We start from the raw sequence: 72,089 nt of genomic DNA, 5'->3' as shown, positions 1-72,089 counted from the left end.
TTATCAGACATGTGTGGACCTTAGTATGAGGGGATAAGACACTGGCCAATAGATGGAGAAAGACCAGTATTCAAAGCAAAAATAATGTCTGATAATCTATTTTGTTTCTTTATATCATATGTTAAAAGAAGACTGGCATCTGTCTCCATCTGCTGCCAGAAGAAGCCACTCTGATAGTGACTGAATAAGACAATGATCTCTGATTGTAGCAAAATATCATTAGGAGTCATTTTATTGATATTTTTAAGAGTAGTAGTATTTGATTTTACCATAGTTCTCTGGACTATCTACCCTCTGATTTTGGTCACCCAAGCAGTATTTGGTATTGCTTCTTTTCTCATGAAGTAGACATTAATTCAAATCAGAGATTGGTTGGACATTCCCACAAGTTCTGCCCTAGCATATTTTGCAGGCATGACAGATTGTAGACAAAAGGTTTTATGGTTGGGATGGTGTTTATGTTTTGTTTGCCTGCAGGCTCCATGTAGGCACCAGATAAACTTCACCATGTTTAACAAGATGTGTGAATGTTGTCTTCCAAAATGGAACTTACTGTCAGTTGCAGAGAGCAAACCTTTTTTGCAAATCCTGTTTTGTTTTTTGTTTTTTGGTTTTTTTTTTTTTTTTTTGATTTTAGTGGGAACTCTCAGACAACAACTCAATTGAATGTAACTCAATCATGCTACTAGAAACTTAGTTTGGTGACAAGAGATGGCTAGTTGTCAATCTACATCCCCATTAATAGGAGACAACATTTAGGATCGCCTTCATATATTTCAAAAAGTTTCCATTTTTTTCATTTTTTTTCTTTTTTCTTATTTTTTTATTGAGAAAAGGAGAAAAAAAAAGAAAAACAAGTTTCCACCTCCTCCCAGCCTCCCATTTCCCTCCCCCTCCTCCCACCCTTCTCCCCCTCCCCCCACTCCTCTCCCCATCCCTCTCCAGTCCAAAGAGCAGTCAGGGTTCCCTGCCCTGTGGTAAGTCCTAGGTCCTCCCCTCTCCGTCCATTCCTTGGAAGGTGAACATCCATTTTTAGGAAGGTGAACATCCAAACTGGCTAGGCTCCCACAAAGCCAGCACATTATGTAGGTTCAAAACACCGTGACATTGTCCTTGGCTTCTCATCAGCCCTCATTGTTCGCCATGCTCAGATAGTCCAGTTTTATCCCATGCTTTTTCAGTCACAGTCCAGCTGGCCTGGACCACGAGGGGTGCACCCACCCACTGAGACAGTGGAGCTGATCTATTGGGAACAAGTTTCCATTTTTTTAAATTTATTTATTTATTTATTAAGGATTTCTGCCTCCTCCCCAGCATGGCCTCACATTTCCCTCCCCCTCCCCCGATCAAGTCCCCCTCCCTCATCAGCTAGAAGAGCAATCAGGGTTCCCTGACCTGTGGGAAGTCCAAGGACTGCCCACCTCCATCCAGGTCTTTTGTTTTGTATTAATAGTAATTATTCACTTGAAAAACAGAATGTAACCACATTGTAATTTTTTTATTGCTGAAATATTTCCCTGGGGTATATAAGCTGTAAAGGAAAGAATAAAGATGGAGTTAAAATGGAAAAGAAAACAAAAAAAAACCCAAAAAACAAAAAAGTTTCCATTGCACTAAACTTATATATTATCCCTCACTCAAATGCTTTTCAATTCCAGCTGTATTTCCTTACAATGGTTCCCTCTACCCTACTTCCCCACACCCTCCCCACATTCCCAACCACATATGTCCCCACTCTGCAGATGAATTAATTATATTTCTCCTTCCTGGGGAGATCTATTTGTCTCCCCCTAGACCCTTCCTCTTTACCTAACCTCTCTATGTCTAGGGACACATTTACTTAATGGCTAATATCCACTTATAAATGGATACATACCATACTTATATCTTTCTGGGTCTGGGTTACTTCACTTAGAATTATTTTTTTCTATTTCCATCCATTTGCTTCCAAATTTCATGATGTCATTTTTTTAACCACTGAGTATTACTTCATTATATAAATTTACCAAATTTTCTTTATCTGCTTTTCTGTTAAGCGACATCTAGGTTCTTTACAATTTATGGATATTACAAATGAACCAATAATTTACATGGCTGAGCAAGTGTCCTTGTAGTAGAATGGAGCTTTCTTTGGGTATATGTCCAAGAATGGTAAAGCTAGATATGAAGTAGATCATTTCCCAATTTCCTAAGGAATTGCCATATTGATTTACATAGTGACAGTACAAGTTTGCATTCACATGAGCAGTGGAGGGGTGTTCCCCTTTTCCTACATCCTTAAGAGCATGAGCTGTCACTTGTGTCACTGTGCCATTCTAACAGGTGTAAGATGAAATTTCAAAGTAGTTCTGGTTTTCATTTCCCTGATGACTGAAGGAACTGAACATTTCTTTAAGTGTTTCTCAGTCATTTGACATTGTTCTGTTGACAATTCTGTTTAAAACTATATTCCATTTTAAATTGGATTATTTTACTTTTTGACATCTAATTTCCTGAATTCTTTATATATTTTGGATATTACCCCTCTAACAGATGTAGAATTGGTTTAAAAAATTCCATTCTGGAGGCTGCTGCTCTGTCTGAATGATTGTGTTCTTTGCCTTACAGAAGCTACTCAGTTTCATGAAGTTTTGTTTATTAATTGTTGGTCTTAATATCTGTGGTTCAGAAAGTTTTCATTCAGTCTGTTATTATACAGATAGAGTCTAAATATGAGTTCTTCATTAAATCCCTGCCCTCAAATCTCAGGTAATCCCAGGAAAAAGGAAGCAGAAAATGTCAAAGTCAGAGAGGATGGAGGACTCCAAGAGCATAAGGCCCTCTGAAATAATTAAGCAAAGCACATATGAACTCACAGAGACTGAAGCAGCAAGCACAGAGCCTATATGGTCCTGTGTGTATTTATTATAGATTGGTATTTTTTATGGGATTACTTAGTGTGGAACAAGTGGGTACCTGGACCCTTGCACCTGTTTTTGATACCCTTTCCTCCTGTTGGAATGCTATGTCCAACTTCAATATGACAGCTTTAGCTTATCTTCTTATATTTTATTTTGTCATATTTGGTTCTTATCTCTTAGAAGCCTATTTTCTCTAATGACAGACAGAAAGGAGTGGATGGAAAATGACAGAGAGGAGGAAAGGAACTGAGAGTAGTAAAAGAATTGAAAAATACAATCAGGTTATATTTTATGAAAAAAAATCTATTTTCAATAATGGGATAAAAGGATGACAAACAAAGATACAGTTGCTGATCAACAAAGGCAGTGGGAGTTATATGGGCCCAAGGTGAAAACTTGCAATGCATACACATAGGCCCAGATAGAGAAGTCCCCACAGAGCTATAGATATCAAGTACCATATGACACGGATAGTTCTTAAGGCCCTCACAAATTTGTTGGCACCAAATACCATAAGACAGGGATAGTGCTAAACACCCCTCTTTATTTTCTCTTTGTATGTCCAAGAAGTTAAAGACTTTGATTAGAAGTTTCAGCCTCAGAGCAAGATGGGCAGGCATAGGTACAGAAAACAGCTAGCTGTTGTTATAGTGATCTTAAATGCTAACTCACAAGCCATTCCACTAAAGGCTACAGAGAAGAGTGTAGCAACACAGCTGTTATCCCATTAGGGCTCAGGCGGTTTTGACCATCTGCAGATTAAAGTGCACAATGTCTTACTTCCTATGAGTTAGTTTTCTCAGACTGCATAAAAATAACAAAATAATAATTAGATGACTAAAACTACATGAATCTATTTCCTCAGAATCCTGGAATTTGGAAGTCAAAAAAAAGTTGGTAGAATTGGATTCTTCTGGAGGCTCTGAGAGAATCTATTGCAAGTTTCTCTCATATCTTCTGGTAATTTGCCTGTATCTTCAGTTATATCATTTACAATATCATAACTACTATAGATTTTTAATAATTCTGAAATTATTAAGAATTTGAAATTCAACTAAATTTTGAACTCAGCTTATGTAAACTTATGCATTCATGTCACATGTAAAAACATTTACACAAAATCTTTAGAGCTGTATTTGTGATCAAATGTTTCCAGTATATTTACAATTAAACTTGAGGTCAATTAATATTGAATAGGCTACCTATACATAAAATATTGCTCTAGTTTAGAATTTCAGCAATATCTCAATTTATAGGGAAATTTATATAATGTTAACATATTTTTAAAGTTATATTAGTATATGTTTATTTTTAAGTAGTAATGTACATGTTTTATTTAACTGTATTTTTATATTATTTGTTGCCCCCCAAAAGTATGTGATTGCATAATAATCTTATGCTTAACAATATTTTAGGGGATACATATAGTTACCATGAATATATTTTCTTCTTTTAAATACATACAAGTAAATATAGAAATTATGTTAATGTTATTTTCCAAACATGACTCATTTCATCTTTCCCCATTATTTCTCTACTCCCTGTGCATTACTTTCATGGATTTATTAACAAGAAAGGATAATAATTGATTCAAACTTTCCATATTATGTATTATATTTAAAATAATTTTTCATTGATATTCTTATATAATTTGGTTGTATATATTTTAAAACTGAATAAATTCTGGTTATTGGATTTTGTTAGTAGGTTTTCTCTTAATGTAGCATTTTATTCTTTTAATATACAAATTTACAGATGAAATAACATAAAATTATATTTGGAACTGACCTACAATAGATTATGTGTTGTGAATAATGGAGGTTTTCAATCATATTCTGTTTCTAACCACAAGTATTCACAAATAACATATGTATAGATTTTATAGTCATCACTAGATTAAGTGTGGGGCAATTTAATTTGTTTATTGAATTTTCTATAATATTTGTTCAATTTATCAAGTCTTCAGTAATTTAAACAGTAGCCAAATAATTTTTTCAGAGTTATTACAATTGTTATGCAGTATTCAGTTTTATACATTTATAAATTCAATTTTATCCTGTTTATTGCTAAAGCAAACAGTACATTCTATGCACAAATTTAATATACAATAGCCTTTAAAATTCTTTCATTACATAATGGATTTTACTATAATTCCTTCACATAAATTCTATTTCTGTTTAATAATAGTGTTGTAATTCTAATCCTTGCATTTGATTACCTTTATTTTCTATTCCCTATAATCAGAAAATATTCCATCTAAATATTGACAGCACACATACTTACCTACCATTAAATTTTAATGTAAAATTTTTAAACAATTCCATATACTATGTGACTGTCATTGTGGGGATTTTGTTTTCTTGTCTATTTCCTTGATCTGTTTTTTCGATTTATTGATTTTTATTTTATGTGCATGAATGCTTTGTCTGTATGTTATTCTTATGCACAATGTGATTTCAGTGACTCCAGACCAAAGAGGAATGAAACCTTCTAAAACTAAACTTAGAGATTGTTTTAGGTCACCATGTGGGTGTGGTCGACAAATTTCAGGTACTCTGAAAAAGAAACAAGTGTTCTTAACCACTGAAGCATCTCTCCAGTCCCTAAAGAAAACATCTTTGGCATAAATTGTTAACTATTTTTCCTTAATTTGTGAATTTCTCCAATTTAATCTGTTCATGTTCTCAAATTTATTCTTTATTTTTATTCTGATCAGCCCTTTATTAGATAATATCTAATACTCAATTTATAGGCTCTCCAACATCTACATGGTACTTGAATTTGCAAAAGGGAGAATGAACTAGATATAATACCCATAATTAATGACCGTATATAGAGTGTCTAATACACTGGGTTAATTGTGTTAACTATTGTAATAAGTTGTTTTAACTTACAGTTGAAACTTATTTTTTCTAATATGCCAACTTAAAAAATTAATTAGCAAACTAATTAAAACATAAAAATATGAAATGTTATGATTTTCACTGAAGTTAGGGACAAGAACATGTTGCCTATTACTAATTATATTGTTCCAAACTGAAATTGGAAACAGTCAGAGTGCTAGGAACAACAAAATATGTAGGTGGAATGAATAAGAACAAGATCATCTATGTACAGGAATTCATTTAAGCAAAACGTCCATCACTCTTAAAATCATTTTTGTCCTTAACCTATAGAAAGTGTTTTTATAATAAAATGTTTGTATAAAAGGGTGAATCCAGACAATTAAGAGAATAAATAACTATATCAGGATGTTTTGACAATGTTACTCTACCAGTATCCTAGCACCTGCCTACCTATTATTTTCTACCCCGTCTCAAATCAGGACTGAAGAAGAAAGACACTTAATACAATTTCTGAAAGGATGCAGTAAGTAAATTAGTAAACATTTGCTAGAAGGGATAGATTGCATTTCCCAGGAATCCCTACATGGAATTTAAAAGAGCCACAACGAAGAATTCCCAAGAATGAGAACTGAAGAGATCACCATTATTGAGCTGGGTACCAGAAGGTGGTGGTGCGCACACCTTTGATCCCCGCACTCTCGAGGCAGAGGCTTACCAAAGCTGTGTCTCCTTTTTAAATTACTATGAATGACTCTCGAGCCCTAGAGCCCTAAAAACTTTTCAGGTATACTGACACGAGGGGCCAGATTCCAGGTAAACAGAAGTAAAAATCCTAAGGCTTTTCAGAAGCCCAAGTGATAAGGTGAAGAAAGAAAAGGAAGGGCTGTTAAGAAACCCAGGAGCATGCGCAGTGTCACAGTGCAGCAAGCCCACCAAATCCACGGACTGGAAGTGACCTAAGGGACTGGAAGTGACGTAAGGAAGTAGGAAAGCTGTACGGGAAGGCTTTGTCCAGATGGCCGAAGCTGGTGTACATGATAGCTGAAAGAGAGAAGACAGAGCTTCCCAGGTACAGATGATTGTTAGAAAATATGATTCTAAATAAGGATTTAGGCCTTTATACAACACTGAACAGTGTACCTCATTGCGGAGATCAGGGTCTCACTTTTGCTGTTCGTCATCTTGGGGCCTGATCTGGGCTGCTAAAAATTTTGTAGGAGATTAGAGGTGTGATTTGACTCAGAAGAAAAAAATCGTCTGAGCTGTGCAGTGGTGGCGCATACCTTTAATCTCAGCACTCGGGAGGCAGAGGCAGGGGATCTCTGTGAGTTCGAGACTAGCCTGGTCTACAAGAGCTAGTTCTAGGACAGGCTGTAAAACTACAGAGAAACCTTGTCTCAAAACAAAGCATCTCGTGGGGGATTTTGCAGTGGGATGGGGGTGGGGTGGGAGTGGGGAAGTAGGTCTGGGGGGGGGGTTGGAGTTATGGATTTGCAATGAGTCCCCAGCAGCTTGCTTCAGGGTCCCATTGGTGGCAGGTCCACACACCAAGGTGGCTGGTCCCCAGCTATGTGGCAGAGGGCTGGTCGCTGGTGAATCCCGTGATCAGTGGGAGCAGGCAGGGGGAGTGGGGGGGTAAGGGGGGAAGCACTTAGATAAGCACATCCTACAGAATAAACTTGGATATTTATTAATTGGGTTATGGAAGACAAAGAAAAAGAGGAGAAGGGAGGTGAGGGGGGAGAGAAGGGGACAGAGAGAGCTCCAAATTGGCGAGGGAGGGAGAGAGGCCACAGGGAGTGGGCATGGCTTGTCTCTTAAAGAGACAGCATTACATTCCCACCTCTTTTTTTATAACAAAACGTGGGAGATTAGAGACCACAGATGGAAGGAATTGGGGCAGCAGAATTTTAAGACTTCTTCCTGCTTATTTGTGGGCGTCATCTTTGGGGGGGGCGCTGAGAAGGCTGGTTGCTAGCCACATCCTGGCATGGTTTGTCATTTTGCTCCTGTCCAGTGATTGTGGTATGGAAATGGCTGGTGTCTCTTGCACCTGGTTAAGGTATAGGCAGAATAGAGGGCAACCTTAAATTAAGGGGAAAAAATTAGGACTAGGAAATTGAGGGGGATGTATCTGACCTGTGTAAAGTAGATCCTTTAATTCGACTCTCTGGAACTCACAAGAATTTTTAGGGTTTGTGAAAAAGGAAGTTTTAGAGACATTGTATAATGACTGTGATATATTTTTATACAATGAAAAGTATTTTTAAGATTATGAAAAGCATTATGAGAGAGAAATTTGATCTAAAATTTATTTCATGAGTTGTTTTTTAAACTGACAACACCTCTCAGCTATGAAGATTGTGGTGAAGTCCCCTGACCACAGTCAAAATGGCAGCAGCCACATGTTGTATGAAAAAGCCACAATTTGAACTTTAAGGATTTTAAGCTTAATAAGAGAGACCTAAAGTTGTGATCTGCCCAGTTGCTAAGCTGCCATGCCACACCACAACCCACAGAGGGGAGCAAAAGGCTGGAACTGAAAAAGCTGCACCATGCCATGGCTGGAATTGAAAAAGCCAGGGGACTGTAGTAGTGGGAGCAGCAGGCTGCGTTCCCGTCTGGCCCCGCAGTGCTAGCTTTTTGTGTGTGTGTGTTTATTTTTTTAATTTATTTATTTATTAAAGATTTCTGTCTCTTCCCCGCCACCGCCTCCCATTTCCCTCCCCCTCCCCCAATTAAGTCCCCCCCCCACCTCCTCAGCCCGAAGAGCAATCAGGGTTCCCTGCTCTGTGGGAAGTCCAAGGAACCCCCACCTCCATCCAGATCTAGTAAGGTGAGTATCCAAACTGCCTAGGCTCCCACAAAGCCAGTACGTGCAGTAGGATCAAAAACCCATTGCCGTTGTTCTTGAGTTCTCAGTAGTCCTCATTGTCCACTATGTTCAGAAAGTCTGGTTTTATCCCAGGCTTTTTCAGACCCAGGCCAGCTGGCCTTGGTGAGTTCCCAATAGAACATCCCCATCGTCTCAGTGTGTGGGTGCACCCCTCGCAATCCTGAGTTCCTTGCTCGTGCTCTCCTTCTGCTCCTGATTTGTACCTTGAGATTTCTGTCCGGTGCTCCAATGTGGGTCTCTGTCTCTGTCTCCTTTCATCACCTGATGAAGGTTAATATTCAGGAGGATGCCTATATGTTTTTCTTTGGGTTCTCCTTATTTAGCTTCTCTAGGATCACTAATTATAGGCACTGCTAGGTTTTTACCTGAAATAACAGCACACAAATTTTATTCTTTTAAACACGGCTTGGCCCATTAGCTCTAGCCTCTTCCTGGCTAACTCTCACATCTTGATTAGCCCATTTCTAATGAGTGTAGCACCACGAGGTGATGTCTTACCAGGTATATTCTTAACCTGTGTCCATCTCGGAGAGGAGAGCTATGGCAACTGCCTTACTGCCTTCTTCCTCCCAGCATTCTGTTTGGTCTACTCCGCCTATCTAAACTGCTGTCCTATCAGAGGCCAAACAGTTTCTTTATGAAGTAACCAATGAAAGCAACAGATAGACAGAAGACACTCCCACATCATTTCCCTTTTTCTGTTTAAACAAAAAAAGGTTTTCACTTTAACATAGTAAAATTACATATAGCAAATCAGTTATCAAGCAAGAATTACAGTTACAATATTTATATCTATTTTATCTTTTATTATAACTAAGGAAAACTATAACTATCCATTCTTCAACTCCATCAAAGACTCCTGAAGGATATAATATTACCTAATTAAACAAGATGTAAGCAATTTCCAAAACTCTAGAAATGTCAGAGACATCTTGCTGCCTGGACAGTCACCCAAAGTTCTTTTGTACTGTTGGGGCATCCATCTTCAGCCTACAGGCCCACCCATAATATCCAACAGACATTTCTGTGAAGCAGGAAATCCCAAAGACAGTTCAGTTACTTTCTGATGTGTCCTGCAGAATGTCTCGCAGACTCTTTCATGAATCAGGAACCCTGAAAGACCCTCTCAACTTTAGGCAAGTTCTGCAGTCCTCTCTCTGTGGGTTCTCTGTGTCTAGTTTATGCAACAGTCCAGGCAAGAGCAGTTTCTTGCCAAAATGGCTATCAAACTCTATAAGGAGCCTCTTCGATGCCCATCTTCCTCTCGAAGTAGATTGGTGCTGCCAGGAGCAGACGAGTCTCACTGTTGTGTACAGCCCTAAGTTATTAAAACATTAAATGCCATATTCTGTATCTTTGAAAGAAATGAAGAATGCCTATCTGAAATATATCTATGCACATCTAGAAAATCTAACATTACGACAAGCTTGACTATTATCGATGATTAGCCATTAACAACCTATATTTCCTAATTATACATTACATTTTTAAATGAACTACACAATCACAATACCTCAGTTAAGGTCAGAAATACATATACATATAAGAAAATTGACCTTAAAATCCATAACAATGCAAATTATTCATATCTATATCATCTCCCCCTTTAAATATAAAAGAACATTTATAAAAAATATTTGGAAATATGGATGGAGTTATTTCTCTCCAAACTGCTCTGTGCTGAATAGGGGTGTTGTAATTTAGGTCTTTCATGGCATAACCTGTGTACTAGTTTCATCTCAGTTGGCAGTTGAGCGAAGTAAGTTTTTGAGGGTGTTCACAGCAACCTTTCAGGACGGTATCATACCATATTGGGATAGAAGAAATCCACAGAGTCTCATCCTCTGGGAAAACAAAAGAAGACCCTCTCCAAAGCATCATATCCTTAAACCCAAATTCTGAAGTCATACCCTTATGATATCCATTCTGGTTTAGCTTGGCAGCCCATATAATGAAATGTCTCTCTGTACTTAGCTCCTTCACAGTCAAAAATTTTAAAGAAAACACAATGTACATAATCCAGACTCTCTGTGAAGTTTCCATTTTTATGTGGCTTATTTTTCTTTATTTCTTTTAATCTATAACTATCTGTACTCTGTCTCTTTAAAGACTTTACCCTTTTAAAAAAATGCATTAACCTTATTCTCTATATTCTTTTTCTTCTCTTTCCCAAGCCTATATACACTCATTTAAAATTGTGACCTGTGTGGTGGTCTTTTATGTCTGAATCTGCCCTATTGTGAATCTGTAATTCTTTACTGTCCAGGAGCACTTCTTAAAATGTTAAGCACTTCTTAAAAACTTAAGTTGTGCCATGTAGAGGTAATACGGTACAGCCTGTTTACTGCTAGTCTAAACCTTAACTAAGGTATTATTATGATAATTACGATTGTTCCTGCCTGAGTTTAGTACAGATTAGCATGGCAGAGTGGAGCTGGAGCCCCTCCTGACTCATAGCCATTTAGTGCCCGTGAGCTGCACACAGTTCCAGGCACATAGCAGTCCACATTGGCATCAAGCAAGCTGTAGCATTTTATTCCAAATGCTCCATTCAAAAGCTCTGTCTCCCACAGGAGCCAGGCAAAGATCACAATGGCAGCACAGCCCAGAAAGCCAATATTTTAAAACTGCAGCTTTTTTCCTGTTACAGCTGCTGAGTCAGGGAATTCTCTCTGTGGCACACCACCCACAAACAGCAAAAACCTGCGTTAAACTCTGTTTTTGTGTGTGTGTGTGTTTAAAATTAAGCTCTCTCAGGTTTTACATGGATCCAGTTTACCACGTTGGAGTGCCACTCTGTAGTAGTGGGAGCAGTGGGCTGCGTTCCCATCCGGCCCTGCACAGCTAGCTTTTTAATCGAAATAACAACACACAAATTTTATTCTTTTGAACATGGCTTGGCCCATTAGCTCTAGCCTCTTACTGGCTAACTCTCACATCTTGACTAATCCATTTCTAATGAGTGTAGCACCACGAGGTGGTGTCTTACTGGGAATATTCTTAACCTGTGTCCATCTCGGAGAGGAGAGCTATGGTAACTGCCTTACTGCCTTCTTCCTCCCAGCATTCTGTTCAGTCTACTCCGCCTATCTAAGCTGCTGTCCTATCAAAGGCCAAGCAGTTTCTTTATTAATTAACCAATGAAAGCAACAGATAGACAGAAGACACTTCCACATCAGGGGGACGGATATGGATGGTTGCTATCTAAAGCTAAAATTGTGAAAACCCACAAAATAGCAACACCACAAGGCCTATAACAGGGATGTCTCCCCATATAGGCAGGGTGCAAATCAGCGCAAACACCCAGGACCCATGAGTGGTGTGTCCCCTGAATACGGGTGGGATGCTATGGCCTGGCTGTATCCAGTCAGGGTCCAGAGAGACAAGAGGCCGCTCTGAGTGCCCTTTTACGGCAATGAAAAAACAAAAAGAGAAGAAATGAAAAAAAAGATGAAGAATCTGGGGGACCCTGGATCCCCCCAGCAGTTGAACGCACCGCACAGTTTCTGGTGCTAGAGCGGGCTGACTAACCCCAGGTTAGTCCAAACACAATTTTAATTATGGAAAGCAAGCATAGCAGAATGGCTGAAGACTCACCATTCAAAGCCTGGAATCCAGTGGTGGGAGTAGGAAAAAAGCCCTGGTTCAGGATCCTACTCTCTGGAGAGGAGCAGTAGGGCCTATCAGCGTCAAGCGGCACCAATGTTATGGATTTGCAGCCAGTCCCCAGCAACTTGTTGCGGGGACCTGGTGGCGGCTGGTCCACAAAGCAAAGTGGCTAATCCCCAGCCATGTGTGGGCAGGCTGGTTCCTGGCAAGCCCGGCAAGCTGTGTGAGCAGGTGGTGGTGGATGGGAGGCACATAGACAGGCATATCATACAGAATAGAATTGGATATCTATTAGTTGGGTTATGAAGGGGAATTAAAACGTAGATAAGGGAGGTAAGGAGGGAAGAGAAGGGACAGAGATAGAGCCAAGATGGCGAGGGAGGGATAGAGGCTGCAGGGAGTGGGCATAGCTTGTCTCTTAAAGAGACAGCATTACAGTTGGGGTGCCTTATTCCCAGCACTGGCACTTGGAAGGCTTAGGCAGGCAGATCTCTCTGAGTTCATGACAGTTTCTCTATGAAACAGTCCTGACTATCCTGGAACTTGCTTTGTAGACCAGGCTGACTCATGGCACTCAGGCACTCTTTGAGTTTGAGACCAGTCTGGTCTACAAAGTGAGTCCCAGGCCAGTCAGGACAGGATTGTTTCACAGAGAAACCCTGTCTCTAAAAACAAAAAAATGGGGAAGGGGTGGAATCTCAGGAAGTATTAAGGAATCTGCTTCTGTACAGTAATGGTGAGGCTGATATGGGAACAAGATGCACTGTGGGAAAATGGAGGATAGAGTCAGTAATGTGTACAAACAAAGGAGAATATGAGGTTTAGAGTTTAGTAGTCAAGCTATAAGTCCCAAGGGGATACTTTATGTTCAGCTTGCTGGAAGGTGCCACAATATGTTCTGGCTTGGGATATTCAGTGCACATAATGTCTCCAAATGTCATCCTAGGATTTTATATTCTAAAAAGAAAATATTTATTCATTGATTGATTAATTGATTTAAATGTGTATTGGTATTTTTCCTGATATATCTGTGTCAGGGTGTTAGATCACCTAGAACTAAAGTTATTGAGAGTTGGGAGCTGCCATATGGATCTTCTGGAAGAATAGCCAGTGCTCTTAACCACTGAGCCATCTCCTCTAGTCCTTTTTTATTTCTAATTAAAGCAGAATTTATTTGATTTTTAACTATGTGTACCTTTATATACAAATATTTACATATGTATTTACATACATGTTTTTGGATATGTAAGTGCAATTACCAACAAAATACAGAAGAGGGGTGTCAGATCTCCTGGAGCTAGAGTTGCAAGAAGTTTGTGAAACACTTGTTATTGGTATTGGAACAAATTACTCTAATTAACCACTAACTTGTCACTCCAGCATGGGTTTCCAGGCTTTCTTAGAGAAAAGTATGGAGGGGAATTTTTTTTTTAGAAGAAATAAGGACTTTAATGAAGACTATTTCCCTTTGGTATAAGACATCTAAACCAAAAATAGGCGATGGCCAAGACTAAAAACCAAAAACCCGTCGAGCCCCCTTGTTCACAAGGCCTACAGAGTGAGCTCGCAAGATTTCTGTCCTGGCTGCATTGGCCCACAAGCGGAAGGTAGGATCTTAAGTAAGATTTCACATCATGACCCCACAACACTGTTTAACCAAACTTCTCAGTTCTCTTGAGGAATAAGAAAAATAAATCCTGTCTTACGTACTTTTAGGCCAGATCGAGTAAAATATCAACAGTTGTTAAAAAAAAAAAAAGCTTGGAAAACTCAACGAGGTGATATATAAATGAAATCGACTATCATAATTTGTGCCCAAAAGTAAGCAACAGAAACAAAATCAGGAAAATAAATTTACAGCCCTAAAATGTATGCGCGTAAAAAAAAAAAAGTGCAGTTCCAGACCTACCAATAGTACTGGGGATGGTCTACTGCTTCGGTCTCAAAGCCTCCACAGAACCCACCTGGAGGCTAACTGTACACATCCTGGAGGCCCATGTCAGTCACACACACCCATCCCAAAAGAGTGGATGGGGCTGCCGGAAGAAGGGCTACACTTTGGCTGGAGACTATAACACACATGCAAACAGGGGAGGGGCAGGCTTAAAAAATGTATAAACCCCTTGGAGAAAGGGATCAAGGCCAGGAGGCACTGAGCAAGGGAGGGGTCCAAACCTGCCCCCCACCCCTCCACCACCAGGAGGGGGCTCTGAGGCAATCTCTCTGTCTCTTTCTTTTTGGTTTTTGGAGTTAGGGTCTCTTTACATGGCCCTGACTGTTCTGGAACTAACTCTGTTGCAGACCAGGCTGGCCTCACAAATCTTCTTGTCTCTGCCTCCTGAGTGCGGATTAAAGGCATGTGCCACCAAGCCCAGCTTGGGGCAATCTCTTAAGGGCTGCACAACCAAAAGGCAGAGGAGATAGCTGCCACTCCGGCCCCTATTCTTCCCAAACACAGAAAGGAGTGCTGAAACAACAGGGTTCCAGAGCCAAGGCATCAGCAACCCTTATCCACACGAAGGGCCTGAGAACTCTTTGCATAAAGTATCTGCAGACCTAGGAGATAGTCAAAGGCACAAAGTTGTAAGGGATGCATAGGGAATAGGATATGTTAAGAGGGATCTGGGGTACCCTGAAGACCAGGGGTAAACCAGAGGTATGATTACTTCCCTTCCCCCAAAGGGCAATTGCTCCACTGGGTCTTTTTCCATTTTAAGAACCTACCCTTTGGGGGAAAGGGCATCAGGTTGGCACAGACAAGGCCCAGGCAAGGGACCACTCTGTACATTAATACTTTGGTGAGGTTTGGGCAGAAGCAGGATGCTACCCCAGGTTCCTAACTAAAATTCCCTGTCTCAGGTGAGCACAAACAGAGGTCCCAGGAGTTAGAGGACGCAGTGGAATGGGGTGGAGGGCTTCCAGGACAGACTGAAGATCACACTTTCTGGTCCACTGGTTGCTGTAGGCACAGTTCGCTGCCCGCGGAGATGATGGGCAAGTGATTGTCCATGTGGTAGTTGATGAGGTGACTGACGCTCTCAAAGCGGTGATCTTTTGTCCAAACCACACCTTCAGGGTCCACTAGAAGGAGGTGCTTGGGCTGCCCACTCTGCAGGCCAGTGAGCACGTACTGGCCAGGTGTGGTTGTGCTCTCTCGCACCAAGAAGTCACCGTTGAGGTGGAGCAGGGCTTCAGCCTCATGCCGGCTCAGCTTCCCATGGAACCAGGACTCCCCTTGGAGCTGCTCAGCCATGGACATGGACTGGGGAGGTAGAGGCGCCCGGAGGGCATCTTCAAAGGGCTTCATGTCAAAGAGGTCTCGAGGTGCACTGCCATTAACAGAAGGATTGGGAGGCCCAGACCCACCCCCAGCTTGGCGGGCCTTGTCTAGATTCTGGATGTTGACATAGGAAGGGTCATCAAAGAGCTCTCTGCCTGGGCAAGGTGGTGGAGGCAGCATCTGCTTATGGACATCAGCGTCTCCTTCAGCATGCTGCACTACAGGCAGTGTAGCTCCCAAGTGGCTGGGCATCTGGGCAGTGGGCAGAGTGGGTCGAGCAGCCCCTTCTAGAAGCCTCATGTCTACCACCCCGCCGAGAGGGGGTTCCTTCCCTGGGAAGTCATTATAGTACTGATGGTCAGGTGGCTCTTCCTCCTCATCCCAAGCTGAGCCATCAAAGCCAGCCATCCTGTCATGGGGGGTGACCAGTTTGGGTGGATTCCTGAGATACTGTTTGAAGCGCAACTCAAAGGCCTGACCGATGGTGCTGATGACATCCTGAGCAAGCCCTTCAGAGCGCTCCAGGATATGGCAGGCTCTCTGATTTACAGTGTCTTTGGCAACGTAGGCAACATGCTCGGCTGTGTCCGGATCCCCACCAAACGCGAATGAGATAGATTGCATATGATGGTTGGCAATGATCTGTTTGTAGTCGGCTGCCATGAGGTTAAGGCTGCTGGTGGACACAGTGAGGGTGACTGGCATTCTAGCAAACTTCAGGTTACTCCTCCCCAGGATGGAGCTGAGTGGGCGGCTAGAGGGCTTTCTCCTCCTTGTTGCTCCTCTGGCACCAGGCACGGCTTCACACACCAAACTGATGGCCTCCCTGGTGACCTGCGTCCGGGTATTGAAGTCAAGGGCTCGCATTGACTGCAGGACCTCCACACAACCCATATACTGTGGGAGAAGAAGGCAAGGATAGTGGAGGGGGATTTTTGAATGTTTTTTTTTTTAATATCTATCTAACATGCATAGATGAACAAGAGATGTTTGGATCAAATCTACCTCCCCTTAGTTCATCCCACATCCCAGCACTACTTTTTCTTTCCCAACTTGTTCTCTTTCAAATTCATGGCCTCTTTTTTGTTAATTATTATTGCATGTATATATTTATATATACATATCCATTATAAAATATAACCTACTCAGTCTTTATAATGTACTCATTGTTACTCTTATATGTTTTCAAGGATGCTATTGGATAACTAATTGGTATACTGTTCCCAGGTGAAGAAGATTTCTCTTGCTCTCAACATTTCTTCATTTCTTATAGTTCTTTGTGTAATTTTAGGGCCCCTTGGACTTTTTCCAATCCACTTTGGCTTGTCTATTGGTGTCAACTGTATTTAGCTGATGTCTGAGCAGTCATGTTTGTTGCATGATTATTAAAAACCCAGAGACAGGTATTGGGGTTCAACCTGAAGGTCAGAAAAACAAAACAGCCAGCCACTGGCTCTTATCTTTACCTTAGTTCAAAATGGCAATCCTGCCTCTAGGAATCTCAGAATGAGACTGAGATTGAGTTCTGCCTCCTCCTATCTTATGTTATTCTCTAGTGCTGGGATTAAATGCATGCACCACTACCACCTGTTTTTTAGGTTTTTATGACAAACTAGCATGGCCACTGGGATTAAAAGTGTGTGTCAGCACTACCTGGTCTGTAAGACCGACCAGTGTGGCTGTTTTAATCTCTGAACTTCAGGCAAGCTTTATTTATTTAAATACATTTCCCCTTTTTGTCTAAAATAAAAAAGACAAAAGCTACAACTAATATAAGAAAAACTGTGTACAGTAAGTACAATGACTATATACAATATATATAGGCAATAAATACATCAACAATGTCTCATCCATTTGCATTTCACAAATTTAGAGGAACTACTCCTTATCTTGTGAGTCCAAAGTCTTGTACCTAATTTATTTTCTATCATAACTTGCCTTCTGCATTTAGTAAACTTTAACTATAACTGTGTACTCTTCAACTCCCTCAGAGACCCAAGAAGGAAATAATATCAACCAAGTAATCAGGAAGTATGAGCAATGAACTTCCAAAAATGTGAGAAATGACAGAAATAGCAGGCCTCCTGGACGGTCACCCAAAGTTCCTCTATAACATTGGGGTATCTGTCTTTGGCCTATAGGCCTAGCATATCCAATAGACTTTTCTGTGAAGCAGGATATTCTGAAGGGTGGACCTTCCTTGAAAATGTTTCACCATCACTTTCTTTTGTGCCCTGCTTATTCAGTTAGGACAGCATACTGTCAGCAGCTGAAGCAAGGGAATTTTCTTGCCCAGCATCTTACTTTTGCCACAAAGAAAGTAAACTCCATGTGGAGTTTCTTTGATGCCTGTTATCTTCTCTGATTTAGATTAGTGGTGCCAGGAGCAGACATGTCTCATTGTCATAAAAGGAGCCTATGTTATTAAAACATCTTAAATGCTATATTCTGTTGATCTATGAAGTGTTTGAAGATGATCTAATATATATCTTTGTTTGACCTTGAAAAAATACCTAATGTGACTACAAACGCGATTATAAAAAAAGACTAGGGCCAGGCGGTGGTGGCACATGCCTTTAATACCAGCACTCGGGAGGCAGAGGCAGGCGGATCTCTATGAGTTCGAGGCCAGCCTGGTCTAGAAGAGCTAGTTCCAGGACAGGAACCAAAAAGCTACAGAGGAACCCTGTCTCGAAAATCAATCAATCAATCAATCAATCAATCAATCAATCAATCAATAAATAAAAATAAAGACTAATTACTAAACCTGTATTTCATTATTACCCTAACCAGTTGTAAATAATAATTTTGAAGGACTAGAAATTTGCAACCCACTGTTAAATGAGCTGAATAGGTACAATACTTTGAACAGGAGTAGAAATGTATGTACAGAATATTCTAAAAAATATCAATCTCAAATTTGTATCAATATACAAAATTTGTATGCAATATATAAAAGTCCAATCCAATGTAAAACATTAAAATTAATAGTTGCTTTTAAAATTAGATTCAATTATCTACACTTTTATCATATCTATATCCTCCCTTCTTTCAGAGTAGAATCAATAATATACCCATTTATACTATCATTTCTATATCCCCTTTTTTTCTTTTCAGAACATGACCCTGAATCTAATTTCTTTGTTTAGCTTCTTTCCTGACCATTACCCGTAAAAATGTGTAACCAGCACACTACAAAAAGAACTCACGAATACCACTTTAATATTTGGTAACAGAGCCTCTTTTGCCTAATATATATATATATATATATATATATATATATATATATATATCCTTTCAATACATATTTATTTTATATGTATTGGGTTCATAAATTCCAGAAGGGTTTTAACCTTTTTTCACTTGGCTACTGAAATACTTTGCCTACCTTCCCATGGCTAACATGCCAAGAGGAGCCAACCATGAGCATGTTGTGAGCATTCTTCCAGATGCTTGCTTCCTTTACACACACACACACACACACACACACACACACACACACTCATATGGAACACACAGCTGTGCTCCTTTTAAGTATACACGAGCAATATGGATCTCATCGCTTACCATTAACGATAGATGTTATGCCTCACTGTATAGCACAAGCTAGTCTCCCTCCAGCCTTTACACCTCCTGCACCAGCTTACTGAATGCTGTGTATAGATACGCACCACCAGAGTATTCTTTGTTTAATATTTGTAGAAGTTCATTGTAGGGATATTCCATACATTAACCTATCATGTGTTAATAATTCTTCAATTTGTTTGTGAGCAGGTGAGAAGAGTAGCTATAAATAGCATGGGAACTTCATATGTATCATTAAACTGTTTTTATGAGCTGAGGATTGTTGTGTATGCCTTTAATCCCAGCACATGAGAGGATGAGGCAGACAGATTTCTATAAGTTCACTGCCACCTAGTATACAGAGCAAATTCCAGGACAGCGAGAGCCTCTTAAAAGAGCTGCAAGGATTTCTGCCACTAATGCTGAGTCAGGAGACCTCTCTTAAAGGAGCCATACCTCTGCTTGCCTATTGCAAACAGAGCCTACCTGAGACAATCCTGTACCAAGAAGCCTTTCTTAACTTTGTTCTTTTGTGTCTAGAAACCCTTCCCAAGCTCTCTCAGGTTTTATATAAATGTAGTTGCCAAACATTGTTGATTTGTTGCACAATTAATAAAAATAAAGCCAGAGATGGGTATTGGTGTTCAGCCTGAAGAAAAGCAAAACAGCCAGCCGTGAGCTCTTAGCTCTAACTTCTACCTCAGTCAGAAATAATGACCTTGCCTCTAGGAATCTCACAGTGAGACTGTGCGAGTTATCCTCCCTCCTATCTCACATTCCTCTCTAGTGCTGGAATTAAAGGTGTGCATGATTACCACCCCATTTCTATAGCAAAATAATGTAGTTACTGGGATTAAAAGTAGGTGTCAGCACTGCCTGGTCTGTAAGGCTGATCAGTGTGGCTGTTTTAATCCCTGAACTTCAAGCGAGCTTTATTTATTAAAATACAAGTGAAATATCAGTGACCAGTTATGTTTATCTGACATTATTGGGAGATATAATCTCACAGAAAATGCCCTGAACTTCTAGCCCTTCCACCCTATTTGCTTCCTGTTATAGGAAGGCTGCTTATTTGTTCCCAGCTGCTCAGACCATAAATAATCACTCAGAAACTATAGTATTTGCAATAGTGTTTGGTCAATAGCTTAAGCGTATTTCTGGCTAACTCATATCTTAAATTAACCCATCTCCATTATTCTGTGTATCACCACAAGGCTGTGGCTTACCAGGGTAAAGTTCCAGCATCTGTCTTTGTCTAAATGGCTTCTCTCTGACTCTGTCTTCTTTCTCCCAGTATTCAGTTTTGTTTTTCCCACCTACCTCTATTCTGCCCAACACAGACCTAAGACAGTTTCTTTATTAACCATTGGTATTCACAGCACACAGAGGGGAATCCCACATCAACTCACATTTTCTGTTTAAATAAAAAAGAACGATTTAACTATTACAATTACATATAAAAAGGGTATCAAGCAAGAATTAGAGTTACATTACTTAAAATGTACGGGAGTATTTTGTAGTTGTATTCATTGGAACTGGGCTCCATAACTCCATTTTCATTCAGTGGAATTTTCTATGATGATTTTCATCTATTATAAATAGAAGTTTCCATGTTAAAGAGTAAAGAACACAATATTGGTGGATGTAAGGAAAAATGTTTAGATTGTTGTTGGGGATTATGCTAGTTTAGTAAACTAGTGATTTATGTTCTCCTCCAATATTGGTGACTTCACTGTCACTGGGGAGTTAGCTCCGTTTCCAGTACCAGGCATGACTTCCCTCTTATTGGGTGGGTCTTAATTACATTTAGAAAACCTGTATGTGACTGCCAAGGTATGTGTGCTGCTACTGCACCCTTAGGGTTATCCAGCCATTCTGGTTGTTTTCCATTGACATCATAGCTGGGTAGGATTGTTGTTTGCCTCTCCCCTTTGGAAGATTACATGGTACCTTCTGGTAATATGAAAGCTAATCCTCAGGTTTTGACAGATGTTTCTGTCCCAACGGGTCCCACAGTCTTTCAGTCCCAACAAACACACAAAGAGTTCTCCATTAATCATAAACTGGTTGGCCTATTAGCTCAAGCTTCTTATTAACTCTTTCTTACCTCTTAGGTAAACCCATTATTCTTGTCTGTGTTAGGCACATGGCTTGGTACCTTTCATCAGCAAGGCATTCCCGTCTTGCTTGTCCTCTGTGTAACAACTGAAGCCTGAGCTTTTCTTTTTCCATAATTCACCTGTTCTTGTCACCCCACCTTTACCTCCTGTCTGGCTACTGGCCAGTCAGCACTCAGGGAGGACACATTCAGATTAGTTCCAGCTTAGAGATCTCTGGCTCCTATTTGTGAAGTGCATGAGTATTCAACAATAGAGACAACCCTTCTAACTCTGTCCTCCCAGCTTCTTGTTCCGTAGCATCTCTTCATCTCTTTAATAGCCAGTCTATTTCATGCTACCCATGTGTGCATGAGTATGTGACCGTCTCTTGGACTCTCTTGGGGCCTGCATCCCTGAAGAAAACTGATTCTCCTATTTCCAGTTGGCATTTCTTACCAATAACTCTTCAGATAGGCATACGTCTTTTTTATTTGTTTGTTTGGGATAGGATCCCACCGTTTAGTTTAGGTTTGCCTGGATCGAGATCTATAGATCAGGCCAATTTTGACAGTTCTCCTGCTTCTGCCTATTACAACTGTTCTGTTCCTCTTCTTCAAAGTACCGTGAGGCTTAGTTGTAGTGACTATATTACAGATGTACCAGATGGGGCTGGATACCCCACTATGAGCTTTTTTGTGTATTTTGGCCCTGTTTTGAGTTCCTGTTGTGTTCTCAAGTTTTGGATTTCTGTGATGGTCTCTGCTCTCAAAAAGCTACTTAGATAAGGGCTGAGAGGCAGTCTATGTTGATAAGGACTGATAGAATTTAGTTGAGAATTATAGTGTTTTAGGAAAGCGGTACTGGTAGGGATACCAAGGGAGAAAGCAATACATTGCCTTTCTAAAAGGAGCACATTGAGTGTCTTATTTAGGGTTTCTTTTGTTGTGACAAAACACCAAGACCAAAAAGCAAGTTGGGGAAGAAACGGTTTATTAGGCTTATACTTCAGCATTACTGTTCATCACTGGAGGAAATCAGGACAGGAACTCAAAACAGGACTGGATCCCAGAAACAGGAGCTGATGCAGAAGCCATGGAGGTAAGCAAGCTTGCTCAGCCTGCCTTCTAATAGAACCCAGGATCAGCAGCCCAGGGATGGCACTACCTATTATAGGCTTTTCCCTCCCCCACTGATCACTGAATGAGGAAATACCTTAAACCTGGATGTCAAGGAAGCATTTCCTCAGCTCATGTTCTTCCTCTGATGACTTTAGCTCATGTCACTTTGACACACAAAGCCAGACAGTACAGTGAGGAAGTACTAAAACAAAGCAAGATGAAAGTCAGCAGGGTAAACTCAAATTCTGGATCTCTGTGTCTGATGTCAGCATGCTCAAGGTCTCCAGCTCATTTCAGCTTTATTGTTTGCAACATACTGCTCTCTCTTGGGGTGGTTCCATACTTAATCTTTAACTTTTTTTGACAGGTATCCCATGACTTTAGCATTTCCAGAATCTTGGGGTCTCCAACACAATCCAGCCTTTGCCATTACAGCTTCACATTATGGCCTCTCAGGGCCTCAATGCAAAGATATCTCTGACACGTGGCTTGCTTCAGTTGCTTTCTTAAGCTAAGGAGGAATATTTCACCACCCCTTTCTTCTGTCCTTGACTCTAAAGCTAGAACCATGTGACTAAAGAGGCCACATTCTGCTGCTTACTTGGAGTGGAACTTGGATCCCTTCAGTTACATTGCATTGTTAATGGTTTCCTTCATTCAATATAGAAGTTTTCCTTTAATCTTTTAACAAACTGAAAGCTTAGCTGGTTGGGATCTTGTCCTGAGGAAACCATTTACTTTATTTCATTTAGAATGAGGCTTTTCTTTTAAGTTTTTGTCTTCTTGATTCCAACTTGGTTCCATTATGCTTCCTGGTGCTCCTTTTCTCCTCAATATATGCATTTTGTATTTCTCTTTGTCCAGCTTGCTCCGTTTTATTCTATATCCACGTAAGAGTGATCAATAATACCCATGTGATTTAGTCAATACTAGACTGTCTTAAAATCGTTTTTGCCTGTGCAATTAATCAAAAATTCTTCAGTTTAGCTGCAGGCAGATTTTTAGAACTATTGTGAAACCTGACCACATTCTTTGCCAAAATATCACAAGAATGGTTTCAGGGAACTTACTAGTATTCTTACTCTCTGAAATCTCTTCAAGCTGGCCATTTGCATTGCTCTAAGCACCTCTGTTTCCCATACATCTACTAGTATGGTCCTTTAAGCTTCGTTTAAAGTATTCGGTTGCTCTCCTAATCCAACATCTCAAAGTCCACATTCTGCCATCAAGTATCATGGTTATGCCGGTCGTAATACTGTATCCCCTGGTACTAGCTTCTTAGTCACTGTTGTATTAATGTGAAGAGACACCATGAACACGGTAGTCATATAAGAGAAAGTGTTTAATTCGGGGCTTCCTTACAATTTCAAAGGTTAATCCATTATCATCATGGTGGAAAGTATGGAAGCAGGCAGGCAGGTATTGGAGTAGCTGAGAGCTACCTCCTCATTCATAGGCAGCAATAGACTGTAAGCTTGGAATGGGCTTTTGAAATCTCAAAGCCCACCCCAGGGGCACATTTCCCCCAACAAGGCCATACCTCCTAGCCTTTATAATCCGTTCACATAATCTCACTCTCTGGTGACTAAGCAATGAAATACATGTGCCTAAGGGATGGAGACATTCTCACCCATACCTCCCAAAGGCCAGGGAAAGAAAGCAAGTATGCAGCATTCTTCCATGGAATGTGCTTCAGGTCCAGCCTCCAGATTCTTGCCTTGTGTTCTTGCTCTGACTTCCTTTAGTGATAGGCTATAACCTGCATGGTGAAATAAACTGCTTCCTCCTAAGTTGGTTTTGGTAAGTATTTTATCAAAACACCCAGAGATGCAAACTAGGACAATTTCGTGTCACTTATTTGGAAGGATACTTTGAAGTGAGATTATAAATTCTAGACTGTAGTAATAAGAACGGCGGGGCTGCGTTCCCAGCACCCCGGCCGCCTGCTCGGCTAGCTTATGCTCCGAAATAACAACACACAAACTGTATTCATTTAAACACTGCTTGGCCCATTCTCTTCTAGGCTAATTCTCACATATTAATTTAGCCCATTTCTAATCATCTGTGTGTAGCACCCCAAGGTGCGCTTACCGGGGAGATTCTAGCCTAGTCCATCCTGGGTCAGAGCTTCATCCCGGGAGCGGGGCATGGCTTCTCTCTCAGGCGTCTGCTCCTGAGAGGAGAGCTTTCGAGACTGACCTCACTTCCTCTTCCTCCCAGCGTTCTGTTCTGTTTACTCCTCCCACATATCTTCTAACCAATAAAATGGGCCAAGGCAGTTCCTTTATTAGCCAATAACCTTCCTCCATCACTAGACCAAGAACCCTGGGCCATGTGAGTATTCAGTGAACCTCTCTAGATGCATAGAAAGCCACATGGACTCCATTTTCCAGAAGAAAGTCTTACAAGGGTGCTCTTCTCTGACTCCTTGCTGAGCCTTAGGAGGGCTCTAGAAGGGGTATCCACAATGTACATTCTTTTTTTTTATTGTTGCTTAAGTTGTAGTTATTTATTTTTTTATTTTTTTTCTGTAATATTTTTTTTATTTTATTGAGAAAAGGAGAAAAAAAAACAAGTTTCCACCTCCTCCCAGCCTCCCATTTCCCTCCCCCTCCTGCCCCCCTACGCCCCCTCCTCCCACCCTTCTCACCCTTCCCCCACTCCTTTCCCCCTCCCTCTCCAGTCCAAAGAGCAGTCACGGTGTTCTGCCCTGTGGTAAGACCTAGGACCTCCCACCTCCGTCCATATCTAGGAAGGTGAACATCCAAACTGGCTGGGCTCCCACAAAGCCATCACATTACGTAGGATCAAACCCCCGTGCCATTGTCATTTGCGTCTCATCAGCCCTCATAGTTCGCCATGTTCAGAGAGTCCAGTTTTATCCCATGCTTTTTCAGTCACAGTCCAGCTGGTCTTGGTGAGCTCTCAATAGATCAGCTCCACTGTCTCAGTGGGTGGGTGCATCCCTCGTGGTCCCGACTTCTTTGCTCATGTTCTCCCTCCTTCTGCTCCTCATTGGGACTTTGGGAGCTCAGTCCAGTGCTCCAGTGTGGGTCTCTGTCTCTATCTCCATCCATCACTAGATGAAGGTTCTATGATGATATGCAAGATATTCGTCAGTATTGCTCAAGGATAGGGTCATTTCAGGTTCCCTATTCTCAACTGCCCAAGGAACTAACTGGGGACCTCAGCTTTGGCACCTTGGAGCCCCTCTAGGGTCAGGTCTCTTGCCAACCCTAAAGTGGTTCCCTTAACTAAGAATTGTGGTTCCGTGCTCCCCTGTCCAACCTTCCTTTATCCCAATCCTCCTGCTTTCCCAAGGCCCAACCTCCTTCCCTTCTAACTTTTCTCTCCCCATCTCCCCTTACCCCCACCCCACCCCACCCCAAGATCCCAATTTTCTCCCCGGCAATTTTATCTACTTCCCTTAGCCAAGAGGATAACTATATGTTTTTCCTTGGGTTCCCCTTCTTACTTAGCTTCTTTAGATTCACCTATTGTAGACTCCGTGACCCTTATTTATGGCTAGAAACCAATTATGAGTGAGTACATCCCATGTTCATCTTTTTGGGTCTGGGATACCTCACTCAGGATAGTGTTTTCTATTTCCATCCATTTGCATGCAAAATTCGAGAAGTCATTGTTTTTTACTGCTGAGTAGTACTCTAATGTGTAGATATTCCATACTTTCTTCATCCATTCTTCCATTGAAGGGCATCTAGGTTGTTTCCAGGTTCTGGCTATTACAAATAATACTGCTATGAACATAGTTGAACAAATGCTTTTGTCATATGATAGGGCATTTCTTGGGTATATTCCCAAGAGTGGTATTGCTGGGTCCAGGGGTAGGTTGATCCCGAATTTCCTAAGAAACCGAAACACTGACTTCCATAGTGGTTGCACAAGATTGCATTCCCACCAGCAATGGATGAGGGTACCCCTTCTTCCACAACCTCTCCAGCAAAGGTTATCGTTGGTGTTTTTGACTTTAGCCAATCTCACAGGTGTAAGATGATATCTCAAAGTTGTTTTGATTTGCATTTCCCTGATTGCTAAGGAAGTTGAGCATGACCTTAAGTGTCATTTGGCCATTTGAACTTCTTCTGTTGAGAATTCTCTGTTCAGATCAGTGCCCCATTTTTTAATTGGGTTAATTAGCATTTTAAAGTCTAGTTTCTTGAGTTCTCTATATATTTTGGAGATCAGACCTTTGTCTGTTGCGGGGTTGGTGAAGATCTTCTCCCAGTCAGAAGGTTGCCTTTGTGTCTTAGTGACAGTGTCCTTTGCTTTGCAGAAGCTTCTCAGTTTTAGTAGGTCCCATTTATTCAATGTTGCTCTTAATGTCTGTGCTTCTGGGGTTATACATAGGAAGCGATCTCCTGTGCCCATCTGTTGTAGGGTATTTCCCACTTTCTCTTCTATCCTTTTCAGTGTGTTCGGGCTGATATTGAGGTCTTTAATCCATTTGGACTTGAGTTTTGTGCACGGTGAAAGATGTGGGTCTATTTTCATTCTTCTACAGGTTGACATCCAGTTGTGCCAGCACCATTTGTTGAAGATGCTTTCTTTCTTCCATTGAATACTTTTAGCTCCTTTATCAAAAATGAGGTGTTCATAGGTTTGTGGGTTAAAATCCGGGTCTTCTATACGATTCCATTGGTCGACTTCTCTGTTTTTATGCCAGTACCACACTGTTTTCATTACTGTAGCTCTGTAATAGAGTTTGAAGTCAGGGATGGTAATGCCTCCAGAAGATCCTTTATTGTATAGGATTGTTTTGGCTATCCTGGGTTTTTTGTTTTTCCATATAAAGTTGATTATTGTCCTCTCCAGATCTGTGAAGAATTTTGATGGGATCTTGATGGGGATTGCATTGAATCTATAAATTGCCTTAGGTAGAATTGCCATTTTTACTATGTTGATCCTCCCAATCCAAGAGCAAGGTAGATCCATCCATTTTTTGGTATCCTCTTCAATTTCTTTCTTCAATGCCTTAAAGTTCTTGTCAAATAGATCTTTCACTTCCTTGGTTAGATTTACCCCAAGATATTTAATGCTGTTTGTGGCTATCGTGAATGCTGAAGCTTCTCTGATTTCCCTCTCTGCTTCCCTATCCTTTGTGTATAAGAGGGCGACTGATTTTTTTGGAGTTGATCTTGTATCCTGCCACATTACTAAAGCTGTTTATCAGCTGTAAAAGTTCTTTGGTGGAGTTTTGGGGGTCGCTTAAGTACACTATCATATCATCTGCGAATAACGAAAGTTTAACTTCTTCCTTTCCAATTCGAATCCCCTTGATCCCATTATGTTGTCTTATTGCTATTGCTAGAACTTCAAGTACTATATTGAAGAGGTATGGAGAGAGTGGACATCCTTGTCGTGTTCCTGAGTTAAGCGGGATGGCTTTGAGTTTCTCTCCGTTTAATTTGATGTTAGCTGTCGGCTTGCTGTATATAGCTTTTATTATATTTAGGTATGACCCTTGTATCCCTAATCTCTCCAAGACTTTTAACATAAATGGATGTTGAATTTTGTTGAATGCTTTTTCAGCATCTAATGAGATGAGATGATCATATGGTTATTTTCCTTCAGTTTATTTATATGCTGGATTACATTGATAGATTTTCGTATGTTGAACGAGCCCTGCATCTCAGGAATGAAGCCTACTTGATCATAATGGATAATTTTCCTAATGTGTTCTTGGGTTCGGTTTGCCAGTATTTTGTTGAGGATTTTTGCATCGATGTTCATGAGTGAGATTGGCCTGTAATTCTCTTTCCTGGTTGAGTCTTTGTGTGGTTTTGGTATCAGAGTAACTGTAGCTTCATAAAAGGAATTAGGTAATGACCCTTCTGTTTCTATATTGTGGAATACATTAAGGAGTATGGGTATTAGGTCTTCTTGGAAGTTCTGGTAGAATTCCGCATTGAAACCATCTGGTCCTGGGCTTTTTTTGGTAGGGAGGTTTTTGATAACAGCTTCTAATTCTTTGTGACCAACAGGTCTGTTTAGATTGTTCACCTGGTCCTGGTGTAACTTTGGTATATGGTACTTATCTAAAAAAGTGTCCATTTCTTTTACATTTTCCAGTTTTGTGTTATACAGGCTTTTGTAATATGATCTGATGATTCTCTGAATTTCCTCTGTGTCTGTGGTGATGTCCCCCTTTTCATTTCTGATCTTATTAATTTGCACATTCTCTCTCTGCCGTTTGATTAGTTTGGATAGGGGTTTATCAATCTTGTTGATTTTCTCCAGGAACCAGCTTTTTGTTTCATTGATTCTTTGGATTGTTTTCTGTGTTTCTATTTTGTTGATTTCAGCCCTCAGTTTGATTATTTCCAATCTTCTACTCCTCCTAGGTGAGTCTGCTTCTTTTTTTTCTAGAGCTTTCAGGTGGGCTGTTAAGTCTTCAATATGTGCTTTTTCTGCTTTCTTTAAGTGGGCACTTAGTGCGATGAACTTTCCTCTTAGCACTGCTTTCATAGTGTCCCATAAGTTCGAGTATGTTGTTTCTTTATTTTCATTGAATTCAAGGAAGACTTTAATTTCTTTCTTTATTTCTTCCTTAATCCAGGTATGGTTCAGAAGTTGACTGTTCAGTTTCCATGAGTTTGTAGGCTTTCTGGGGGTAGCATTCTTGTTGAATTCTAACTTTAATCCATGGTGATCTGATAAGACACAGGTGGTTACTAATATTTTTTGTAACTGTGTAAGTTAGCTTTGTTACCGAGTATGTGGTCAATTTTCGAGAAGGTTCCATGAGCTGCAGAGAAGAAGGTATATTCTTTCCTCTTCGGGTGGAATAATCTATAGATGTCTGTTAAGTCCATTTGCTTCATTACCTCCATTAATTCTCTAATTTCTCTGTTAGGTTTCTGTCTGATTGACCTGTCCATTGGTGAGAGAGGAGTGTTGAAGTCTCCTACTATTAGTGTGTGTGGTTTGATGGCTGCCTTGAGTTTTAGTAATGTTTCTTTTACATACGTGGGCGCTTTTATATTCGGGGCATAGATATTCAGGATTGAGACTTCATCCTGATGAATTGTTCCTGTTATGAGTATAAAATGTCCCTCTCCATCTCTTCTGATTGATTTAAGTTTGAAGTCAACTTTGTTAGAAATTAGTATGGCCACACCTGCTTGTTTCTTAGGACCATTTGCTTGATAAGCCTTTTCCCAGCCCTTTACTCTGAGTAGGTGCCTGTCTTTGTGGTTGAGGTGTGTTTCTTGTAGACAGCAGAATGTTGGATCCTGTTTTCGTATCCAATCCCTTAGCCTGTGCCTTTTTATAGGTGAGTTGAGCCCATTGACATTAAGTGATATTAATGACCAGTGGTTGTTAACTCCGGTCACTTTTTTAGTAGTAGGGTTTGTGTGTTTCCCTTCTTTGAGTTGTGCTGGTGAAAGGTCCTAGATGACTGAGTTATTGTGGGCATTGTTGGACTCCTTGGTTAGTCATTTTCCTTCTATAATTTTCTGTAAGGCTGGATTTGTGGCTACGTATTGTTTGAATTTGTTTTTATCCTGGAAAATTTTGTTTTCTCCATTTATAGTGAATGAAAGCTTGGCTGGGTATAGTAATCTGGGCTTGCATCCATGATCTCTTAGTTTTTGCAGTACATCTATCCAGGACCTTCTGGCTTTCATGGTTTCCATAGAGAAGTCAGGTATAAGTCTGATAGGTTTACCTTTACAAGTAACTTGGCCTTTTTCCTTTGCGGCTCTTAATATTCTTTCTTTATTCTGTGTATTTTGTGTTTTGATTATTATATGGCGAGGGGATGTTTTTTTTTGATCCAGCCTATTTGGTGTTCTGTATGCTTCTTGAACCTTCAAAGGTACCTCTTTCTTCAGGTTGGGAAAGTTTTCTTCTATAATTTTAGTAAGTATATTTTCTGTACCGTTGAGCTGCACTTCTTCTCCTTCTTCTACTCCAATTATTCTTAGGTTTGGTCTTTTTATTGTGTCCCAAATTTCCTGAATGTTTTGTGATGAGAATTTGTTGGTTTTGCTGTTTTCTTTGATCAGTGTGTTTATTTTTTCTATGGTATCTTCAGCGTCTGATATTCTCTCTTCTATCTCTTGTAATCTGTTGTTAGTACTTGTTTCTGTCATTCCTGTTCGTTTACCCAGATTTTCCATCTCCATTCTTCCCTCGGTTTGTGATTTCTTCATTGCTTCCATTTCATTCTTCATGTCTTGAACCGCTTCCCTAACCTGTTTGATTGCTTTTTCTTGTTTCTCTTGGTTTTCTTGCGTGTCTTTGAGCGATTTATTCATTTCCTCTACCTTTTTGTTTGTAATCTCTAATTGTTTATGGCAGTTTTTCACCTCCTGTTTAAGGTCCTCTATTATTTTCATATAGTTCACTTTTGAGTCGATTTCTTCTATTTCTTCAGGAGTAGGGTGTACAATTCTTCTTATTTCGGGATCCCTGGTTTCTGGTGGTGTCATGTTGCCTTTCAGATTGTTGGAGGAATTCTTGTATTGGCGCCTTCCCATCTCTTCCTTCAAATGGAGCCAGGAGAGGCCTGGTCTCTTGGTCCAGACTTTGCTGCGATTGACTCTCAGGGTATATCTCTTCAGTGTAGAAGCAGGAACCGTTCCTGTCCCAATGGTATTCCTCCGTAACCGTCCTGATGGGATTCCTGAGCAACTAAACAGGGCCGCTGGTAGCCCAATGATCCAGGGCCAACAGGATGAATGGAGCAAGTGGGTGGGGGTGGTATCCAGGAGCGCGCAGGAAGCCTGGCGCTGGAGCTGAAGGTGCCCGGCTCCCTTACAGGGCACCCTGAGGCCTGCCTGGCTGGCAGGCACTCACCGCTCTGGGTGGGTCGCCTTAGTTTAGGAGCTTAAGACTGTAGTTGAGCACTGGTCTTAGCATACAGCGGGGCAGGGATGGGGAGGGGTGCTGGGGGTGCTGGGTCGTGTGAAAGAAAGACAGCCCTGCAGAAGGAGCTGGGGGAGGGGGTTTGTGCTCTCTTCCGGGACAGTCCGCCCGCCCCTGGGTAGCACACACTCACCCGTCCTGATGGGATTCCTCAGCAACTACAATGTACATTCTTTATGCCTTCACTTTCTTTTCTTTTTCAGGGAGCTGTGTCCTTTGATCTAAAACACTGAAGACAGAAAATTAGAGGGAAGATTTGAAGTTATTCTCAGGGATTAAGGTAAAAAAAAATTAGGATTATGGTCAAGTCCTTACTAGAGTATACTTTCAGGCTTAATCATTTCAGCCACCAGCCTTGAAGCTGTTCTGGATGCAGAACTCAGAAGTAACTGCAACAGAGGTGCTCTAAATCACTGAACCATCTGAACTATCCATTCCCATTGGAGATTTTTCAAGGGGTCTTCCTTGATCAAACCTTATTTTTCTTAACCCAGAATGAATCATTAGCCTCTCATTTCCTATGGAAACAAAAGTAAAACCTCCTCTCCAAAGTAACATATCTTTGACTTAAATTTGGAAATCAAGGCATTTTCAAAATACATAGCTTGGATTAATCCAGCAGAATTAATAATCAAATGTGTTTTACCAACTGTTGATCCTTCCTCAGAAGTCAAACAATTCAAAGACAACACAATAACCTACTGTCCAGATTCTCTGTGTATTTTCCTTCTTAACATGATTTTTTTTTAAAAAAAATATAATTCTATTATTTTTATTTTTAACTTTTGATACAGAATTTCTCTGTGTATTTTTGGCTGTCCCAGAACCCTTGGTACACCAGACTGGCCTCAAACTCAAAGAGATCTACCTGCTTCCGTCTCCCAAATGCAGGGATTAAAGGCACATGCCACCATGCCCAAATACTCATAATATTTTTTAGTACATTCTCTATACCTTTTCTTTTCTCTCCCAAGCCTATTCATATTTTTAAACAGTCAGTAAAAATGTTTAGAAGTGTTTTATTGTCTGCGACTGTCTACACTGTTTATCTCTATCTTTTTCTGACCACAAATCTTTAATTTGCTAAATAATATGGTTAAAATTAAATCTACGACTTTGGTGGCTGACTCCACCCCATTCCTTTGCTTTCTGAGAGTCAGTCTAGCTGAGGTATTAGTGGGAGCCAAATTTATTGGCACAACTCTAGAGTTCCTAGGTCCATGTCACCACAAAGAAGCAAGATGCTGATTGACCATAAACACCACTTAAATATTTGGTAACAGAGCCTCTTTTTTGCCTACTATTAATGTGTATATATTTCCTTTCAAGACATGTTCAATTCATGTGTAATTGGGATCATAAATTCCAGAAGGATTTTAACCTTTTTTCACTTGGCTACTGACATACTTTGCCTACCTTTCCATGGCTAACATGCCAAAAGATGCCAACCATTAGCATGTTGAAAGCTTTTTTCCAGATGCTTCCTTTACACACACACACACACACACACACACACACACACACACACACACACACACAACACACAGTTTTGCTCCTTTTAAGTGTGCATTGAGCAAAAAGGATCTCTTTGCTTACCAGTAACTATAGATGTTATGCCTCACTCCATAGCACAAGCTGATCTCCTCCATTCTTTATATCTCCTTTATCAGCTTCCTTAATGCTGTCTTAATGGATAGCCACCACCATAGTTTTCTTCCTTAATGAGTTTGTAGCAGGTCATGATAGGGATATTCCATACATTAACCTATCATCTGTTGATGAATCTTCAATTTGTTTGTGTTCAGGTGATAAGAGTAGCTTTAAATAGCAAGGGAACTTCATATTTATCATTAAACTCTTTTTACAAGCTGGGCTGTGTTGGTGTATGCCTTAAATCCAAGAATGTGAGAGGCAGAGGCAGGCATATTTCTCTGAGTACTAGGCCAGCCTGGTGTACAGAGCAAATTCTGGGACATCCAGAACCTCTTTAAAAAGCTTCAATGATTTCTGCCACTAATGTTGAGTCAGGAGACCTCTCTTAAAGGAGCTATGCCTCTGCTTGCCTCTCACAAACAGAGCCTACCTGAGACAATCCAGTACCAAGAATCCGTTCTTGGCTTTGGTCTTTTGTATCTAGAATCGCTTCCCAGGCTCTTTAGGGTTCTATGTGGATGTAGTTGCCAAACATTGTGTGATTTTTTTTTGCACAATTAATAAAAAAAAAATCCAGAGATGGGTATTGGTGTTCAACCTGAAGAAAAGCAAAACAGCCTGCCACTAGATCTTACCTCTACCTCAGTCAGAAATAATGACCTTGCCTCTAGGAATCTCACAGTGAGACTGTGCGAGTCATCCTCCCTCCTATCTCACATTCCTCTCTAGTGCTGGAATTAAAGGTGTGCATGATTACCACCCCATTTCTATAGCAAAATAATGTAGTTACTGGGATTAAAAGTAGGTGTCAGCACTGCCTGGTCTGTAAGGCTGATCAGTGTGGCTGTTTTAATCCCTGAACTTCAAGCGAGCTTTATTTATTAAAATACAAGTGAAATATCAGTGACCAGTTATGTTTATCTGACGTTATTGGGAGATATAATCTCACAGAAAATGCCCTGAACTTCTAGCCCTTCCACCCTATTTGCTTCCTGTTATAGGAAGGCTGCTTATTTGTTCCCAGCTGCTCAGACCATAAATAATCACTCAGAATAGTATTTGCAATAGTGTTTGGTCAATAGCTTAAGCATATTTCTGGCTAACTCATATCTTAAATTAACCCATCTCCATTAATCTGTGTATCACCACAAGGCTGTGGTTTACCAGGGTGAAGTTCCAGCATCTGTCTTTGTCTAAATAGCTTCTCCTGACTCTGTCTTCTTTCTCCCAGTATTCAGCTTAGTTTTTCCCACCTACCTCTATTCTGCCCTGCTCAGAGCTAAGACAGTTTCTTTATTAATCATTGGTATTCACAGCATACAGAGGGGAATCCCACATCAACTCACATTTTCTGTTTAAATAAAAAAGAACGATTTAACAATTACAATTACATATAAAAAGGGTATCAAGCAAGAATTAGAGTTACATTACTTATATCTACCTTATCTTTTATCATATCTAAGGCAAGCAATAAATAAACCCCCAACTAGCTATGTTCTGCCTCCCTATGAGCCAAAGCAGTTTTCTTTATTCATTAGCCAATAAAAGCAACAGATACAGAAGGACCTCTCTCACCAGCTTGCCTTACTTCAAAATCTTCCCTAAACTTTATGTATGAGACTATTTTATAGATGTATTCATTGGTTCTGGGCTCCATAACTCCATTTTTATTTGTTGGAATTTATGTCGTGGTCTCCTTCTATTGCAAATAGAAATTTCCATGTTAAAGAGTAAAAAGTACCATATTGGTGGGTGTAAGGACAAATGTTTAGATTGTTGTTAGGGAATATGCTAGTTTTGTAAACTACTGGTTCTAGGTTTTCCTCCAATATTGGTGACTTCACTGTCACTGGGGAGTTAGCTCCGTTTCCAGAGCCAAGCCTGGCTTCCCACTTGTTGGGTGGGTCTTAAGTACATTTAGAAAACCTGTATGTGACTGCCAAGGTATGTGTGCTGCTACTGCACCCTTAGGGTTATCCAGCCATTCTGGTTGTTTTCCATTGACATCATAGCTGGGTAGGATTGTTGTTTGCCTCTCCCCTTTGGAAGATTGCATGGTGCCTTCTGGTAATATGAAAGCTTATCCTCAGGTGTTGACAGAGGTTTCTGTACCACCGGGTCCCATAGTCATTCAGTCCCAAGAAACACACAAAGAGTTCTACATTAATCATAAACTGGTTGGCCTATTAGCTCAAGCTTCCTATTAACTCTTTCTTACCTCTTAGGTAAACCCATTATTCTTGTCTGTGTTAGGCACATGGCTTGGTACCTTTCATCAGCGAGGCATTCTCATATTGCTTCCTCTCTGTCTGGGTGATGACTACAGACTGACTTTTCTTTTTCCAGAATTCTCCTGTTCTCGTCACCCCACCTATACTTCCTGTCTGGCTACTAGCTAATCAACATTTTATTAATATTCAAGTGACAGGGTACAGACCATTGTCCCACATCTTTTAGGGAAGAGGCATTTGGATTACTTCCAGCGTAGAGATTACTTCTAGCTTGTGAAGTGTGTGACTATTCAACAATAGGGACTACCCTTCTAACTCTGTCTGCCCAGCTTCTTGTTCCATAACATCTCTCCAACTCTTTAATATCCAGAGTCTATTTCATGCTACCCATGTGTGTATAAGTATGGGACTGTCTCTTGGACTCTCTTGGGGCCTACATCCCTGAAGAAAACTGAGTCTCCCATTCTAGTTGGCATTTATTAGCAATAACTCTTCAGATAGACATAAGTCTTGTTTGTTTTTTTTCTTTGTTTGTTTTTTGTTTCTATGAGAAAGGATCCCACCTTGTAGTGTATGATTACCTTGATCTGGATCTGTAGATCAGGCCAATTTTGACAGTTCTCCTGCCTCTGCCTATTAAAACTGTTCTGTTCCTCTTCTTCAAAGTACCGTGAGGCTTATTTGTAGTGGTTATAATACAGATTTATCACATGGGGATGGACACCCCACTATGAGCTTTTTTGTGTATTTTGGCCCTGTTTTGAGTTCCTCTCCTGTTCTCCATTTGTGGATTTCTGTGATGGTCTCTGCTCTAAAAAAGCTGCTTAGGTAAGTATTGAGAGGCAGTCTACCTCTCCGAAATCTCTTGGACCTGGCAATTACATTGCTCTAAGCAACTCTTTTTTCCAAGCATCTACTACTATGATCTATTAAGCCTCCATTAAAGTGTTCAATTGATCTCCTAATCCAACATCTCAAAGTCCACATTCTGCCAACAGGTATCATGGTCATGCCTGTCATAATACTCTATCCCCAGTTACCAGCTTCTTAGTCACTATTGTATTAATGTGAAGAGACACCATGACCACCGTAGTCATATAAGAGAATGTGATTAAATTGGGGCTTCCCTACAGTTTCAAAGGTTAATCCATTATCAACATGGTGGAAAGTGTGGAAGCATGCAGGCAGGTATTGGAGTAGCTGAGAGCTGCCTCCTCATTCATAGACAGCAATAGACTGTAGGCTTGGAATGGGCTTTTGAAATCTCAAAGCTCACCCCAGGGGCACATTTCCCCCAACAAGGCCATACCTCCTAACCTTTATAATCCTTTCGCATAATCTCACTCTCTGGTGACTAAGCAATGAAATACATGCACCCAAGGGATGGAGACATTCTTACTCATACCTCCCAAAGGCCAGGGAAAGAAAGCAAGTATGCAGCATTCTTCCATGGAATGTGCTTCAGGTACAGCTTCCAGATTCTTGCCTTGTGTTCTTGCTCTGATTTCCTTCAGTGGTAGGCTGTAACCTGCACGGTGAAATAAACTGCTTCCTCCTAAGTTGGTTTTGGTAAGTATTTTATCAAAACACACAGGGAAGCAAACTAGGACAATTTCATGGCACTTATTTGGAAGGATACTTTGTAATTGGAAGGATATTTTGTAGTGAAATTATAAATTCTAGGCCATGAACCCTAGGCAATGTGATCATTCAGTGAACCTCCCTTGGAAGGATAGAAAGCCACATGGACTCAATTTTCCAGAAGAAAGTCTTACAAGGGTGCTCTTCTCTGACTCCTTGCTGAGCCTTAGGAGGGCTCTAGAAGGGGTATCCACAATGTACATCCTTTATGCCTTCACTTTCTTTTCTTTTTCAGGGAGCTGTGTCCTTTGTTCTAAAACACTGAAAACAGAAATTTAGAGGGAAGATTTGAAGTTATTTTCAGGAATTAAGGTACGTATTCTGAGTTAGCAAATGGGCAACACCTGGGACACAGTGTTCACCTATATCATGTTAGAACTTGGATGCTAGAATGTACATATGAAAGACCCTCTTTTTACTTTCTTTTATTCTCAATAGTTGGGTTGTCAGTATTAAAAAAAAAACAGTCTAGGAAGGGCAAGGAGTCTTATGCAGTACTAGTAACTGATGTGTAGACATTGAATAAATATTGATGAACATTTATTTTACTATGTTTGCTATTTGCATGGGCTCTACTCAGATTTTCAAATTATGAACATTTGAAGAAAGATACTTGGGGTTTCATTACTCTCTTTTCATTTTCCTGACTCAAAAATAAATATATTTGTTCTAATGATAACCTCAAGGTTCAGAGCACTGCTATGAATCCAGACTTTGACAAGGATATTATAAAGGTATTAGCCATAGTAGGATAGAAGAGAAAAAACTCTAATACTGTTGTTAGTCTAGGATACCTTGGTATGGATAAGAATCCCAACCCTTTCTAATTCGTGTTTTGGGAAGAAGAAAGTTTTGTTATTGTGGACTGCTATCTCATAAAGTAGCATAAAAGTTTCCAAATCCTACCAAAGAAAGCTGAGGGATCTACCCTTCTAAGTGCATAGGTCTCCAATAGACGTATCTTCTGTTTTCACAGAGGTAAGCTGGTTTTGACAGACAGATTTCTCATACTGGTCCCCGCAATTGTGTAAGTTGAGACGAACTACTGATTCTGGTAGGGAACTGAACCAGTAGCAATCAAAATGTAGAAAGTGTAGCCCAATCAGTTCTCCAAGTAAAACACTTAACAGAGAACCACAAGGAATCATGTATCTCAGAATATCTGGATTAACATAGTCCTAGATAGTTTCCCTGTGTGCCTGTGCAGGCCCTGGGAAATACTGACAGGCTGTAATATATAGAAAATTCCTCTTTCTGCTGATTTAAGACATGGAAATATTTTGTTCTAAGACAATTGTGTCAATCCCAGATTGTTACATTGTTTAAAGAAAAGATAATTAGTGAGGCAGATAGGAAAGTATACCTAAGAACCAAGTGGAGTCAACAGAATTCTGTCCCACCACAGTTGACAGATTCTAGGGGGAAAATGGATAAATTGAATGCCTTTCAATTGCTCCTTTGTGATCACAGGGATACAGGTAGTTAGTTTAATGGAATATCAGTTCAAGAAAAGGAAGGGATCTCAAGATTTGTGATGCATGTGTTTATCCTGAGTGAATAGTGAGTGATACATATAGTAAAGTATAGAAAGGCTAACAAATTAGCTGCCCTGAAACTCTATCTATTCCTGGAGATAATTCAAATAAGGATAGTGAATGAACAGTTCACTTCATGTACTATGGTCTGAGAGTGGAAGTAGTAATCTTCTGATATATGTAAGCTCCCAAGAGAAGAGATGAACCTATTTGGTTCTAAGTAAAGCTCCCGAGGGGATCAGCACACCACACAAAAATTCTGTGCCAATTAGTTTCTGCCATTGGCCCAGAGAATTTTCAGATAAGGAAGAATTTCCAATTTTACACTTAAATTTATAGAAGATATAATTTTTATTTTAAGGGAACAGGCTTTATTTTGTTATTTGAAAATTTCATAAAATTTTGATCATATTCACCCCCTCCCTTAGTTCCTCCCAGATCCAACTCCATTCTCTCCATATTCAACTTTCTGCACTCTTTAATTTTTAAGCCAATAAGCACTATTTGTGCTGCCATATAGTATTGAATGTGTGTGGCCCTCCATAGGATAATGGTCAACATACCTGGATGTTGTACCCTTAAAGAAAACTGATTCTCCAGTAACAACAGCTATCATTTGCCTGTAGTAGCATGCTTGTAGTTTCTCAGCTACAATTAGGACTTCATACCCACCTTTCGGGGGCGGGGGGGGGGTAGTTTTGTTATATTAGAGAATGTGGCTTATGCGCATTAGCTTCCATGATGATCATACTTGTGGAGATTTTGCACTTTTTTTGTGGGAGCCTAGCCAGTTTGGATGTTCACCTTCCAAGGAATGGACGGAGAGGGGAGGACCTAGGACTTACCACAGGGCAGGGAACCCTGACTGCTCATTGGACTGGAGAAGGAGGGGGAGAGGAGTGGGAGGAGGGGGAGAGGGTGGGAGGAGGGTGAGAAGGGTGGGAGGAGGGGGAGGGAAATGGGAGGCTGGGAGGAGGTGGAAACTTGTTTTTTTTTTCTCCTTTTCTCAATAAAAATAAAAAGAAAAAAAAGTTAAAAATAAGAAAAGGAGTGGGAAATACAGAGCCAAACATGTATGTGCTATGGACCCTGATAACTTTTATGTTGGGTTGGCTAGCATCCAGTGTGTCTCTTATTTTCCCCTGCCAGTTATTGCCTTAAACCTTTATCACATGATTTTCAGAAGTCCATTCACTGTTACTGGAATTGATTTTACTAGCTGATTACCTTACATTCTCCCTTTCTCTTTCAAACAGTTATTCCTGATTGCTGCCTTCCTGTGTGAATGCGCATCTGCTTCTATTCACCGTAGTCACCATGTCTAAACTTCAGAAGAATACAGAATGTGCAGCTGACCAAGGCCAGACCTGTGAGAAGACCCACAGCCAGATTGCAGTAGTCTGCATGGATGTGGAGGAGCCTTGTACCTCCTCTCATCTTATGGCTAGTAGTCTGAAGGGCCAGACCTCTGAGGGGACCCAGGTTGCAACAGTCTCCAGGGATTTGGAGGAGCCATCTGCCTCCTCTCAGCTTATGTCTAGTGAGGAGAGCCAGGTCCTAGAGATTCCACAGGTGTCTAGGAATGTGGAAGAGCCATGTCACTCCTCCCATTCTCTGATGGCTAGCAACCAAAATGTTCCAGCAGATGAGACACCTAGTACCTCTGGAGGTCTTCAGAGTCCCTGTGACTCTTTGAGAAACTCAGGTGGGGATCTTAGTAACCAAGAACAGGGCTCTCCAGTCAATCCACCATGTCAACCAGCCACCATGAATGTACCTGTGATGAGTGTCGATAGTAAAGTTGACTTCTTGGTGAATTATATGCTGTACAAATATCAGATGAAAGAGATGATGAGCAAGACTGATATATTGAGACTCATTGTCAGAGAAGATGAAAATAGTTTTCATGAAATCCTCATGAGATCTGCTGAACGCATGGAGATGGTTTTTGGCATAGGTGTGAAGGAAGTAGATCCTGTTAACCACGTCTATGCTCTCTTTATCAAACTAGGTCTCACCTATGATGGGATGCGTAGTGATGAGTTTAGTTTTCCTAAGACTGGCCTCCTGATAATCATCCTGGGGGTAGTCTTCCTGAAAGGCAACCGTGCCACTGAAGAGGACATTTGGGAAGCATTGAATCCAATGGGAATCTATGCTGGGGTGAATAATTTCATCTTTGGTGAGCCTAGGCAGCTGATAACCAATGAGTTTGTGAAGGAACAATACCTGGTGTACCAGCCAGTAGTGGAGAGTGATCCAGTGCGGTATGAGTATGTGTGGGGGCCTCGGGCTCGAGCTGAAACTAGTAAGATGAAAGTGTTAGAGTTTGTGGCAAAGGTTTATGGGACACACCCAGCTACCTTCCAGTCTCAGTATCAAGAGGCTCTGATAGAAAAAGAAGAGAGAGCCCTTGCCTTGATTTTAGACAGTGCTGGCCTAAGTTCTCGTTCTCGTGCAAGTTCTAGTGCCATGGGCTGCAGTTTCCCTCGTATGTAGTACAATCAGAGATAACTTACTACTGCTGTAGAATTTGCAGAGAATTTTTAGAGTTGAGGGAAAAAATGTAGGTCCTAGTTTGATATAGAGAGGAGGAAGAATATTGTCTGCATAGTTTTATTTTGTCTGTGTATCATGACATTTTTTCTTACACTGTTTGACCTTTCTGTTTGAATATTGTTTCACTTAATAGCATTGTTGTTTGAGCTTCAAAAATCTCTACTTCATGCAGTTCACAAATATAATACTAAGAGTTTTGTCGTTGTATAAAACTATCATGGAAATAGTCCAATGTATCTGTATAACTATATGGAGTACTTTAAAAATCATTGCTAAACTTTGACCTTTCAAACAGTGTTGTGCTTAATTTTTCTTTGTAACATTCCATTTCCCAGTGCAATTGCATGATATATGTGGAGTTGTTTTACTTTACAGTTGCCATGAGTAATAAAATTCAAGAAAATATTACCACACTTTTACAGTTTCTTTTATTACCATAACTTATTTGAGCATCTATTATTTTCCAATTACTATTTTAATTTTCTAGGATGCTACATTAAACAGCATGCATGTAGTTCCTTTCCTTATAAATACATCGATTATGATAGTATATCTTCTAATACCTGGAAGACAAATGAAATACAGGGTATACACATAAAGTGATCCTTATGGCCCTGTTAAGTATAAATATCCTGAAAGAGAAAATTGTGGTTGTGGTAAGATAAACTTCTTCAGATTGCTAATTTTAAGTTGAATTTTGAGGTGAAGAGAATTGGAGTGTACTAACCTATATGTGGTGCTCCTCAAAGCTGGCATCCAAAAGTTTAATGCAAAGCTCTTTCCTGGTTACTTTATGATTTTGTTATACACACAATTTTCATATATGAAAGTAGAAAGTGTCCAGCTCTGACCCCACCTCTGTATGGTTGAATGTGGGCCATAAACTAAGGCTTTACTTACAAATAAACTTAAAGACATTTTTTATAGTTAATAGTAAGAGACATGGAAGCCACTAGGTTGTCATTCATTGCCCAGGGCCGATGATGTAAGAAAGTACTTCATTTAGGAGATATTTTAAATAGATTATCTTTAGTATAATTTGAATTGTATATATTAACATGTGCTTAATTTTTGAGGATTTTCGAGACAGGGTTTCTCTGTAGCTTTGGGGTATGCCCTGGAACTAGCTCCTGTAGACCAGGCTGACCTCAAAGTCACAGAGACTTGCTTGCCTCTGCCTTCCCAGTTCTGGAATTAAAGGCATGTGCCACCACTGCTCGGGTAATATGCTTAAATTTTTTAATGAAGATATAAGCAGTGAAAATATTCATGATTTAGATGAATTTGAGGAGTTGGTCCTTGTCAAAATAGGAATACGTTTTACATCACTTAAAATTAAGGAAATGAAAAAAGAAAATAAATACATGTCCCCATTTTTAAAGAATAACATCTCCCAGGGGAAAATTAGTGGGGTTTAATTAAGTAGTGGTCTACTTTATATGAAGCCTCTTTTATTTTATTTCATTTTATTTTATTTTGCAGGGGAAGTATGTGTCTTTGTTTCTTTTTTCTTTTTCTTGGAGGCAGGGTTTCTCTGTGTAAGGGATCTGACTGTCCTGGAACTCACTTTGTAGACTAGGCTGGCCTTGAGCTCACAGAGAACTGTCTGTCTCTGCCTCCAAAGTTCCTGGTGAAGTTCCATTTCTTAGAGAACTTCATTGTTCTGTGGGATATGTGATTATTTTAAAATTTACATAAGATAGACTCATAGAGTCACATGTCAGGACAATTATTGTAATACCTACAATAAACTAAATACCAAGCACTCTGACTTATGCTTTCACAATGCCCTCTTATAGGTAGTCTTATATGATAACTCTTATATTAGCTATTTTTCAACAGTTTGACAGAATATTTATGACAGAAGCAAGATTTCTGGCTACTGTAGTGAGAAAGGCCTAGTGGAGTTCCTCCATGGTTTAAGGAACACAAGGCAGCTACTGTTTACATTATGGCTGACCAGAAAGCTGAGCATCATGCCAGTACCTTTGCCGTACTGATGGAGGAAGGTCATTGGCTAATAAAGGCACTGCCCTGGCCCATTTTATTGGTTAGAGGATAGGTGGGAGGAGTAAACAGAACAAAATGCTGGGAGGAAGAGGAAGTGAGATCAGAGACTCCACAGCTCTCTCGGGAGCAGACGCCTCAGAGAGAGACGCCATGCCCCGCTCCCAGGATGAAGCTCCGACCCAGGATGGACTAGGCTGGAATATCCCCGGTAAGCGCACCTTGGGGTGCTACATACAGATGATTAGAGGTGGGCTAAATTAATATGTGAGAATTAGCCTAGAAGAGAATGGGCCAGGCAGTGTTTGGAGGAATACAGTGTCCGTGTAATTATTTCGGGGCATAAGCTAGCTGAGCAGGCAGCCGGGGTGCTGGGGACGCAGCCCCACCGCTCATTACTTCACCGTACTGTACCCTAAATATGGGCTCTACTTCTGCCCATCAGGTCTCACTTCTGAATGGTTTCAGAACTTTTTAAAAGAATGTCATGAGCATGAGACAAATACTCAAAACAACAGTAGGTGACATTTTCAACTCAAACCATGTCAGAACTTTGCAGGTTTCCTGGCACATGAAAAGCATAATATTCAAAGCTTGGCATGTGAAATGGCTGAGGCTGAATCTCTGGTACTAATTCTTCTCAATCCATTTCTGTACTACTATCCAGTCTTCTGCATTCTGATTTATTTTTCATTGCAGCTTCTCACATTGCATGTTGTAATAAACTGGACCCCGAATCTGAAGTACTAAAATTAGATGAAAAAGCATTATCAAACACCACTAACATATTTCCTGTGGACTCCATTAAACCCTAGTTCTGTCCTTTGCATCCTTGTTTCAGAGAGCTGACTTGAAGGGGCTGAAAGTTTTTTGTAGATTCAACTATTTTGTGTATTACAATAAACTTGTCTTGTTTTTTAGTTTTAGTTTTCTTTTGTCTTGTTTCTTTGTTTTCATTTCTGTGTGCCAGAGAGCTCCATTACTTACTTTAGAAGTCCCCTGAGAGCAATACCCTGTCCATGCAAAAGGTTGCTTTTGTATTACATTTTAGTTCTGATAAACAGATATGGTATATTATCAGAATAATTTCCAAATAAACTTCTAGATATCATATACATGGGAAATCTATTACTCTGTGTGATTAATGAAAAAAGACAGGATTTTGAAAACTACTCTTTGCAGTAGGATTATATAGGAATTTTTTGTTTAACAAATATATAACATATATATCAGTGAATGCCTTTATTTGGGTGCTTAAAAGTGAAAATTTCTCATATAAGTGAAAGCTGAGAAAAGACTATCAAATTGATTAAGCAAATAAGTACAAAGTTTCTAATTATTGTATATTCTCAAGTTCTAGGAAGGAAAACAGATTCCTTGTAGATATTTTATCTTTTAATAATGTTAGCTAACTGATTAATTTGTTAATAAGTCGTATTTTAATACAATTTTTAAATATCCTGTCTTCTCCTCGTCCTGGGTGAGTCTGCTTCTTTTCATTCTATAACTTTCTGGTGTGCTGTTAAGTCACTAATGTGAGCTTTCTCCATTTTCTTTATGTGGGCACTTAGCACTGTTTTCATAATGTCCCGTAGGTTTGGATACATTGTGCCTTCATATTTAATGAATTTAAGGAAGTCGTTAATTTCTTTATTTCTTTCTTGACCCAGGGGTGGTTCAGTGGTTCACTGTTTAATTTCCATGAGTTTGTAGGCTTTCTGAGAGTATTATTGTTGTTAAATTCTAACTTTAAACCATGGTGATCTGATAAGACACGAGGTTACTCCATTTTTTTTAATCTGTGGAGGTTTGTTTTGTTACCAAGTATGTGATCAATTTTAGAGAAGGTTCTATGAGGTGCCAAGAAAAATGTATATTCTTTTGTGTTTGCTTGGAATGTTCCTTAGATGTCTGTTAAGTCCATTTGATTTATGACATCTGTTAGTTCTCTTGTTTCTCTGTTAAGTTTCTGTCTGGTTGACCTGTCCATTGGCGAGAGTGGAGTGTTGAAGTCTCCTACTATTAGTGTGTGGGGTTTGATGTGCGATTTAAGTTTTAGTAATGTTTCCTTTACATATGTGGGTGTCATTGTATTAGGGGCATAGATGCTCAGGATTGAGACTACATCTTGATGGATTGTTCCTGTGATGAGTATAGAGTGTCCTCCATCTCTTCTGATTGATTTTAGTTTAAAATCTATTTTGTTAGATATTAGGATATCTACACCCTCTTGTTTCTTAGGTCCATTTGATTGGAAAACCTTCTCCCAATGCTTTATTCTGAGGTAATATCTGTATTTGAGGTTGAGGTATGTTTCTTGTATACAGCAGAAGGCTAGATCCTGTTTTCCTATCCATTCTCTTAGCCTATATCTTTTTATAGATGAATTGAGTCCATTGATATTAAGAGATTAAATATCCTTATTTATTGTGTGTGCAGTAGTCACCTCTCTACTTCCATCATGTAGTTGTGGGATTGAACTGAGGGGATCAGGTTTGGCAAGACCACATTGACCCGGTGAGGCATTTCATGGGCCATTAATCTAGATCTTTCTGTGTACATATGTACACATTTGTCAGTTTTCAGGCATTTTAGTCAGGTAGGAGAGAGCAAAGGATTATAAGTTATGTATTATAGTGACTCTTGAAAAGAACACCATAGATTTGAATAAGTATAAGAAGCCTATAATACAGAGATTAATGACGACTCCTTTTGAAAAGTAAATGTGACCCAAGATTAAAAAGTGTCTCTTACATCCAAGAATGTCTATACAAATGACTTCAGGAACTCCAACCAGAATTGAAAGTGTGTATTGCAAATTATTGGGCAGTGTTTGGCACTACTGTGTACAATGTATAGAACAGAATGCACGTGTCAAGCTATATTCTTTTTCTTTTTCCTGGACTCATGAAAAGACTATTGACTATCTTGACAGATGCCTGCAATTATAAAAGATCACATTACTACTTCTTGTCACTAAACTATAAGTAGAAATAATGTTTACAGTAGTTGAGAGCAACTGTGTCACCCTCATGTTTTCTTTTCAGGTCAGCAGTAGACATGGATATTACATGTGGAGATACTAAAGAAGGAACTGAGATTTTTCAGTCAGTAGTTAGTAAAGATTAGGCTAAATCAAGAGATTTCATCATAAAATGCAAAGTAATAAGTTATATTATGTCAAATCTCAGGTTTGAAGTATATCTTATATATCAGCTAACTAAAATTATAGGCACAAATACATAGATAGCCACTGTACCTATTGTTCTGGTGATCTCTCTGAAATTCTGTACTTTCTCATCCACTCTTTTTCTCCAGAATAAATGAAAGCTAAGTCCATTTCTGTTTTGAGCATGGACGTTAGTAAATCTAATGGAAAGACATAAAAAGGAAGAAAAGTCTTTTATTCACCTCTCAGTTCTTCCCTTAAGCAGCAAGTTTTTAAGTTACTCTAATAGAGAAGGCAGTTAATTTTGTGTTATTTGACAACAGTTGGGAGCACACTTCCATCAAAGAATGTCCTCAATATTCTGGTATCTCAACGTTTTCCAGAAAAGATATTAGACAACAGACATTGGGATATAATGTTATACAACAAGCATAGGATATAATTTCAGATAAGAACAAAAATAAATTACCTGATTTGATTCTCAGATTTATCTTTAAGCCAATCAAAGAAAGATAACTAAAAGTTCAAAGTGAGAAATTTGGTTTGCTGAGCTTTATATTATAGACCAGCCTATCAGCATGAACCAAAGGATGACTCAAGAGTGATGAAAAACTTTTTCATTGAGCAACAGATAGGATTTTGAAGAACTATCTAGGTTTAAGTCTGGTAATATTAAGTTTCTATTTAATGAATGGACCTTAAAAATAATAAAGATAATAATATTTGACTTATTTTAAAAGTATGTAATTTTTAAGTTGACAAATTGCCCACAAAATACTTTCAGTAAATGAAAAGGTGCATTCATTTCAAAAGGGTTAATGCATGATCATTAAGAACTCGTATAAGCATCCAAAGAAAATTTTTCAGGTGAAAAAGCATTTATAAGTTTATGGTGCAGCTGAAAGAATATAAATAAAATGCATTACTTCATCAATCTTGAGTTTAAGAAACCAAATATCAAAATATTCCAGGTGTCTTCAAAAGCATTATTGAGAACATGGAGAGATACTTGCTACTCTCACAGAGAACCCAGCTTCAATTCCTACCATACACATCAAGCATCTCCCAAACCACCTGTTACTCCAGTTCCAGAGGATCCTATACCATCATCTTCTAACCTCCATTTGTACTAGGCATGTATATGATGCATATACTTACAAGTAGGCATTTACAAAAAGCAAGTATTTTTCAAAAATAAATAAAATACATAATGATTTAATATAAGATACATTTCTATAATGTTAGCTATCACTTACCATACATGAGTCTACCATTCACCCAATTTAATTCTTCATTGCTCCATTTTTCATCCACACTTTATACCACCTACATGCATTCTGCTACCCTTCCCTTAGACTTCCATACATTTATGGCCATTCCCTAATTTCATGACTTCTATAGTACACCTATTTAGTCACACTTATTGATAGTTTGAAACCTACAGTCCACATATGATAGAGAACATGTAGGATTTGATTTTCTGAGTCCATGTTACCTCACTAATCATGATTAAAGCCAGTTCCACCCAATTAGTGGCAAATTTGATTTTATTTATGGTCAAATAATATTCATTTGTTAAATGTACCACATTTTCATTATTTGTTTATCAATTGATGGAAATCTAAGCTGTTATCCCTTTCCCGACTATTGTGAATAGAGGAGCAACGAAAATGGATGATCAAACATCACTGTAATAACTCATAAAGTTTTTTTGAGAATATGCCTAGGAGTGGTAGAGCTGTAAATCTGCTAGATATGCTTCTAGATTTTGAATCTCTCAAGTATTATCTGAAAAATCAAAGCTATCAGATTAAAATTGACTGAAGATTTTTTTGTTCAAATTAGGAAAATTTCCATGAAAATTCCTTTTCTCACATCATAGAAAATACAGATTTTTTTCTTTACAAGACATTTTATTCCTTGGTTTGGTTATTTAAAGATGTTAGTCTACTAAATGACCAAAGCTTCTGCATAATTTGAATTATAAAGTTACATCATCACACAACTAGCTTCCATTATGTTACAAAATACTTTATGCATTACCCTCTCTAGAAATATTGTTGAATTTACTTACCTGATGTTCATCTCTGCTCTCTAAGGAACAAAACGCTACATTGATTTAAAATGCCCCTCATAAATTTTCAATTAAAGCGTTAGTTGATTCCGTATTTACCAGCTGCATAATTCAACTGGAAGGGTCCTGCGCGCGCGCGCACACACACACACACACACACACACACACACACACACACACACACAACCCACTAGCACAGAAACTCATCTATTTGGTCTCCAATTTGCAAAGGATAACACAAGAAAACAGTATTTTTAACCACAATGATAAATTGCACAATTCACAGATATGGACAAGGGTTAAACACAGAGAAACCCTGTCTCGAAAATCCAAAAAAAAAAAAAAAAATTAAAATTCATTTGTCATGATGAATTAAGAGTGGCATATTCAATCTCTAACATCAATATCATTAGAAAATAAGGACTGATGCCAAAGCAATGTGTGTAACTGATAGAATGTTCGTAGCTAGCTACTAGCTAATCTACCAATTTCACCATCAAATTTTATGCACCTCTTCATTCAGCTACTGAATATTCACAAGCTTCTTCTAAAAAGTTTTGTCTATACAGTACTCTTGATGTGTTTATGGCCTCAAACCCACTTGTAATTACTTGTGAGATAAAAATCCTTTATAAGGTGACCAAATTTCCCTAAGTGAACCAGATGTCTCAAAAACTGGTAAGCATACAATGTGTTTTAATGACTATTACCCTGAACTAGTTTTGAAAGATCAAATATAATTATTACTAGGAGGACAAATGCAATTCAATTTTCTATTACTATTGAGATATTCACACATATACATTATTTTAAAACAACTGAAATTAAGAATTCTTTTGCTACTAAATTAGGAATGATAAAACATATTTACACATGTCATTCCATATCATTAATTCATTCTTGGAGTGTCAACAGAGTACCAAAGCTTCATTCACATGTTTTCTGGCACCTAGATCTCTAGCACTACTTTCTTAATATTCACAATTTGGTATGGAGATTTTCACACATTCTTAAACGCAGGAGATTTATGTACAGTCCTATTTCTGTTTGGGTGCTAACAAAAGTATTTTCTGAACAATTTTCTTTCAAATCAATCATTAGAATTTATGAACAAATGAACTATGAATAGTGAAATGCTAATAAAGAATAATAATAAAACATTTTTAGAAAAAACATAAAGGCTCTAATGTGCATATATTCCACACTTTCTTCATCCATTCTTTCATTGAAGGACATCTAGGTTGTTTCCAGGTTCTGGCTATTACAAAAATACTGCTATGAACATAGTTGAAAAAATGCTTTTGTCATATGATAGGGCATCTCTTGGGTATATTCTCAAGAGTGGTATTGTTGTGTCCAGGGGTAGGTTGATCCTGAATTTCCTGAGAAACTGAAACACTGATTTCCAAAGTGGTTGCACAAGTTTGCATTCCCACCAGCAATGGATGAGGGTACCCCTTCCTTCACAGCCTCTCCAGCAAAGGCTATCATTGTTTTTGATTTTAGCCATTCTGACAGATGATATCTCAAAGTTGTTTTGATTTGCATTTCCCTGATTGCTAAGGAGGTTGAGCATGACTTTAAGTGTCTTTTGGCCATTTGAACTTCTTCTGTTGAGAATTCTCTCTTCAGTTCAGTGCCCCATTTTTTAATTGGGTTAATTAGCATTTTAAAGTCTAGTTTCCTGAGTTCTCTATATATATTGGAGATCAGACCTTTGTCTGTTGCGGGGTTGGTAAAGATTGTCTCCCAGTCAGTAGGTTGCCTTTTTGTCTTAGTGACAGTGTCCTTTGCTTTACAGAAGCTTCTCAGTTTTAGTAGATCCCATTTATTCAATGTTGTCCTTAATGTCTGTGCTACTGGGGTTACACATAGGAAGTGATCTCCTGTGCCTATCTGTTGTAGGGTACTTACCACTTTCTCTTCTATCAGGTTCAGTGTGTTCTGACTGATATTGAGGTCTTTAATCCATTTGGACTTCAGTTTTGTGCATGGTGATAGATATGGGTTTGTTTTCATTCTTCTACAGGTCGTCATCCAGTTATGCCAGGACCATTTGTTGAAGATGCTTTCTTTCTTCCATTGTATACTTTTAGCTCCTTTATCGAAAATGAGGTGTTCATAGGTTTGTGGGTTAAAATTCGGGTCTTCTATATGATTCCATTGGTCGACTTCTCTGTTTTTATGCCAGTACCACACTGTTGTCATCACTGTAGCTCTGTAATAGAGTCTGAAGTCAGGGATGGTAATGCCTCCAGAAGATCCTTTATTGTATAGGATTGTTTTGGCTATGCTGGGTGTTTTGTTTTTCCATATAAAGTTGATTATGGAATATATACACATTAGAGTACTACACTGTGGTAAAAAACAATGACTTCTAGAATTTTGCATGCAAATGGATGGAAATAGAAAACACTATCCTGAGTGAGGTAAGCCAGACCCAAAAAGATGAACATGGGATGTACTCACTCATAATTGGTTTCTATCCATAAATAAGGGTCACAGAGTCTACAATTGGTGAACCTAAAGAAGCTAAGTAAGAAGGTGAACCCAAGGAAAATCATATAGTTATCCTCTTGGCTCTGGGAAGTAGACAAAATTGCAGGGGAGAAAATTGGGATCTTGGGGGTGGGGTGGGATGGGGGTAAGTGGAGATGGGGAGAGAAAAGGGAGAGGGGGAGGACGGGGGGAACTTGGGGAAATAAGATGATTGGGATAAAGGAAGGTTGGATAGGGGAGCAGGGAAGCACCAATCTTAGTTAAGGGAGCCACCTTAGGGTTGGCAAGAGACTTGAACCTAGCGTGGCTCCCAGGAGCCCAAGGCGATGTCCCCAGTTAGTTCCTTGGGCAGCTGAGGATAGGGAACCTGAAATGACCCTATCCTATAGTAATACTGACGAATATCTTGCATATCACCATAGAACCTTCATCTGTTGATGGATGGAGACAGAGACCCACACTGGAGCACTGGACTGAGTTCCCAAGGTCCCAATGAGGAGCAGAAGGAGGGAGAACATGAGCAAAGAAGTCGGGACCACGAGGGGTGCACCCACCCACTGAGACAGTGGAGCTGATCTATTGGGAGCTCACCAAGGCCAGCTGGACTGTGACTGAAAAAGCATGGGATAAAACCGGACTCTCTGAACATGGCGAACAATGAGGGCTGATGAGAAGCCAAGGACAATGGCACGGGGTTTTGATCCTACTTAATGTGGTGGCTTTGTGGGAGCCTAACCAGTTTGGATGTTCACCTTCCTAGATTTGGACGGAGGGGGGAGGACCTAGAACTTACCACAGGGCAGGGAACCCTGACTGCTCTTTGGACAAGAGAAGGAGAGGGAGAGGAGTGGGAGGAGGGGTAGAAGGGTGGGAGGAGGGGGAGGGAAATGGGAGGCTGGGAGGAGGCGGAAACTTGTTTTTTTTTCCTTTTCTCAATAAAAAAAAGAGAGAGAAAAAATAAAAGAAAAACATAAAGGCACTCAGCTGTATGTCTGTATTAAGTGTGTTTTCACAACGATTGTTCATTATAACCAGGTAATTATGGAGATGCTTTTAAGATGTACACATACAAAAATGCACAATACATATCATATATATATATATGTATGTATATATATCCTAAATAGCATATTATGTATATTTGTCCATGTATATATAAATATAGATAGACAGATAGATAAATAGGTAGAGAAACACACATATTACATTTTAATAATTATTGTTCTCAATTCAGCCTAAACTGAATACTCATTTGCTGTGGTCAAGGTCTGACACAGGTTATATATCACTTAAAATGCAAATTATGATCACATTATTGCCACACATTGAGTTTACATTTAGAATGATGTGATAAGAGCAAGATTAAATGTAGAAGGAATTATATTATGGAAAGAGTGAGTTTCTCTGATTATGAATAGGAATAGGAATCAATTTTCCCATTCTCCATTAACAAAAAGAAGGATAAAACTTATGTTTTAAAGAAGATATGAAACATTGTTGTGAGGAGGGAGGCTGCTTGTTTGTTTCTGGCTGCTCAGCCACGAAATAATCACACAAAAACTGTATTAATTAAATTACTGCTTGCTTCTTTTTTTTTTAACTTTTTTTTTATTGAGAAAAGAGAAAAAAAAAACAAATTTCCTCCTCCTCCCAGCCTCCCATTTCCCTCCCCCTCCTCCCACCCTTCTCCCCCTCCCCCTACTCCTCTCCCCCTCCCTCTCCAGCCCAAAGAGCAGTCAGATTTCCCTGCCCTGTGGTAAGTCCTAGGTCCTCCCCCCTCCGTGCATTTCTAGGAAGGTGAACATCCAAACTGGTTAGGCTCCCACAAAGCCAGCACATTACATAGGTTCAAAACCCCGTGCCATTGTCCTTGGGTTCTCATCAGGCCTCATTGTTCGCCATGCTCCGAGAGTCCAGTTTTATCCCATGCTTTTTCAGTCACAGTCCAGCTGGCCTTGGTGAGCTCCCAATAGATCAGCTCCACTGTCTCAGTGGGTTGGTGCTCCCCTCGTGGTCCCGACTTCTTTGCTCATGTTCTCCCTCCTTCTGCTCCTCATCGGGACCTTGGGAGCTCAGTCCACTGCTCCAGTGTGGGTCTCTGTCTCTGTCTCCATCCATCACCAGATGAAGGTTCTATGATGATATGCAAGATATTCGTCAGTATTGCTCTAGGATAGGGTCATTTCAGGTTCCCCATCCTCAGCTGCCCAAGGAACTAACTGGGGACCTCGGCTTGGGTATCTGGGAGCCACGCTAGGTTCAAGTCTCTTGCCAACCCTAAGGTGGCTCCCTTAACTAAGAACCGTGCTTCCGTGCTCCCCTATCCAACCTTCCTTCATCCCAATCCTCCCCCTTTCCCAAGCTCCCCCCCCCATTCTCCCCCTCTCCCCCCTCTCTCCCCATTTCCCCTTACCTCCATCCCACCCCACCCCCAAGATCTCAATTTTCTCCCTGGCAATTTTGTCTACTACCCATAACCAAGAGGACAACTATATGCTTTTCCTTTGGTTCACCTTCTTACTTAGCTTCTTTGGGATCACTAAGTGTAGACTCCGTGACCCTTGTTTATGGCTAGAAAACAATTATGAGTGAGTACATCCCATGTTCATCTTTTTGGCTCTGGGATACCTCACTCAGGATAGTGTCTTCTATTTCCATCCATTTGCATGCAAAATTTGAGAAGTCATTGTTTTTTAACGCAGCATAGTACTCTAATGTGTAGATATTCCACACTTTCTTCATCCATTCTTCCATTGAAGGGCATCTAGGTTGTTTCCAGGTTCTGGCTATTACAAATAATACTGCTATGAACATAGTTGAACAAATGCTCTTGTCATGTGATAGGGCATCTCTTGGGTATATTCCCAGGAGTGGTATTGCTGGGTCCAGGGGTAAGTTGATCCCGAATTTCCTGAGAAACCGAAACACCGATTTCCAAAGTGGTTGCACAAGATAGCATTCCCACCAGCAATGGATGAGTGTTCCCCTTCCTCCACAGCCTCTCCAGCAAAGGCTATCATTGGAGTTTTTTATTTTAGCCATTCTGACAGGTGTAAGATGATATCTCAAAGTTGTTTTGATTTGCATTTCCCTGATTGCTAAGGAGGTTGAGCATGACCTTAAGTGTCTTTTGGCCATTTGAACTTCCTCTGCTGAGAATTCTCTGTTCAGTTCAGTGCCCCATTTTTTAATTGGGTTAATTAGCATTTTAAAGTCTAGTTTCCTGAGTTCTCTATATATTTTGGAGATCAGACCTTTGTCTGTTGCGGGGTTGGTGAAGATCTTCTCCCAGTCAGTAGGTTGCCTATTTGTCTTGGTGACAGTGTCCTTTGCTTTACAGAAGCTTCTCAGTTTTAGTAGGTCCCATTTATTCAATGTTGCCCTTAAAGTCTGTGCTGTTGGGGTTACACATAGGAAGCGATCTCCTGTGCCCATGTGTTGTAGGGTACTTCCCACTTTCTCTTCTATCAGGTTCACTGTGTTCTGACTGATAGTGAAGTCTTTAATCCATTTGGACTTGAGTTTTGTGCATGGTGATAGATATGGGTCTATTTTCATTCTTCTACAGGTTGACATCCAGTTATGCCAGCACCATTTGTTAAAAATGCTTTCTTTCTTCCATTGTATACTTTTGGCTCCTTTATCAAAAATGAGGTGTTCATAGGTTTGTGGGTTAAAATTCGGGTCTTCTATACGATTCCATTGGTCAACTTCTCTGTTTTTATGCCAGTACCACACTGTTTTCATCACTGTAGCTCTGTAATAGAGTTTGAAGTCAGGGATGGTAATGTCTCCAGACAATCCTTTATTGTATAGGATTGTTTTGGCTATCCTGGGTTTTTTGTTTTTCCATATAAAGTTGATTATTGTCCTCTCAAGATCTGTGAAGAATTTTGATGGGACCCTGATGGGGATTGGATTGAATCTATAAATTGCCTTTGGTAGAATTGCCATTTTTACTATGTTGATCCTCCCAATCCAAGAGCAAGGAAGGTCCTTCCATTTTCTGGTATACTCCTCAATTTCTTTCTTCAATGCCTTAAAGTTCTTGTCAAATAGATCTTTCACTTCCTTGGTTAGATGTACCCCAAGATATTTTATGCTGTTTGTGGTTATCGTGAAAGGTGAAGCTTCTCTGATTTCCCTCTCTGCTTCCATATCCTTTGTGTATAAGAGGGCGACTGATGTTTTGGAGTTGATCTTGTATCCTGCCACATTATGAAAGGTGTTTATCAGCTGTAAATGTTCTTTGGTGGAGTTTTGGGGGTCGCTTATGTACACTATCATACCATCTGCAAATAACGAAAGTTTAACTTCTTCCTTTCCAATTCGAATCCCCTTGATCCCCTTATGATGTCTTATTGCTATTGCTAGAACTTCAAGCACTATATTGAAGAAGTATGGCGAGAGTGGACAGCCTTGTCGTGTTCCTGAGTTTAGTGGGATGGCTTTAAGTTTCTCTCCCTTTAATTTGATGTTAGCTGTCGGCTTGCTGTATATAGCTTTTATTATATTTAGGTATGACCCTTGTATCCCTAATCTCTCCAATACTTTTATCATAAAGGGGTGTTGAATTTTGTCAAATGCTTTTTCAGCATCTAATGAAATGATCATATGGTTTTTTTCTTTCAGTTTATTTATATGCTGGATTACATTGATAGAATTTCGTATGTTGAACCAGCCCTGCATCCCTGGGATGAAGCCTACTTGATCATAATGGATAATTTTCCTAATGTGTTCTTGGATTCGGTTTGCCAGTATTTTGTTGAGGATTTTTGCATCGATATTCATGAGTGAGATTGGTCTATAATTTTCTTTCTTGGTTGAGTCTTTGTGCGGTTTTGGTATCAGAGTGACTGTAGCTTCATAAAAGGAATTTGGCAATGAGTCTTCTGTTTCTATATTGTGAAATACATTAAGGAGTATAGGTATTAGGTCTTCTTGGAAGTTCTGGTAGAATTCTGCATTGAAACCATCTGCTCCTGGGCTTTTTTTGGTAGGGAGGTTTTTGATAACCTCTTCTAATTCTTCGCGACTAACAGGTCTATTTAGATTGTTCACCTGGTCCTGGTTTAACTTTGGTATATGGTATTTATCTAAAAAAGTGTCCATTTCCTTTACATTTTCCAGTTTTGTGGCATATAGGCTTTTGTAGTAAGATCTAATGATTCTCTGAATTTCCTCTGTGTCTGCGGTTATGTCCCCCTTTTCATTTCTGATCTTATTAATTTGCAAATTCTCTCTCTGCCGTTAGATTAGTTTGGATAGGGGTTTGTCAATCTTGTTGATTTTCTCCAGAAACCAGCTTTTTGTTTCATTGATTCTTTGGATTGTTTTCTGTGTTTCTATTTTGTTGATTTCAGCCCTCAGTTTGATTATTTCCAGTCTTCTACTCCTCCTAGGTGAGTCTGCTTCTTTTTTTTTCTAGAGCTTTCAGTTGGGCTGTTAAGTCTCTAAGTGAGCTTTCTCTGTTTTCTTTAAGTGGGCACTTAGTGCTATGAACTTTCCTCTTAGGACTGCTTTCATAGTGTCCCATAAGTTTAAGTAGGTTGTTTCTTTATTTTCATTGAATTCCAGGAAGACTTTAATTTCTTTCTTAATTTCTTCCTTAATCCAGGTATGGTTCAGTAGTTGACTGTTCAGTTTCCATGAGTTTGTAGGCTTTTTGGGGGTAGCATTGTTGTTGAATTCTAACTTTAATCCATGGTGATCTGATAAGACACAGGTGGTTACTAATATTTTTTTGTAACTGTGGATGTTTGCTTTGTTACCGACTATGTGGTCGATTTTTGAGAAGGTTCCATGAACTGCAGAGAAGAAGGTATATTCTTTCCTATTTGGGTGGAATATTCTATAGATGTCTGTTAAGTCCATTTGATTCATTACCTCCATTAATTCTCTTATTTCTCTGTTAGGTTTCTGTCTGTTTGACCTGTCCATTGGTGAGAGAGGAGTGTTGAAGTCTCCTACTATTAGTGTGTGCGGTTTGATGGCTGCCTTGAGTTTTAGCAATGTTTCTTTTATGTACGTGGGTGATTTTAAATTAGGGGCATAGGTGTTCAGAATTGAGACTTCATCCTGCTGAACTGTTCCTGTTATGAGTATAAAATGCCCCTCTCCATCTCTTCTGATTGATTTAAGTTTGAAGTCAACTTTGTTAGAGATTAGTATGGCCACACCTGCTTGTTTCTTAGGTCCATTTGCTTGATAAGCCTTTTCCCAGCCCTTTACTCTGAGTAGGTGCCTGTCTTTGTGGTTGAGGTGTGTTTCTTGTAAACAGCAGAATGTTGGATCCTGTTTTCGTATCCAATCTCTTAGCCTGTGCCTTTTAATAGGTGAGTTGAGTCCATTGACATTAAGGGATATTAATGACCAGTGGATGTTAACTCCGGTCATTTTTTTAGTCGTAGAGTTTGTGTGTTTTCCTTCTTTGATTTGTGTTGGTGAAGGGTCTCTAGATGTCTGAGTTTTTGTGGTCATTGTTGGACTCCTTGGTTAGTGATTTTCCTTCTATTACTTTCTGTAAGTCTGGATTTGTGGCTGCATATTGTTTAAATTTGTTTTTATCCTGGAAAATTTTATTTTCTCCATTTATAGTGAACGAAAGCTTGGCTGGGTATAGTAATCTGGGCTTGCATCCATGGTCTCTTAGTTTCTGAAGTACATCTATCCAGGTCCTTCTGGCTTTCATGGTTTCCATGGAGAAGTCAGGTGTAAGTCTGATAGGTTTACCTTTATAAGTAATTTGGCCTTTTTCCTTTGCAGCTCTTAATATTCTTTCCTTATTCTGTATGCTTTGTGTTTTGATAATTATATGGCGAGGGGATGTTCTTTTTTGATCCAGCCTATTCGGTGTTCTGTATGCTTCTTGAACCTTCATAGGTATATCTTTCTTTAGGTTGGGAAAGTTTTCTTCTATAATTTTATTAAATATATTTTCTGGACCATTGAGCTGCACTTCTTCTCCTTCTTCTACTCCTATTATTCTTAGGTTTGGTCTTTTTATTGTGTCCCATATTTCCTGAATATTTTGTGATGAGAGTTTGTTGGACTTGCTGTTTTCTTTGATCAGAGTGTTTATTTTCTGTATGCTATCTTCAGAATCTCAGATTCTTTCTTCTATCTCTTGTATTCTGTTGGTTATGCTTGTTTCTGTAGACTCTGTTTGTTTACTTAAATTTTCCATGTCCAGCCGGCCCTCTGTTTGTGTTTTCTTCTTTGCCTCCATTTCAGTTTTCACGTCTTGCACCGTTTCCATTATCTGTTTGATTGTTTTTCCTTGGTTTTCTAGGGTATCATTCACTGATGTATTCAGTTCTTCAAACTTTCTGTTATATTTCTCATCCATTTCTATAAGGTCATTTTTTACATGCTGTTTAAGGGCGTCAATCACTTTCATGAAGTCAACCTTTTCTACTTCTTCTTGATTAAGGTGTTCATGTCCTCCCGTTGTGAGGTCGCTGGTTTCTGGTGGCTTCATGTTGCTTTTCAGCTTGTTGGGCGAATTCTTGCCTTGGCGTCTACCCATCTCTTCTTCCAAATGCTCCCTTATGGATCTTCTTTACCGGATCAGGTCTCCTTGCCTACCCAATGCTGGATCTCCCCAACATTGTCTCTCCCCAATGCTGGGTCTCCCCAAGGCTGGGTCTCCTGGCGCCGAGAGATCAGGCCTCCGTGCTGATGGGCAGGTGGCAAACAAAGCGCCTACCCTGCTTGGTGCAGGCAGGCCAAAGAAACAAAGGAACTCCCGCCTGCTTGGGTGCCCCGAGGATTCGGACCCAGTGCCCAGACAGGCTGGGCTGGGTGATGTTATGTGCAGAAAGAGGGCAGTGGGGCAAATTGGGGAGGGTTCTGGATGGAAGCTGGGTGGGCTAGGCAGAAAGAGGAGGTATGCAGGGAGTGGGGGCCCTGCCGAGAGCTCAAGAAGGATAGGGGGCCAAGGCAACTCTGAACTCCCCTTCCCGGGCTGGCGCCGCAGGGTCAGAAACTCACCTACTGCTTGCTTCTTATTGGCTAACTCTTACATATTAAATTAACGCATTTCTGTTAATTTTTGTATCGCCACGAGGGTGTGGTTTACCGGGAAATATTTCAGCGTCTATCTCTGGTGAGGCTGCATGACTTCTCTCTGACTCTGCCTCCTTTCTCCCAGCATTCAGTAAGTATTGTTTGCCCTGCCTACCACTATTCCCTGCGCTTGCATAAGACAGTTTCATTATTAACCAATGGTATTCACAGCATACAGAGGGTAATCTCACATCAAAACATAAATAATGATTTCAAGTACTAGATAAGGCCCAGAGAAAAGATAGTATGCTATGAAAATGTAGTTGGATAAAACCAATGTGAATCAAATGGATTTATGGAAATATGAAGGCAACTCATATCAAACATTTTCTAGGATAAAAATGAAACATAAAGAAGTGCTTGACACAAAGCCGTTGGGCAGTAGAGTGAGCATGAATACTTTATAGCCACAGACATATTTGTATCGTGGCTGGTACAACTTCATCACCAAAAGGCTATGTACAATGCAGGAGAATGAATAGCAATAAATAATCAGAAGCAAACAAATAGAAACCCTGAAGCTGACTTTTTGAATTCCAAAACTATTATTTCTCAGAATTGTTTTGGTTGACACCAAAGGAATTTTTACAACAGTTTTAATTGAAAGCCGGCATCCTGTCAAAGATATTTAGAAGGTGGACATGGCTATGGTTTGTCTTTCAGTATTCAGTCCCATCTTCTTTCAGATTCAAAATATGAGGCCTTCAGATAATCTAAGATAAAATATTATAACTTATTAAAGAAAACAAATTACCTGTTTTCTTATTTTTAAAATAATTGTAATGTTCTATTATTGATTTATTTTAGTTCTTTGAAATTTTGACACAACGTAACTTCCATCACATTTAGCCCCTCCCCAATTCTTCCCAGATCCACTCGTCATTCAATACCAACAAGAAAACTTTGTATCATCTAAAAAAAAAAAACTCATCAAGTCCAATTTGTGCTACCTGGAGCATAGCCATTTTACCAGGGGCTATGTGAAATATGGAGCAAAAGACATTTTAAACCAAATGGTTCTAATAGCTTACAGAATAATTTCCCCAAACACAAAAGAATATACTTTTTACTCAGTACCTTGTGGAGCTATCTTCAAAATTGATCACAAATCAAGTCTCAGGACATATAAGAAAATTGAAATAACTCCCTGCACCTTATCAGACATTCATAAAGAAATCGGAGACATAACATACTAGCAACATCTCACTTGAATGCTCTATATCAAAAGGAAGTATGGACACCCAAGAAGAGCAGATCATAGGAAATGATCAACTTCAGAATACAAATCAATAAAATATAAACAAAGAGAACACAAATAATCAATGAAATGAGGAGTTGGTTCTGTTGTGGTTTTTACTGTTTGATCTTTTGCTTTTTTGCGGGCCTTCCACCCAGCTCTCACATCACAAGGAAGCTTACTCCTTCCTTAGCTTAGCTTATTTCTAGCCAGTTTTCCTTACATTATCTTGCCTACATTTTACCCTTTGCGTTTTATCTTTCTCTATTTTATAGACATTTCTTTAATTCTTACTCCAAGGCTGGGTGGCTGGCCCCTGATGTCTTCTTCCTTTTCTTGCTTCTCAATCCTTTTTTCCCCAGATTTTTCCATTTCTTTATTTTCTGTGCCTGCCAGCCCAGCCTATCCTTTTCTTGCCTGGATATTAGGTGTTTAGCTCTTTATTGGATCAATTACGTGTTTTAGACAAAGTAACACAGATTCACAGAGTTAAACAAATGCAACACAAAAGAATGCAACACATCTTTACTTCATTAGTGTAGGGATAAGTCCTACCCCTTAGGAGGCGTGTTCTCCTCGGGCTAATGTTTGCCTATAAATTTGGTGTGCTTGCTCCCAGCCGCTGCTTCTGCTTTCCTGGTCTCCGCGGGAACGATGATTCTGTACGTCTATTTCTACATTAAAGATATATTTACAATCTGTCTGCATTTGTTTACACCGTTACATTTTGGCATCCAACATCGAGCTATTTTGCCCCCGACTCAAGTGGGTAGCCCGCTAGCTAACACAGCACCCTCCTGGGTTCCTGACTCGGACCCCAGTGCCGAGTCTGAGACACACTTGGCCACACAGGCCCATTCTGCCCCGCCTGCTCGCCAGAGCAATTAACCCCTCCCTGCCTGCCTTGGCTGAGTTTGGAGCAGAACCACACTGCCTGAATTAGCAAACTCAAGTACCTGCGGTTTTGCAACAAAAGCCGCCACAGCGGCAGATTTGGTCTGATACAAAGTGACTTGGCCGGGCGGTGGTGGCGCACACCTTCAATCCCAGCACTGGGGAGGCAGAGGCAGGCGGATCTCTGTGAGTTCAAGGCCAGCCTGGTCTACAAGAGCTAGTTCCAGGATAGGCTCCAAAAACACAGAGACCACCACTGGCAGGAAACGATCATTGCAGGTAAAAAAAAAATGCTTTTATAAATAAAATGTCTGAACACGTTAGCATTCAAGAATTTAACAGTTTTTTTTTAATTGTACCATGTGGGAGATTTTACAAGAGGTGTCTATTACCCCACATCTATGGATCCTTCTGGGATTCGTAGTTTTCATTGTCACTAAATGGTTTGATAATAGAAATATGATAAAGTCTTTACGAGACGAATCCAGGATTCTTAAGGCAGAGATTGAATGCTTAAAAACAATTGAGAATGAAAACAATCTTCTCAAGAATCAGTTTGAAGTTCTCCAGGCTGATGTTAAGGAGAAATTCATTACTATGGAAGAGGGAACATCTGATTTGGATCATAAGCTTCAGTCCGTTTCTGTAGGAACTGAAACATTAGTGGCTGATATTAAGGAGAAATTCATTACTATGGAAGAGGGAACAGCTGATTTGGATCATAAGCTTCAGTCCCTTTCTGTAGGAAATGAAACATTAACTGAGAGAATCAAACTGCTAAATGTGACAATCAGATTTTGTCTAAAGCTTATGACAGATTGACGGAAAGATTGTCAATACAAGAACGCACGGTTTATGCCATAAAAATTATGTCCAAAGATGAGATGTTACCTCTAACAGACAAACTTCATACTTTAGAATCCTCAATGAAGGCTTTGAAACATAATTCTGGACAGGAGATTCAGACATTGCAGAAGGCAATGGTGAATAGAATTGAAAAGATTGAGGAATTTCTAAATTCTGATGAAGGGTAGAAAGGCAAATTTTAACTACATCTGTGACTAAATCTCCCTGGGACAATTTCCACAAAGCTCTACCTACAGCTCTACCTGCCTTTCCAGTAATAACAACAGAGAAGGTGATTGGTTCCAGAAACCCTAGGGTCATCAAGGAGGATACATGGGAGCCTGTCCATATGAAGGATCTCAAGGAAATAAAACAGGCTGTCATGACTTTTGGGATGCAAGCCTCTTTTGTTAAAGAGATGCTAAGATCTTGGGCCATGGCAAGCAGAGCAACCCCCTCGGACTGGCTCCAGCTGAGCTCTGCGGTACTTGAGAGTGGACCGCAATTGAAATGGAAATGCTTTTTCAGGCAAGAGGCTAGACTCTTAGAACAGCGGGAAAAAGCGAAGGGAATTGACATTTCCCTAGATAAATTTCTAGGTGAAGGGCTCTTTTCCGACCCTCATGAACAAGCTAATTTTGATGAAAACACACTCTCCATGTGTACTAAAGCAGCCTTAAGGGCTTGGGACAGGGTACAAGACCCAGGACAGAGAATGGAATCATTTGTCAGAGTTAAACAGGGTCAGAGAGAACCCTTTAGTGACTTTTTACAAAGATTAACTAAGGCTGTACAAATAGGGATATCTGACCCAGAAGCAAGACGTATAATGATTGAGTCTTTGGCTTATGAAAATGCAAATGTGGAATGCAAAAGGATTTTGGGCCCTTTAAAGTTCAGATCATCGCCCTTGGAAGAATGGGTCTTGCATACACTCAATGTTGATACATTTGATTATGGCACTGAAGCATGGGTGGAAGAAGCAATTTCCAATGGTAAAAGGAGACAACAGAATACCAAATGTTTTAATTGTGGCAAAATGGGTCATATGAAAAGGAATTGTAGACAACGGATTTTCAGAAATAATAATAATAATAATAATAATAATAATGATGACGCATCTTTCAGAAATAATAATAATAATAATAATAATAATAATAATAATAATAATAATGCATCTTCTAGAAATAACACAAATAGGAGGACTCAGCCTTCAGGTTTATGTAGAAGATGTGGAAAGGGCAGACAATGGACGAATGAATACAGGTCTACAAGAGATAGACAAGGCAACCTGATACAGTCGGGAAACATGAGAGGGGGGGCTTCACAGGCCCCCAGGGCAAACATGGTCATTTCCAGTTTCTGCAGAGTACATGCTTCATCAGGACAATTATGAAGCCCCATGCCTACTGTTACAAGCAATAATGATCAGAAAGATAAGTTACATGTGTATTAGCAAACTTCTATAAATGATCAAAGACCTAAACTGAGAGTGTGTGTAAATGGCATTTTTATTACTGGCCTGCTGGACACAGTTGCTGATGTAAGTATCATTACCCAGAATCTTGGCATTCGTATTGGCCTCATCAGAATGGAAATGTTCAACTCCTGGGAATTGGAACCCTATCTCAAGTAAGGCAGAGCACGAGATGGGTTGAATGTATAGGGCCAGAGGGACAAATAGGAAAATTAAAGCCATATGTAGCCAATATCACAATGAATTTATGGGGACGTGACCAACTACAATAATGGAATACAGAAATTAACATTCCTGCTACTTCTAGAGCCTATATTTCTGAGAATAAAAATATTACAAATGGAGAAAACCGGCCATTCGGGTTGTACAAGAACTAGCAATTGATGTCCCTTCAGAGATACCAACAGCCTTGCCTCTAAAATGGTTGACTGAGAAACCAATATGGACAAAGCAACGGCCTTTAACTGAGGAAAAGTTACAGGCTTTAGAACAGCTGGTACAAGAACAATTAGATGCTGGACATATAGAAGAATCTACCAGACCTTGGAATTCTCCTGTATTTGTGGTTAAGAAAAAATCAGGTAAATGAAGAATGGTGACAGATCTCAGGGCCATCAACAAGTTTATTCAACCTATGGGCTCTCTGCAATCTGGAATTCCTTTGCCCTCTTTATTACCAAAAGGATGGCCTCTCATAGTTATTGATTTAAAGGATTGTTATTTCACTATACCTTTGCAAAAAGAAGATAGAGAAAAATTTGCCTTCACAGTGCCTACTTATAATAATTCTCAACATTCGAGGAGGTACCACTGGACCATCCTCCCCCAGGGTATGTTAAATAACCCCTCCCTGTGCCAATATTTTGTGAACCAACCATTGCAAATAATACGCAAGAAATTTCCCAAATCTATAGTATACTATTACATGGACGACATTTTGTTATCCGATTCAAACATGGATACCTTGAACAGACTGTTTGAAGAAATAAAGATACTTTTACCTAAATGGGGTTTGCAAATCACTCCTGAAAAGATTCAGAAGGGAGATTCTGTTAATTATTTAGGTTATAAAATAGGTTTGCAAAAAATTAAGACACAAAAAGCACAAATTAGGATAGATCGCCTACGGACTCTTAATGACTTTCAAAGACTGTTAGGAGATATTTCCAGTCTACGACCAGCTATTGGAATAACACCTGATCTAATAATTCATTTGAACAAAACCTTGGATGGTGATAAAGATTTAAACAGTCCCAGAGAATTAACAGCTGAAGCAGAAAAGGAACTGACAATGATTGAGGAAAAATTACAACAGGCACATGTGGACAGAGTGAATCCAGAGCTTGACTGTATTCTCGTCATACTACCATCAAAAATTTCTCCTACAGGAATTTTAATACAGAGAGATGATATTATTTTGGAATGGATCTTTTACCACATAAACCAAGTAAGAAACTGAAAACTTATGTGGAAAAAGTCTCTGAGTTAATTATAAAAGGCAAGCTGAGACTTCGTCAACTAGCAGGCATAGACCCAGCAGAAATTATAGTGCCTTTCACTGCTGATGAACTAAAGAAATTATGGGAAGATAATGAACCATGGCAAATAGCTTGTGCTAATTTTTTGGGAGACATTAATAACAACTATCCAAAAAGCAAGAGGCTTGACTTCATAAAGAGAACTTCTTGGATCCTTCCTCGAATCGTCCGTGATGCTCCAATAACTGGAGCCCATACATTCTATACTGATGCCAAAAAATCAGGGAAGGCAGGTTACAAATCAGAAGACTTGGGTAAGGTGGAACAAAGTCCGTATAATTCTGTCCAGAAGGCGGAATTATATGCCATACTAATGGTGCTAAGTGATTTTAAAGAACCTATTAATATAGTTACAGATTCACATACGCAGAAAGAGTTATTTTACATATTGAAACTGCTGAATTTATACCTGATGATACTGAACTAACCTCATTGTTTCTCCAGGTTCAAGATTTGATCAGGAACAGGCTTTGCCCTATGTACATAACACACATCCGATCCCATACGGGTCTGCCAGGTCCTCTAGCACAAGGTAATGCAGAAATTGATCAATTATTGATTGGTAGTGTACTAAAAGCCTCTGAATTTCATAAAAAACATCATTTTAATAGCAAAGGTTTGAAGAAAGAGTTTTCAATTACATGGCAACAAGCTAAGGAGATTGTAAAGAAATGCCCTACTTTCTCTTTCTATAACCAAACACCACTCCCTGCAGGGGCTATTCTAAAGGGCACCCAAAGGAATGAAATCTGGCAGATGGATGTGTTCCACTTTGCAGAATTTGTCAAATTAAAATATGTTCATCGCACCATTGACACTTATTCAGGCTTTCAGTGGGCAACTGTTTTAAGTTCAGAAAAAGCTGATTCAGTAATCACTCATTTATTAGAAGTCATGGCTATCATGGGTATACCTACACAAATAAAGACAGATAATGGTCCTGCTTATGTCTCTAGGAAAATGAAACGTTTTTTTGATTATTACAATATCAAGCATGTTACAGGTATACCATACAATCCTACAGATCAAGCACCCATAGAAAGATCAAATCGAACTATAAAGGATATGTTGAACAAACAGAAAGAGGTGGAAAACACCCCCAGAAATAGGTTACATAATGCTTTGTTAACCTTGAATTTTCTCAACGCTAATGAGAAGGGAACAACGGCTGCAGAAAGACATTGGATAATGGAAAAGTCTACTGAACTAAATCAACCAGTTTATTTCAAGGATGTGCTGACCTCACAATGGAAGCCAGGAGATGTGCTGCATTGGGGAAGGGGTTTTGCTCTTATCTCCACAGGTGAGGAAAAATTGTGGATACCGTCAAAATTAATAAAGGTTCGGTTTGAAGAAGAGAAGCCACTTGGAAAAGATAAATAGCAATTCATTCACAAGGATGGTGAGCATACTGATGGTAAGAAAAACAGATAGGTTGTGGGCAGGGTTCTTTTCTTATCTCCATAGGAAAATACTCATCTTCAAAGAAATTAAGGTACCCTGAATATTTAATTACTGATGGATGGACACATTTTTCTAAGTATTAATTATATATATATATATGTCTTATTAAACATTTCTTTATAAATACGTTGAGCTAGTTTTGAAGTTGGACTCTGGCTCAGTCCCTGTCCAATTTCAAGCCTGTTAATAAGAGAAAAACCAAGAGTTTCTGGAGTTTCTGTCTCATGTCAAGAGCCATGATATGGGACAGAAAGAAATATGAGTTTAGAAAACATCTTTGCTTTTCTCCATATCTATCATACTTTTCATTGAATATATCAATCATGCCTTTCATTGAATATATATATATATATATGTGTGTGTGTGTGTGTGTGTGTGTGTGTGTCTATATGATTAATGTTTAAGTTTATCTCAATGAACAATGAATTTTTCTTGAAGTGACATTTGAAGTTTCCAGGAAGAAGAAGGGGCCCCACAACAACAACTCTACCTGGTTGATATGGCGTCATGATACTGATAGCGCTACTACAAGACCTGTTTTGGATACCAGCTTCACAAAACGATCCCAACTTGGTTAGCTGAAATGGTGCACATCTTGTACAACATTCTGGCCAGACCTCCACAAAATACTCAGAGACTATTGGCAATTTTAAAAGACATTGATCTTGAAATTTAACCATCATTTTACTTTCACAGGATCCCCCAGAAAGAATGTGGCCCCAAGACAGCTGGAAGTAATTCTAGAGGACGACGTCCCCTCTCCAAGTAAAGTTTACCCCTGGGTTTAGGGACATCATTTAGGGGTTGGGAGGTTGGGGGAGGAATTTTATAAGCTCAGGGATCATTTTGCAAAAAAAAAAGAGGGAAAATGATGGGATAATAGATTTATAATTGTGAGTTACTGCTTTTAGACAAATATATTGGTATCGATTCTTGTATATTGATACAAAGTTAAATTATATTGACTATTGTATGCATGTATGTTTCTATCTCTGTTTAAAACATTTTTATGTATTGACATATATTATATTGATAAATATATATTGTATATATTTACCATATTGCAGTGTACATTTCTACCTCTGATTAAGATACTTATATAATGTTTGTGTATTGATATATATTTACCATATTGCAATGTATATTTGTACAGTGTTTATATTTGGAGGTCATTATCCTCCTTTGTTACACAGTTGTTTATTGTCTTAGTCTTTAAGTTAGATAGAGATTGAGAATTATATAGATAAATAGTCATCTAAGTTTGTCATTTATAATTAGACTAATCAGGTTCTCTAGATATACAGAGATTATATTCAGTATAGATAGATAATCTTCAACCTCTTTAAAGAGCTGTAGAAAATGGCCTTTAATCTAACTCAGAGTTTTGTGATAGTGAGACACAATTGCTCCTGGCAACACCACTCTATTCCCGAGAGAATGTTGAGCACCAAAGACATTCCGCCTGGAGCCTTTCTATTTGGCAGAACTGGCCTTTGGGCAAAGAAATGCCCATACCTCAACCACTGACAGAGATACAGAGCGTGCATCAATGGATAAAACAGGACTGTCATATCCTGCCAAGACAGGGTAAGATAGTTTTGAAAAGTTGCTTGCCTTAGAAAATGGTATGTCAGTTATGTTAGGCCTTAGCCAAAGTTGGTTGACTCAACATTGCAAATGAGACTTTGGGTGATTGCCCAGGTAGTCAATTGTCTCTGTCAATTATTGCACGTTTTGGATATATCTCGTTTGTTAAGTAATATTTATTCCCTTCTCAGATCTTTGACGGAGTTGAAGATTATATAATTGTAGTTACTCTCTACATTATTTAGACACCTTGAGATAGAATGTTTAGCAAAACTTTTGTTCTCAATATTGTTTGTTATATTTATTATTTGTTATTATTGTATATAGTTGTATTTTGTTTAGTTCTGTCTTATTTAGACAAAAAGGGGTGATGTAGGGATAAGTCCCACCCCTTAGGGGGCGTGTTCGCCTCGGGCTAATGTTTGCCTATAAATTTGGCGTGCGTGCTCCCAGCCGCTGCTTCTGCTTTCCTGGTCTCCAAGGGCATGGTGGTTCTGTAAGTCTATTTCTACATTAAAGCTATATATATATATTACAATTTGTCTGCATTTGTTTACGCCGTTACACATTAGACAAATATTCCACAGCAATTCCACACAAAACAAATGTAACACATCTTAATCTCCAAAATGGTGGAATATCTTCATTTCTTTTTTCAAAGACTTCAAGTTTTACATACAAGTCTTTCACTTGCTTAGTTAAGCGTAAACTAATTTTTATTTAGTTTTGGTATCTAATTTCATGAGTTCTTTACATATTTTGGGTATTAACCCTCTATCAGATGTTAAATTGTTAAAAACCTTTTCCCATTTTGTGGGCTGCTGCTTTGTCTGAATGATTGTAATGCTTGCCTGTATTACATGACATTCGTGAGCCTTGGTCAAGGGCCCGGAGATTTAAACACTCCAAGACACACAGACAACAAAATGCCCCCTTTATTGTGTACCAGAGCCGCTTATATAGGGATACTTAACTGATAGCCACGCCCCAGCCAAACCCACCAGAAACCACTCTCCTGCCTTTAGGAACTCCTGAGGGTCTCCTGTTCACAGCAGCTGCAGGCTGTCTCAGAGCAGAGAAAAACAAGTTGTTTACAAGAAATTCAAGATCTGGGAGTTCACTGCTCCCAAAAAGTGATGGTATCTTTTGCCTTACAGATCTTTTCAGTTTCATGAGGTCTCATTTATTAATTGTTGATCTTACTGCTGGTGGTTCAGAAAGGCATCTCCGAGCCAGATATTATTTAGAGAGCATTTAGCTTAAATGGGAGGTTTGCATGAAATTCCTCCCCTCAAAGCTCAAGGAATCCCAGAAAAGAGGAGGCAGAAAGAGTGTAAGAGCCAGGGAGGATGGAGGACCCCAGGAGGAAAGGCCCCCTGAAAGAAGTAAGCAAGGTGCATATGAGCTCACAGAGCCTGAAACAGCAAGCCCAGGGCCTACATGGGTCTGCACCACATCCTCTGTGTGTATATATATATATATATATATATATATTACAGTTTTTAGCTTAGTAGTTTTCTGGGAATCCTGACTGGGAGAATGAGTGGGTGTCTCATTGCCTGTTATTGGGACTCTTTTTCGCCTCTTCAGTTGCTGTGTAACTTTGATATGAATACTTTTGCTTCATTTTAATATATTTTATTTTGTGATATTTGGTTCATACCTCTTAGAGGTCTGTTCTTTTCTAATAAGAAGTAGAAATGGAGTGGACCTGGAGGGGAGGAGAGGAAGAATTGGGGGGAGTAGAGGGAGGGGAACTATAATCAAGACATTAGAAGAGAATTTATTTTCAATACAAAATGAAACATTCAACAAAAATAAATATAATAGAATTTAATAAAAGCCTTCTTGCAACACAAAATCAATGCTTTTACTTACCAATCTTCATAGCAATGAACACTTACAAGTTAAGATGAGTGAATTAAAGGGTAAACTATGTAACTCAACAGACCACAGCACAGCTTCCACAATGAGCATCTTCTCCTTTTTTAATTTTGTTTGTTTGGTTGTTTTATTTTGTTTTCTTTTGGGACGAGGGTTACAAGGGCAGAGGGCAGATGCAATGGTACAGGGATATAAGTTGAATCAAGATCCATGATGTGAAATCCACAAAGAATCAATAAAGGTTAAAAGAATTAAAAAGAAAATTCTCATTAAAATTTTAATAACTTAATGAAATATCCTGCAACACATCAATTGTCATCAAAAATATTAAACTATAATAAAGAAAAGCTTAGTACTTCTTATATAATGCAATAGTTATTTCAACAAAAACTATACTTTGCTAAATATTTAGTTCAGGAAAAAATAAATCTTCTATCAAAAACTTCATGTAATATTACAGATCACTCAGTTTTCACTTTTATTACTACAGGATGACTACAGAATGAGAAGATTTGCATTGGAAATCCAGTGTAGCAATTGAACCAAAAGTGCTTAGAAGACACTTTTAATCATCGGTAATATCTATTGGAGAAGACAATAATTTGTGAAAACATGTTCAATAAGTATTTTAGCTATTATTTTAGCACTGAACTGGTCATGGTAGCACATACTCGTAAGATCAGTACTAAGGAGACAGAGTTAGAAAGGTTGTTACCACTTCAAATTAAGCATGTAGTACATAGTGAGTTCTTGAACAACCAGGGCTACAAAACCCTGTCTCAAACAAAATTTAACCTTGAAATGGTTTTCAGCACATAATGCGATTAACTACTGAAAAAAAAGAAGTGTGAATGTAGTAGCACATAGTATGTAAAGCCCATTTATTCATGTGGCGAGGTCTATTAAATGAAAAGTGCATATAACTCCTTTTATTTTTACGCAAAACATACATAAAGACAAACACAGTCTCTCTCTCTCTCTCTCTCTCTCTCTCTCTCTCACACACACACACACACACACACACATACACACATACACACACACACACACACACACACACACACACACACACACACACACACACTTAAGTGGTTCCCAGAATCCAAGGACTGGAGATATGGCTCAGTGTGTAAAACAGTTATAATACCAACATGAGGACCTGATTGAAGATCCCTATCACCCATGTTAAAAAGCCAGGCATTGCAGAACACACCTGTAAACTCAGTTCTGGAAAAGCATAAACAGGAAGATTCATTGGTGTCAAAACACTGAGGTCAGGCTTTAGAGAGAGACCTGCTTCAAACAGTAAAATAAAAGGCAAAAGAAAATCCCTAGGGAAGTGTTTTATAAATTCTAAAATGGTATGCAATCCTGATGCCTCATTATTGGCGTTCGTTATAGTCCTCACCTTTTCTAGGACACAAAAGCGACCCTCAGGATGTGATATCCAGCTTTCTAGTGTGGCGTCGTTATAGATCCGAGGAAGCTGGCACAGAAGTGGCATGTAATTATAGTCCTAATAGATAGCTTGAGCTTAGACTGCAAGTAAGAAGAAATTAGACTTCAAGGCTTGCTACTGGCTGCATTTTAAAAATCAATAGCTAGTAGCGATGGCTTCCCTTCAAAGTTCCATTGGCACCTGGGATTGAGACAGATGCTGGGGTGAGTTGCACATGTCATTCCAAGTACTGAAATAGTAGGGGAATAAGACCACTGACTCCTGGTCTTTGGAGATGACTTAGTAATTTCTTTTGGCTCACCAACTGGAGTCTTCTTGACTATAAAATTCCACTTACTGGGACAAAGTTCAGAGTGGATCAGGTGTCTTACGTATTGGAGATAGGAAGTTCAAAGTTGGCAAGAATGCGTGCTTATGGTATTGCAAACCAGGTTGGTGGACTCCTGTAGAATCTGTCTTGTCAAAGCGAATGGGAAGGTAGGAGACATTTTTTTTACCCCATCTTTATTGTTTTTTTTTGTTGTTGTTGTTGTGGTTTTCAGACAATTAGATACATAATTCCTGGGCATTTCTTTTTAGTTCAATGCTTTGAAATCAATTCAGCAGTATGTTGGAAAACTATGTATGCTATCCAAACATGTATGTACCACAAAGTTGCAAGAATGGGTGTCCGAGGGCAGTGGCTTCTATATTTATTAGCTTGCTGATGGTGGATTGCATACCATTTTAGAATTTATAAAACACTTCCCTAGATATCACTGAGAGCCTCACACTAGTTATACGAAATAAACAGTACAGACGCCATTATCTCCATTTTATAAATGAAGGAAATAAAATCTGGCAAATTTAATGACCTATAAGTACCGAGTGAGCAAGATGGGTCTCAAATTAATGGACTCTTGTGCAAATTTAGTGAGGAACATAAAAAGTTATGTGACTGTTGAACTTCATTAAAAAATGAAAAGAAAAGAAAAGAAGGAAACAGGTAACATGAACCACCTATATTCAAAGGATGCCTTCAAAGAGTTCAGGGTAAAGTGTCTCCATCGCAACTGAGTTCAACA

At 39.4% G+C, this 72,089-nt stretch overlaps 2 protein-coding genes across 2 annotated transcripts; one reads left to right on the top strand and one right to left on the bottom strand.

Moving 5' to 3' along the window:
- Window positions 1-15,178: 15,178 nt before the first annotated feature.
- LOC121445583 (SHC-transforming protein 1-like) lies at window positions 15,179-16,425 on the bottom strand. Its single transcript, XM_041647722.1, has one exon. The coding sequence runs from the start codon at window positions 16,423-16,425 to the stop codon at window positions 15,187-15,189; it is 1,239 nt and encodes a 412-aa protein (XP_041503656.1). The 3' UTR covers window positions 15,179-15,186.
- Window positions 16,426-39,581: 23,156 nt separating this feature from the next.
- Window positions 39,582-40,763, top strand: LOC121445582 (melanoma-associated antigen B16-like). The gene is made up of 2 exons (XM_041647721.1): window positions 39,582-39,746; window positions 39,837-40,763. The coding sequence occupies exons 1-2, from the start codon at window positions 39,582-39,584 to the stop codon at window positions 40,761-40,763; spliced, it is 1,092 nt and encodes a 363-aa protein (XP_041503655.1).
- The last annotated feature ends 31,326 nt before the right edge of the window (window positions 40,764-72,089 follow it).

The sequence above is a fragment of the Microtus oregoni genome, unplaced genomic scaffold, assembly GCF_018167655.1.
Source record: "Microtus oregoni isolate MIOR12 unplaced genomic scaffold, Mior012 000215F_ref0000472, whole genome shotgun sequence".
NCBI lineage: Eukaryota > Metazoa > Chordata > Mammalia > Rodentia > Cricetidae > Microtus > Microtus oregoni.
This window is presented reverse-complemented; position numbering and strand designations above follow the sequence as displayed.

What these genes read in the sequence shown, in the direction of transcription:
- LOC121445583 (XM_041647722.1), bottom strand. Translation starts at nt 16,425, where the DNA reads ATGGGTTGTGTGGAGGTCCTGCAGTCAATGCGAGCCCTTGACTTCAAT.
- LOC121445582 (XM_041647721.1), top strand. Translation starts at nt 39,582, where the DNA reads ATGTCTAAACTTCAGAAGAATACAGAATGTGCAGCTGACCAAGGCCAG. An exon ending in AGACCTCTGAGGGGACCCAG is followed by an intron (nt 39,747 to 39,836) that starts GTTGCAACAGTC and finishes GAGATTCCACAG; the next exon opens with GTGTCTAGGAATGTGGAAGA.